This window comes from Helianthus annuus, chromosome 11 (assembly GCF_002127325.2).
Source record: "Helianthus annuus cultivar XRQ/B chromosome 11, HanXRQr2.0-SUNRISE, whole genome shotgun sequence".
NCBI lineage: Eukaryota > Viridiplantae > Streptophyta > Magnoliopsida > Asterales > Asteraceae > Helianthus > Helianthus annuus.
In genome coordinates, this window is record NC_035443.2 from 154,625,705 (window position 1) to 154,697,793 (window position 72,089).

Sequence of the window (72,089 nt, forward strand, 5' to 3'; positions counted from 1 at the left end):
GACGAAGGCCGAGCACGAACAACATTTAAGAGCCATTTTGGAATTGCTGAAGAAGGAACAGCTGTATGCCAAGTTCTCTAAGTGCGAGTTTTGGCTACGAGAAGTACAATTCCTTGGGCACGTGGTAAATGGAGATGGAATCCACATGGATCCCACCAAGATTGAAGCGATCAAGAATTGGGAAACGCCAAAGACGCCAACCGAGATTCGGCAATTCTTAGGTTTGGCTGGTTATTACTGAAGATTCATTGAGAATTTTTCAAAGATCGCTCAACCATTAACGCTCCTCACGCAGAAGGATAAGAAGTTTGATTGGGGAATTAAACAGGAAGAAGCGTTCCAGATATTGAAAGATAAGCTCTGCAAAGCGCCAATCTTAGCACTACCTGAAGGTACGGAAGACTTTGTGGTATACTACGACGCTTCGCGTCAAGGATTGGGTTGCGTGTTGATGCAACGCCAAAAGGTTATTGCTTACGCGTCACGCCAGCTGAAGGTACATGAAATGAACTATACCACACACGATTTGGAACTAGGCGCAGTGGTTTTTGCTTTGAAGATCTGGAGACACTACCTTTATGGTACGAAGTGTACAATCTTCACAGATCACAAGAGCCTCCAGCACATATTCAACCAGAAGGAGTTGAATATGAGGCAAAGACGATGGGTAGAGTTGTTGAATGACTACGACTGCGAGATTAAGTATCATCCAGGGAAGGCGAATGTGGTCTCTGATGCCCTAAGTCGAAAGGAGAGGATCAAGCCCATAAGGGTTAGGGCTTTAGAGATGATTATTCAGACCGATCTTTCTTTGCGCATTCGTGTCGCGCAGAAAGAAGCTCTCAAGGAAAGAAACCTTGAAGAAGAGTATCTCCGTGGGATGGAGAAGCTATTGATACCAAACGGGGAAGGAACGTTATGTTTCGAGAAAAGGATTTGGGTTCCTTTGTTTGGAGGTTTAAGGAAGGTTATTTTCGATGAAGCTCACAAGTCGCGGTATTCTATCCACCCTGGAGCGGATAAGATGTACCAGGATCTTAAGGATTATTATTGGTGGCCTAGGATGAAAGGCGATGTGGCTGTTTATGTGAGCAAATGTTTAACTTGCGCTAAGGTTAAAGCGGAATACCAGAAGCCTTCAGGACTTCTACAACAACCGGAAATTCCCAAGTGGAAGTGGGAACAAATCTCCATGGATTTTATTACGAAGTTGCCAAGAATGCCAAAAGGCCATGACACTATTTGGGTAATAGTGGATCGATTGACGAAATCAGCGCACTTCTTACCTATCAGGGAGAAGGATAATACGAGCAAGTTGGCTGAAATTTACATGAGAGAAATTGTTACACGCCATGGAGTACCTCTCTCGATCATCTCTGATAGAGACGGAAGGTTCATCTCAAGGATTTGGCAATCCTTCCAAGAAGCTTTTGGCTCGAAGTTGAATATGAGCACCGCGTTTCACCCGCAAACCGACGGTCAAAGCGAGCGGATGATTCAGACTTTGGAAGACATGCTGAGAGCATGTGTTATGGATTTGGGCGGTAGCTGGGATAAGCATTTGCCTTTGGTTGAATTTTCCTACAGCAACAGCTACCACACCAGTATTGGTGCTGCACCATTTGAAGCTCTTTATGGCCGCAAGTGCAGATTACCGCTTTGTTGGTCTGACGCCGGTGATAGACAGTTGGTTGGTCCTGACGTAGTCCAGGAAACCACCAATAAGATTGCACAGATCCGAGATCGCATCAGTGCGGCTCGTGACCGTCAAAAAGCCTACGCGGATCGAAACAGGAAACCTCTAGAGTTTGAGGTAGGTGATATGGCTTTGTTGAAGGTATCACCCTGGAAGGGTGTGGCACGCTTTGGGAAGCGTGGGAAGTTAAATCCACGGTATATTGGCCCGTTCAGAATTTTGGAAAGAATTGGGACCGTAGCATACAAGTTGGATCTACCTGCCGAATTGAATGGTGTTCACGATACGTTTCACGTATCAAATTTGAGGAAAAGTCCAACTCAAGATACTGTTGTCATTCCTACCGACGAAATTCATGTTGACGACACGCTCCACTTCGTTGAAGAACCCGTTGAGGTTACGGATTGGAAAGTGAACAAGACCCGCCGGAGCAGTGTCAAGCTCGTCAAGGTTCGTTGGAATGCCAGACATGGTCCTGAATACACCTGGGAACGTGAGGACCTGATGAAAGAAAAATACCCCCACTTATTTCAGGACGAAATTTTTCTAACGGGGGAGAATGTGACAACCCTCACTAAACCAGGTATCCATACGACTTAATTAATAATTAATTACTGCTTGATTACTGTGCTTAACTGAATTTACTGATGAACTGCTACTTGATTCCTGATATTTGTACATATCTGCATCATACTTTGATTTCCGTCACTACATTATTTACATACTGAACTCTAGTGACAAACATGATGCACAAAAGCACAGTAGCACTATGAACGGATAACCTATTGAACATGTTGATAAAGCCAGCATCAGGCAGATAATGCCTCTAAGGCCTGTATGAGCCAGAAAGATTTTACTACACCCATAGGAATAAGTTACAATGACTGGATGTGCCTAAAACGTACACTAAGCACAAAACACAGCACTTTAATGAACAATTCAGCCTCTGGCTAGCTAATAAAATGCCAAAACATGAGAAAAATATTACTAGACACTTTCCAAAGTGTCGGGAATAAGTTGTGTCACTAAAAAGGGCATTAGCGACACTTAAAAGCTTTATTAAGCGCTTTAACGGATTACTATCCAACCGAACAACCGGATTACACCCGGAACATGAAAATATTGCCATAAACATTATTTGTCTTTTTCTGAGCCAGTTAGGGTCCCTGAATACCCTAACACCCGCCATAAAGCACTACACACAACTAACCAAGTTAACTACTTAACTAACCTATTAACCTAACTAGATAACCTAACTAATACTTGGAAATGGACCAAGACCCCCCCCCTTGGGCCGATTTCGGTCACTATGTGACCAACACTTGTACCATTTTTTTTGAATTTTAAATTCATATGTGTCCGATATCAAGGTGACACAAGGACTCTTGGACATTAAGCACATAATTGTCTATAAAAACATAAGATTACACATGTGATTACTTACAACACATAACACCACTCAAGCTCTCTCTTTCCCTCTCTACCATTCTCGGCCGAACACCCCCCCTCCCCTACATCCATTTTCGAGTTTGATCATCCCATTTCCAAGCATACACAAGCATCAAGGATCTCGTATTAGGAAGCTTGGTGCACTCGGAGCTCGAAGGACCTCTTTCTCTAGCTTTTATCCACCTCATTTGCGCTTAGATTCTTCCCTAGCCTCGAGCAAGTGGTATGTTACTTACAACACCTTCTTGAACTAATCTAGAGTGGTTAATATGATGTGTAACGATTAAAACTCGGAATATTGCAATTTGATGCATTAAAGTCTACTAAAAACATGAATAATGATGGTTAAAAGCTTACTAGTTGTGTAAATGTTGTAGTAATTGAAATTTGTGATTATCTAGACCCGATCTATGTTGTGGTAGCTCGGATCATCATTTAACCCGGGTTGGTCATGATCACGAATCATGACATAAGGTTGTTTTGAATGAAACAAGGGTTAAAAGGTGAAACTCTACCACACGCGAATCATGAACTTGTGTAAAAGTGTTTTACTTGTGAAATAGTATTTAAAACTAGCAGATCTACGTATCTGCAGGTGGTATTTTCAAAGAACCACATATCACAGAAATCATGTTTTCTAAAAACGGATCTTACACTTACAAGTATGATTTTTAGAACACACAAGTGTGTAAGCACTTGTGTAACACAAAAGTTTCGACAAAATAACAATTTTTGTAAAAATGACTAGAAGTTGTAAAGACGGATTTTCTCTAAAACGAGGTTTTTACAAGATCAAATTACTTTATATAAAGATCCGCTAAAAATGATGAGATTTACACTATAATTTTAGAAAAACTACAAGTTCATGTGATTTATGCGTTTTACATACTTGTTAACTAGTTTGTTGTGATGAAAGTTGTTTTGATCGAATAAAGAAGTTATTGAATTGTTTTGTAAAAGAAAATGATACGCTTGAAAGCGTGGCCACCTCCAGTTACAGAGGAAACTCTGGCGAAATTTTTCCAAAAACCTAACACTTAGAAATATTTTCACTATAAGTGTTAGAAATACTTTTTGACATGTTTTCGAAATATAAGTTTCGCCACGACTTTATTTACAAATATCGGAGGTGGGATTTTCACAAAATTAAACGTGATAAATATATATTTATTTAGTAAATATATTTTCTCACAACATTATTTGTCACTATTTTGTGAAGTGTATAAATATTATTTTTAGAGTAAAAATAATATTTACGAACGTTAACGAATCCAAAATAATACGAACGCCTTCACAATAAATATATAAGTTACATCGGTAATTATTATTACCACTCGATCGTTAAAACGTAACTTACGCATTATACGGAAATATTTATGAACGCGTAGTTTTGTCGACGTATTATTTTTGGGGAAATTATGTGAAATGAAAATATAATATTTTTGAGAAAAATATTTATATTTTGGAATTGGAAAATAAATATATATTACGTAAGACTTAATAATATATTTCGAGCACACATGTATTAAATCCCCCATCCTTGGGAAGGAGATTAACTACCAAGTATATACGAAAAGTAAACACGAAATAGTTGTCTAACTATTTCCCAAGAACTTAAACCATGAAGCTAAGGCACGGCCGTCCGTCTAATAGAGTTAGTACATGTAGGTCGTTGCACAGCTGCTAGACTTGGAGTATACTTGGTAGAGACGCACCGACTGTGAGTTCATGTCCCCCTTTTCTCTTAACTGTTTTCAGTTTTCTAAACTGCGGGGGTGAAATACATGTTACTTTGATTATGAATACTTTATACATGGTATGGTTAGCGTAAGGAGGGTTACTATTTAGATCATGTGAATGGGTAGGCGGAAACTTGAGGTCATTAATCCTCAGGGTAGGACCGAGGGGCAGGAGCGATAGATCTATTTGGGTGTAGCGAGCCCAGTCCCAGGCCCAGCATAACGGACCTCGGGATGACTTTGTACCCGACGCATAAATCTGCTAGGTTTGAGCCTTCCTACTTGCATTTCACACATATCAATGGCCTTGCAAACCATTGGTGATCTCTTTTTTTCCTTATTTGCTACATACCAGGATTTTGATAAATACAAAGGTTTATTTACTCACTTACACATGAACTCGCTCAACATTATTGTTGATTTTTCAACTTACATGTATTTCAGGGAATTAAAGGATCTGGCACGGTATGGCACGTTTTCCCGCTGCACTAGTACGAGGTCATCCGGGGTTTAGGGAATGTGACTCTTTCCTGGACAAGTCACAGTCCTTAAACTATGTTTATGTTGATGTTTATGTTTGATGATCAATGTTACGGTTGTTAGGGTGTTTTCCCGTTAAAACAATGTTATTGTATTTGGTTTTCAAAACTTAATGGATGATCTTGCATGTTTTTAATTCATATAGCTTTGTTATGATTAAGCTATGGTATTAAGAAGTCACACCAAATTAACCACGCTTCCGCAAAGCCAGGGTGTGACAGGTGGTTTGTTTAATGACTTAAGTAACGATATGTGTGTAGTATGATACAAGCATGGTGGATACGCCGCTGGTACTTCCTATATATAAGTGCTTGTATTGTATTACATGTCATAGCGTTATTTAAATCATTTAGATTGGACTTATACATCTTTACACAAATAACACATTTTCACAAGACTTCGTTTTACAAAAACAACTTGTTTATTACAACTTATTTTTACTTGGTTATTCTTTTAACCATACGTTATTCTTATATTTATATATATATCATTTGATTTCATCGCTTTTCAAATGATTTACAAAACAAAACATTTTACAAGGTTCATGACTAACTTTTATTAAACATTTTCTTAAACTTAAGTCATGAATCCTATTTTCATAAAACCTATGTTACTCACAGGCATTCTTATGCTGACGTACCTATTTTCACATGTGTTTTCAGGAGCTAATGCATAGGATGATCGTGACACGCTAGGGTGGACTTGGGCCTTAGGGATATAAAATGGAGCTAGACTTAGTTTAATTTATATGATGTACTTTTGTTTCTTTTCACTTTAAGACAGTGTAACATGTTGGTTCTTGTTTTGAACGATGTATTCCACCCTTGGGTGATGAATAAAATATTATTTTAATTACCTTGGTTGTGGAACAATAATTCTGTTACAACACTCCCCGACGTTTCCGCCACGATTTGATGTTTTACGTGGTCGGGGTGTGACAGAAGAGTTGGTATCAGAGCCAATGGTTATAGGGAATTAGGTTATTAGTAATGCTTTGACCTAGACTATAACCTTTCTAGGACCCCAACACAAGTTGTCTTGTGTTTAGATCTTAAAACATGCACTTCACCTATCCTTAGGTGATCACCAGAACAAGAACCCAGTTTTCTAAAACGATTTTTGAAAAACAATCCTCGGTTTTCAAATGATTTATTATATGGTTTTGAACCCTTTTGATTTTTCAAATTGATTTTGAAAATTTATCATTTGTTTTAATGATTCTTTTGGCCTTGTGCCTTCCAAGTTTTCAAAATCTCGTCAAAGTTTTGGGTTCTAAATAGTGTGAACATGTGCAAACTGGAAGAGTGAATGCCTGTACCCTGGGTTTTCTGTCTAAGGCTAGAGTGTTCGTACAAATCCACATAATCGGACCAGTCACTCTTACCTGGGAACTCTTGGGGTGAGTGTTCACTTATAGGCGAGCATGTCTTCGCTAAGCATTGTTTATGGACCCATTTACATTGATTAGTCACTGTGTGTCATTTGTTTGCTTTGTGATACGGACGAATGACCACCATCCTTGCTTTGTTGATTTTGTTTCGTCTCGTTCTTTTCATCTAATCATCTCACTCGTTTCCTCTCATGTTTTCCTCTTTTTAGCATGCCTCCTCGACGCAAAAATCAGCTACCCAATGCGAACTGGCAGAAATCATCGTACAGCATATGGCTGCTGCGTTCCCGAATCTTATTGCTCAGTTTAACCAAGCCAACATCAATCAGAACGCTCCTTGTAACTTCAAGAGCTTCAATTCGGCTAAACCACTCAAGTTCAGTGGTACTGAGGGGGCAACTGGGCTCCTTCAATGGTTTGAGAGCATTGAGAATACTTTCCGTCACGTTCAGTGTCCTGATAATCGCAAAGTCGAGTTTGCTTCTAGTGTTTTTCAAAAGAGGGCGTTGACATGGTGGAATGGGGTTATGAGATATCGAGGTGCTGAAGTCGTTTTAGCACAGTCATGGGCTGAGTTGAGGACTCTCATGATGAGTGAGTTTTGTCCTCGTCATGAACTACGAGCACTGGAAAGGGAGTTTGACGATCTAAAGCAGTTTAGTGGCGAGCACAGGGCATATACTGACAGGTACGAAGAGTTGAGTTTGTTATGCCTAACGATGGTTACCCCACTTGATAAGGCTATCGAAAGATACATCGATGGTCTACCTGACTCTGTGCAAGACATAGTTACTGGTAGTAAACCTACCACTGTTCGTCAGGCAATCGAACTATCTGCAACGTTGACTGAGTCGTAGATTCGAAAGGGTAAGTTGCACAGAAAGGGTGACAAGAAGGGTAAGAAGCAGGAGTTTGACAAGAAGGATAGCAAGAAAGGTAAGAACAAGAAGGGGAGTTATGCGGGTTCTTCGAAGGGTTCTAGGAAGCGGAAGGCTTCCCAAAATTTTGCCGTTACTACACAGACGAATCAGCCTGCGCAACCTCTTGCCAAGAAACCATACTTTGGCAATGCACCTCTGTGCAATAAGTGTAACGGACATCATCAACCACACCACCAGTGCCGTCAATGCACCAATTGCGGAAGACCTGGTCATCTTGCTGCTACATGCCGCATTCCTGCCAATCTGAATCGGGCAGCTCAGAACCCGGCTCAACAAGTTGCTCATCCTTTTGCTCAGCAACAAGGTCAAGCAGCACGACCTCACTTCCCACCAGGTTCTTGTTACAACTGTGGGGATCTGACCCACTACCGTAACCAGTGTCCAAGATTGGTGAATGCGAACCCAGTTCAAGCTTAGGCTCGTGGACGAGCTTTTAACATGAATGCTGTTGAGGCGCAAGCAGACAACGAAGTGGTGAACGGTACGTTCTTTGTTAATAATCAACCTGCGTCTGTTCTTTTTGATTCAGGGGCCGATAAGAGTTTTGTGTCGTTATCTTTTGAGCCCTTGCTTCGCGTGTCTAGAACGAAACTAGGTAAGCCTTTGACTGTTGAAGTTGCGAGTGGTGAACCCATTGTTCTTGATTCTGTTCTCCGCAACTGCCAGTTGAACCTTAGCGACCATCTTTTTCCTATTGACCTCACGCCTATGCAACTTGGGAGCTTCGACATTATTGTGGGTATGGATTGGTTAGCTAAGCATCGCGCAGAGGTAGTTTGTTTTGAGAAGATCGTTCGTGTGCCACTTTCGTCAGGTATGACACTACAGGTTCACGGTGAGAAACCTGCTAGTAGCCTCAAGCTTATGTCTTGTTTTCAAGCTCGGAAGTATCTGCGAAAGAACTATGTGGCCTTCTTGGCACATGTTACAGCAGATAAAGACCAAGGTAAGACTATGCAAGACATTCCTGTTGTTCAGGATTATCCGGAGTTGTTTCCTGAAGAGTTGCCTGGTCTACCTCCAGCACGCCAAGTCGAGTTCCGTATTGATCTTGTACCTGGTGCAAATCCTATTGCCAGAGCTCCATATCGTCTTGCACCGTCTGAGATGCAAGAGCTATCTAAACAGCTTCAGGAGCTTTCTGACAAAGGTTTTATCCGTCCCAACTTTTCACCTTGGGGTGCTCCCGTTCTTTTTGTCAAGAAGAAGGATGGATCCTTCAGAATGTGTATCGATTATCGTGAGCTGAACAAGCTTACCATCAAGAATCGATATCCCCTACCTCGCATTGATGATCTCTTTGACCAGTTACAGGGTGCTACTTGCTTCTCAAAGATTGACCTTCGTTCTGGGTATCATCAACTTCGTGTGCATGAAGAAGATATTCCCAAAACAGCATTTCGCACTCGATATGGGCATTATGAGTTCACAGTCATGCCATTCGGTTTGACCAATGCTCCTGCTGTTTTCATGGACTTAATGAATAGGGTTTGCAAGCCTTATTTGGATAAGTTCATCATCGTTTTCATTGATGACATCTTGATTTACTCTAAGACGCGAGCTGATCACGAGCGCCATCTTCATCTTACTCTGGAACTCCAGAAGAAAGAACAACTTTTTGCCAAATTCTCCAAGTGTGAATTTTGGCTTAAGGAAGTTCAATTTTTGGGGCATATTGTCAACGAACAAGGTATTCATGTAGATCCCTCGAAGATCAGTGCGATTAAGGATTGGGATACGCCTACTACTCCTACTGAGGTTCGTTCTTTTCTTGGTCTTGCGGGTTATTACCGCCGCTTCATCGAGAACTTCTCAAAGATTGCAGTTCCTCTAACTGCTCTAACTCAGAAGAACAAACCCTTTGAATGGGGTTCTAAGCAAGAAGAAGCGTTTCAGACCTTGAAGCAGAAGCTTTGTGATGCACCTATTCTGACTTTACCCGAGGGTAATGATGATTTTGTTGTTTACTGTGATGCATCGAAATTGGGTCTTGGCTGTGTTCTGATGCAAAGGAACAAAGTCATAGCCTACGCATCTAGACAATTGAAGGTACATGAGAGAAACTACACCACTCATGATCTTGAGTTGGGTGCAGTTGTCTTCGTTCTCAAAATCTGGAGACACTATTTGTACGGTACAAAATGCGTGGTTTTCACTGACCACAAAAGTCTTCAACATATCTATAATCAGAAAGAACTCAACATGAGGCAAAGACGTTGGATCGAACTCCTAAACGACTATGATTGCGAAATTCTCTACCACCCTGGTAAAGCGAATGTTGTGGCTGACGCATTGAGTCATAAGGAACGCACTATGCTTCATTGTGTTCATGTTCAATCTGTTATTCAAGCTCGATCTGATATCTAAGCATGCATTACTCAGGCTCAACAGGCTTGTGTTTCACAAGACTTGATGGGTAAGGAATTACCCTATCACATTAAGCCTGACCTTGTGCTGAAGGAAGATGGATCGTATTATTTCATGGACCGTTTGTGGGTCCCAAGCCAAGATGATCTTCGCACTCTGCTTATGGATGAGGCCCATAAGTCTCGTTATTCTATTCATCTTGGCTCAAACAAAATGTATAAGGATCTTCGTACTCAGTATTGGTGGCCTGGTATGAAGAAAGACATTGCCTTGTACGTTTCAAAGTGCCTTACCTGTCTCAAGGTCAAGGCTGAACACCAACATCCTTATGGTCTTTTGGAGCAACCAGAGATCCCAGTTTGGAAATGGGAAAACATTGCCATGGATCTCGTTACCAAACTTCCGCGCACTAAGAAAGGTCACGATTCCATCTGGGTAGTTGTTGATCGTCTTACAAAGTCAGCGCATTTTCTGCCGATCCGTGAGAATCTATCTGCTGAAGATCTGGCCAAAATCTACGTGGATGAAATTGTATCTCGACATGGTGTTCCTTTGAACATTATTTCTGATAGGGATGCTCGCTTCTCTTCTCGACTTTGGAGAACCATGCAATCTGCTATGGGGACCCAACTCAATCTGAGCACAGCTTATCATCCGCAAACAGATGGCCAAACTGAAAGAACAATCCAGACTTTGGAGGATATGCTTAGATCTTGTGTGATCGATTTTGGTGGTAGTTGGGATTCACATCTTCCATTGATTGAATTCTCCTACAACAATAGTTATCACTCTAGCATCAACATGGCTCCTTTCGAGGCTCTCTATGGTCGAAAATGTCGTTCACCAGTCTGCTGGAATGAAATAGGTGAGGCTCAGCTTACTGGACCTGACCTCATTCTAAAGACAACTGACAAGGTTAAGAAAGTTCGTGATAACTTACAGGCAGCTCAAAGCCGTCAAAAGAGTTACGCGGAACGACGACGCAAGCCCTTAGAATTCCAAGTCGGTGATCGTGTATTACTTAAGGTCTCACCTTGGAAAGGTGTGATCAGATTTGGAAAGAAAGGAAAACTTGCACCTAGATATGTTGGACCATTCAAGATCGTCGAAAGAATCGGCAAGGTAGCCTATAGACTTGCATTACCTCCTAAACTTGGAAATGTTCATCCTACTTTCCACGTATCCAATCTCAAAAAGTGTTTAGCTGATGAGAACCTCCACATACCGCTTGACGAAATCCGTGTTGATAAAACACTACATTTTGTTGAGAAACTTGTAGAAATTATGGATCGTGAAGTCAAATGGCTTAAACACAAGCGCATTCCGTTGGTTAAAATCGCTGGGAATCTAAACGTGGACCTGAGTTTACTTGGGAACGTGAAGATCAAATGAAGGCGAAGTATCCACATCTATTCTCACGAGTTTCCTCTAAACAAATTTCGGGACGAAATTTCCACAAGTAGGGGAGACTGTGACATCTGTGCTTATAATCATTGTAAACAATTCAGTTATCAATGAAATAAAGTTATTTGATCCCTATGTTTGTTTGTTTGTGTTTGATGTTTTTCATGTTTTGACTTTTATTCGATTTCAAACTCTATATCGCTTTCTGGAGAATTATACGCAAACTGGTGCGAAAACGTAATCAGTTATATGCAACAAATACTCCGGAACATCAATTAGGCTTAACATACCTTAAATAACCTTTACATAACTTAGAAATAAGTTTTGAAGGCTTTGGTATGGCAAAATTCAAGTTAATTCGCTTACAGGGACTAAAATTGACAAACTGCGAAAGTATGCCGATTTGAACTGTGACGAACATTCCGGAACATGCCCATAAGTTAAACACACCCTAAATATCCTTTACAAAGCTTAGAAATAGGCTTTGAGGGGTTCGGTGTGCTAAAATAAACTTTTGGGTCATTTAGGGACTAAAAGCGTCAAAAAGTGCATAAGTTTGCATTTTCACGCATAACTTACGTTCTGAATACATCCGGACATCTAAAAATTTATTTAATCATTAAAATATTATATTTTAGTGATTAGCTTGTCAAAAATCCATTCGTCGCGCAATTTGGATCGTTTTTCGCGCTTATGCGCATTCCGTCGTAATTAAGCGAACATCGCGATCGTACGACCAAACGAACCGACATCCGAGATATTTTTGAGCATATTTTGAGTTCCCTATACTTTAGCTTCATTTTAGAGGCTTGAAATGAGGTTAACGGGGCCTAAACGTGCCAAAAATGGGTCAAAACACATGTTTCTGAAGTGCAGGGGCTAAACTGTCATTTCTGAATAGTTTACCCATGCGGCCCGCGTGAGCCCATATGCATATCTGAGGCGGGCCGCTTGAGGTGCCCAGTAATAGAAAACCATTTTACAAAACAGCAGCTTGTATTTGTTGAACTTGGACATGTTTTTGATCAATCTAGGGGCTGATTTTGATGGTTTTTAGTCACCCCTTGTATTGTAAAACAATGGGCACAAGTGGAGGGCCAAGATTGAAGCTCGATTATCGAGAAACGATCCTAACGGTTGTGCCTTTCCTATAAATACCCAACCCCAACTTCATTCAAACCCACTTGATTCTGAGATTTTCTCTAAGTTGGAGTTATAAACACTTCATACCTGAGAAATACTCGGAAATCAATCTTGCGGGGACCTTCTGTAAGTATTCTTTCGCGTCTTTCGTTCGTTTTAGCGTTAAAGTCAAACTGCGTTTAACTTTCTGCATTGACTAGTTTTTGGTCAACGCGAAGTTCGTTTGAACTTCATAACGTGAGCGTAATCACGATGGTAATAGTCCCTTGTGACTATACCTACTGATTACCACGTTATCTAGGCTCAGTGACGAGTCGTAGTTTCGGCCAAAATGCGTTTTCTCGCGTGTTTTGTAACCAAACTACTCTAGGGTATTAAAACTGTTTGTTTTAATACCAAACCTGTTTTCTAAACATTACTAAACATGTTCTAGCATGTTTAGCTCGTCGCTTTTAGATTTGTGCTTGTTTAGGGTCGTAAAGGTAAGCGATCTAATCAATCGCTTACGCTTACGAACCCGACCCATTTGGTCGATCATTAGGATCCGACCAAACATTTTAGGTGACCATAGTTGTGTAGGGAATAACCTTCCGAGGTTATACCTTATGGTCACGACGTTTAAGTAGTTGTATGATAAGTAGTTCTTATGCCTTAGGTAAATTACCAAAATACCCTTTTCGCGCCAAAATTCATTTTAAGCCTATGTAACACAATTTTTGGTATCTAAACTGATTTAGAAACTATATTAAACATGTTAAGGCATATCTTGCCTGTCATAGGGCTAGTTAGGCATTCCGAACGCGTTTTACGCGAACGACGCGTTAAAGTAGCATAAGCTACCTAGACGGGTCGTAACGGGTCAAAAGCACTTAGGATAGGTTTCGTTTTAGTACGTAGGCTTTGTTAAACCATGTTACATAAGTTCCCCTACTTATTTGGTTTACGAACCCTCGTACTACCCGATCCTCCGATAGGGCCGTTTGATTCCGTGATCTTCTAGCATTGCTTGGTGGTTATCCTACGACTTCTAAGCAATCTCAAGTGAGTACATAGACCCCTCTTTTACTGTTTTCCAAACATTTTGGGGTAAAACACATGTGCCTACTTGTTACTTTCGTGCTTTCTTGTTTTCACATCATATGCTTGCTATGTTCTTTAGTACACTTATAGTACATGATTTCATTACATTGTTTTGCTATGTATGTTAACTTAGCATGCTAGCAAATTGATTTACATTACATTGTTTTGCTATATATGTTTACATGGCATATTAGCACATTGTTTTACATGACTTTTCTGCTTTGTATGTTTACTTAGCATACTTAGTACATTGTTTTCACATAACTTGTTTACATTTGGTATGACATTTGGTATGACATTTGGTTTGCATAAACGGTTCTTTACTACATTCATTAACATTAGCTACGCCGCTCGGTAGTAAGTAATGGTACCATAGGACTTGACAAATCCCGTTCCTGACACCCTAGGTTTGTTTGGGTGTAAGGAATGACTGAATCCGAAAACATTTTACTTTGATAACCTTTACTCTAAGGTTGTCTTGCTGTCTCAAGGCTTGAATGTAATGCGTTAACTTACCACATAAATGTTTGTATCAATAGAACAAGCTTTTACTTGGCAAAACATAACTTTTTGATTTATTCAAAATACTTTGTTTTGTTTCTTTTTACTTATGGTTAAGTATTCTCATTTTGTTACTTACCATACATAACTTTTGTTTACACTTAACTACATGACTACATTTTGGGTTTTTAAACATATGGCAATGGTTTAGACAAGAACATTTGATGGTTGGTTTAAACATAGACTTTATACATTGGTGGTTTGTTTAATGACTTAAGTAACGATATGTGTGTAGTATGATACAAGCATGGTGGATACGCCGCTGGTACTTCCTATATATAAGTGCTTGTATTGTATTACATGTCATAGCGTTATTTAAATAATTTAGATTGGACTTATACATCTTTACACAAATAACACATTTTCACAAGACTTCGTTTTACGTAAACAACTTGTTTATTACAACTTATTTTTACTTGGTTATTCTTTTAACCATACGTTATTCTTATATTTATATACATATCATTTGATTTCATCGCTTTTCAAATGATTTACAAAACAAAACATTTTACAAGGTTCATGACTAACTTTTATTAAACATTTTCTTAAACTTAAGTTATGAATCCTATTTTCATAAAACCTATGTTACTCACACGCATTCTTATGCTGACGTACCTATTTTCACATGTGTTTTCAGGAGCTAATGCATAGGATGATCATGACACGCTAGGGTGTACTTGGGCCTTAGTGATATAAAATGGAGCTAGACTAAGTTTAATTTATATGATGTACTTTTGTTTCTTTTCACTTTAAGACAATGTAACATGTTGGTTCTTGTTTTGAACGATGTATTCCACCCTTGGGTGATGAATAAAATATTATTTTAATTACCTTGGTTGTGGAACAATAATTCTGTTACAACACTCCCCGACGTTTCCGCCACGATTTGATGTTTTACGTGGTCGGGGTGTGACAACACCGCGAGGCGTGTGACGTACCAGGTTCCAGCCACCAATCACATTGAACTATAAAAAGATACTAAATAAAAGTTTCCATTTATTTCATAAAGTAATTGCAAATCACAACTTAAAACTAATACGTTCAGCAGAAGCATAATGTAAATCGTTATTCAAATGTTTTAAAACAAATGTATGAAACCAGTGAACAGGTATCCAAGAGACTCGACCCATGACCACTCCAGTACTCCCAGATAGCAAGTTCCATAACCGTAAATCTAACGACCTGCAAGCATGTAGACAAGTGTGTCAGACGACGCTGGTGAGTTCAAAGTTTGTTATCACGTTTAGTTACCAAGTGTAAGTTTAAAGCTTTTCAGAAATACAATGTCGTTAATAACTTGAGTACCGCAAGATGGCTCCAGATTATTTTCCCTTCCCCAATGCTCTATCAAACATTGGTCGAGTGGTTAAGGTAATTAGTTCACGCCCGTCTTCCCCGGTATGGTGTGAGGGTGCCAAACCTAATAGCGCTATCAACTAATAACCCTGTTGCCTCCTCGGCAACCAATTCGGTATATGATGGGACTTAAATGATAGATATGAGTGTATTAACCAACACCCCGGGTTTAACATTCCAGTCAAACCCATTTACCTGACATTCCTCCCCGGAATATTTACTAGATGTCCCTCCCGGGACGCATGCTTGGAAAAATAACACTGAACTCACCTTAGATTTGCTCGGTATATTAAGTTACCTGTTCCAGTTAGTCAACCAACCCTACCTTGGTTAAAAATACTATCAGTTTAATAATCAACCAAGTCACATATTATGCACAGATTGTATTCATCAAAAGGTCACTATATAACATGTAGCAGGTACTCAGATTGTATTCATAAACACCAATATCCATTTACATATTCAACATACGCAGTTTCACTATACTGCCCATTAGTTCCTTTGCAGCATCCTTACGAAGAATCAATCTTCGTGGGATGCCTTCACGGCGAAGGTCCTTCATGGCAACGTACCCTCACATCGACGAACCTTCATGGTGAAGAATCATTCTTCGCCGAGAGGAAGTGTGACGAAGGTTCCTAATGGTTCGTCAACGACCAGCCGACGAAGAATCAGTTCTTCGTCGACCACTGATTCTTCGTTGGGGGTGCTCTTCATCGCACCACTCATCAGACGGTTACCAATCCATGTATTTCGTAACAACCGTTAGCAAACGATTAGCATGATTCACAGATCAACAACATTTCATAGTAACATCAAAGAACATCTCATAGTAACATCAAACAACATCTCATAGTAACAGTTCCTTTCTTGAAATCAACTTCATAAACAACAAATAATCTGATCAATCATCATCCATTCGAACATTTAATCGGACCGATAAACTAGCGGATTCTAATGCTAGCATGCAACCCTAGCCATCCAATAAATCATCACACAATTAGTTACATCCAATTCATGGTCATAATTTTCGTTAACACACCTGCTAGTATTAAACCGTAATCAATCATCTAACAAAACAACATCAGAAGTATAGAACACTATCAACAAGAGAACGCTAACTGTGATATCGAATTAGGTTGCTCGGGATGAAGGGTTTCGAGAACCCAAAGCCGTCGTTGCATAGGAGAGAGAGAGAGAGTTCTAGGGTTTGCCGTTTGAGTTTTTTCAGGTTATGCACGAGTATACAAATGAAATAACCTTAAAACCATACCGGGTCGCTAATGGATCTGGGCCGGAAACCTATTTGGGCGAAGAACCTGTTCGACGAAGTATCTCTTGGCGAAGGACCCATCCTTCACCGAAAAGTGTTGTGACGAAGGCTCCACTCTTCGTCGAAGAGTGTTGTGACGAACACCCCATTCTTCTTCGCCTTGGGTTTCCATTTCACATTAACCATTAAACATTACACATTTAATCAACCAAGCATCAGGATACTTTAATCATTCAAATAAACTACACATGACATCACATAAAACAAATTATAAAAACAGGATTGTGAAACAAGTAATGCGTAGAGGAAAGACCTTGAAATCTCGGGTTCTCACATTTCTGGTTGCTGAAGCAGGCCTGAGGGTTTCTGATACTCTACCTTGACTTTCGCACAAGTCAAACATTTACTCACATACGTTGCGGTGTGAGCTTTCATCTTCGGCCACCAATATAAAACCTTGAGGTCCTGATACATCTTATCCGAACCCAGGTGAACAGAGTATCGAGACTTGTGCGCTTCGTCCATCACGAGCTCTCTAAGATTACCATAAAAAGGAACCCATATCCGTTCCATCAAATAATAAATGCCATCAGATCTCTCCACGAGTCATTTCTGCATGCCCCGCAAATATTCAGCTTCCAGTTTCTCTACCTTCAATGCTTCAATCTGAGCCAAACGGATCTGATCAGGTAGATTAGAGTGGATAGTGAGCTGTAGAGCGCGAACACGCTTGGGTTTCGTTTCCTTACGATTAAGGGAATCAGCAACAACGTTAGCTTTACCCGGGCGGTACTTGATTGCACAATCGTAGTCGTTTAAGAGTTCTACCTGGCAACGCTGTCGCATATTCAATTCCTTATGATCAAAGATATGCTGAAGGCTCTTGTGGTCGGTATAAATAGTACAATTAGTACCGTACAAGTAATGCCTACAGATTTTTAACGCAAAGACCACTGCCTCCAACTCTAAGTCGTGAGTCGTGTAATTCTTCTCATGAACCTTCAACTGTCGAGAAGCGTACGCTATCACCTTCTCGCGTTGCATTAGCACAGAATCGAGACCCTGAATAGAAGCATCACAATATACCACAAAATCCTCAGTACCTTCAAGTAAAGACAAGATCGGTGCACTGGCGAGTTTTTGTTTCAAGAGTTGGAAGGCATCCTCCTGCTTCGTCCCCCAAGAATATACAACGCCTTTCTGTGTTAATGCGATGAGAGGTTGAGCGATCTTCGAGAAGTCTTTAATAAATCTACGATAGTACCCAGCGAGACCAAGAAATTGTTGCACCTCTGAAGGATTCTTCAGTGCCGCCCAATTTTTGATAGCGTCAATCTTAGCAGGATCCACGTGTATCCCCGTTTCGTTAACAATGTGGCCAAGCAAGTGTACTTCTTGAATCCAGAAATCACACTTAGAGAATTTCGCGTAGAGTTGCTCCTTCCTCAGGAGCTCCAAGATAAGACGCAAGTATCGCTCTTGGTCCTCCTTGCTCTTAGAATAGATCAAAATGTCATCGATAAAGACAATGACGAAGTCGTCAAGATACGGTTTGCAAACACGATTCATAAGGTCCATGAAAACCGCTGGTGCATTTGTCAACCCTAATGGCATAACCAGAAACTCATAATGGCCATACCACGTTCGAAAAGCTGTTTTTGGAACATCGTCCTCTCGGACTCTCATCTGATGATAGCCCGATCTTAAGTTAATTTTTGAGTAGAAGCTTGACCCTTGCAGCTGGTCAAACAGATCATCAAAGCAAGGCAAGGGACAACGGTTCTTGATTGTCACTTTGTTAAGCTCACGGTAATCTATACACATACGAAAGGACCCGTCTTTCTTCTTCATAAACAGAACTGGGGCTCCCTAAGGCGAAGAACTGGGTCGGATAAAACCTCTATCCAACAGTTCTTGGAGTTGGTTAGACAGTTCTTGCAACTCTCCTGGTGCAAGACGATAAGGAGCACGAGCAATCGGGGCTGCTCTTGGTGTAAGGTCAATCTGAAATTCCACCTGACGGTGTGGAGGTAGACCAGGTAATTCTTCAGGAAATACATCAGAAAACTCATGAACAATTGGCAGGTCTTCGATTTTCCTTTCTTCAGGCTGAGTATCAGTAACAAGTGCTAAAATAGCAGGGTAGCCCTTTCGTACACACTTCTGGGCTTTCATGGCTGAGATAATGCCAACCATTGCACCGCTATGATGACCTTTAACCGACAGAGATTCTCCACTTTGGAGAGGGATACGTATGATTTTCTCCTTACAAAGGATTTCCGCTTGGTACTTAGAAAACCAATCCATTCCAACGACTACATTGAAGCTTCCAAGAGTAACGAGAAGTAGGTCAATGTCGAACACTTGACCCATAAGATCGAGTTTACACCCAAAAAGAACATGTGAAGCTTCAATCGATTTTCCATCAGCTAATTCTACTACGTGTTTGTTTACAAGAGGTGTAGGAGTCAACCCTAACTGACGATTGAACCCCAAAGACACATAACTCCAATCAGCACTAGAGTCGAATAAAAAAGAAGCAAATAGATTGTTTACAGAAAACGTACTAGTCACCACGTTGCCATCATTCCTAGCTTCCCCAGCACCAATAGTAAACACTCTTCTACGCGCACCATTCCCACCATTGTTACCGTTGTTGTTGTTCCCAGTATTGTTGTTATTATTACCAGCATTCTGATTCAGTTGAGTGCAATCCCGCCAAAAAATGACCCTTGTCTCCACACTGAAAACACCCCTTGCGATTTTCCCGGTTCTGTTGAGGCTGTTGCCTTTCCTGTTGCTGCGGCTGCTGCTGTGGGGGTTGTTGTTGCTGCTGTTTTGGGAATTGGGCCCTGCAATCTCTAGCCATATGGCCCACCTTGTTGCACCTGTGACAGACCCGGGTGCACGGCCCACGATGGTGGAAGTTGCACTTGTTACACTTTGGTTGTTTCCCTGCGTAAGAACCCTGATTCGAGTTGTTGGTCTGATTCTGATTAACTGTGGACGACTGACTAAAACTGTGGTTGCTGCCGTTGTCCAGCTTCTTCTGTGACTGATTCGAGTTGGACACCTTGTCCGCATCATTCCATTTACATTTGTTGTCAGTAGCAGGAGTAGTGGTTGTAGTAGTAGCAGCAGTAGTAACAGAAACATGTGGTGGTTGCGAGCCACGCTCCACCTCCTGATCTGTGATCTTGTGGGCTAAGCGGATGATTCGAGGCAAGTTGTCTAGATTTGCTGCAGTGACTAAACCCTTGACCTGTGGTGCTATACCATTGATGTACAACTCGATCCTATGGTGGGGTGGTCGTGATAGGTTGGGACACATGTTCGCGAGCTCATGAGACCGTTTCGTGTACGCTTCGCTCTCGGACCCTGCCATCTTCAAATTGTAGTATTCGTTCTCCAACTTTTGGATTTCATCACGAGGGCAGTACTCTTCTCTCATCAGTTCTTTAAAATCATCCCTAGTAGTTGCATTCGCCATTTCAATGCCCAGCATTTGGACTTGGGCATTCCACCAAGTCAAGGCGCCATCTTCGAGTGTGCCTGAAGCAAACTTCACTCTGTCCCTAGCAAGACAGTTACACATAGCAAAGACTGACTCTGCCTTCTCAAACCAATGAAGCAGTCCCACAGCTCCTTCAGTACCACTGAACGTCTGTGGCTTAGAATCCATGAACGTCTTAAACGTGCAAACAGGCAGATTGTTCTGATTCTGATTCACTTGCTGACCTAAGGACGAAAGGAAATACAACACACGAGTAAGAATCGAGTACGCGACTCCAGAGTAAAGAGTATTTGGCACATATCATACCAGCCTGCTGAGCTGCTAGGGCCTCAGCCACACGAATATTGATCAGGTCGGTTAATTTAGCCTGAGACATAACAATGTTGCCACGTCCACCGCCGCAGCCTCCACCACGTCCACCATTTCATCCGCTCATGATTCTATATGAGAAGAGTGGAAAGGGTTAAGGGTCGAAATTGAATACAAGTCAAACATCACTATGGCTTCTACAGATTACTGTGTTCTATTTCTATGCCAAACAACGGAACAGAACCCCCTACACACTCGTTAAGCCACACTGGGACTCACATGCACCCGACATTATTATTATGTGTGTACCCATAACAACAATGCGATTTGCATGTTTATCTTAGCTCCTCCCAACTCGTGCTAAAAGGTTCCTCAAATTCGAGTAGCAAGACAAAAGACACCATAACATAGATCATGAAGGTTTAGAGGAGTTTCACACTATCAAACACATAACATAGGCTAGTAACACAGGAACTCATACTGTAGTGCTAAGTGTGCATTCACATGCATTGCTGGACATAAGTGTACACTAGTTATGCTGTGCAATAAGTAAACGAGAGACGAACCTTGCAGTCTAGAGCTAAGTGTCATGGTCGATTTCTGAACTGTTCGGTTATAGTCTGGTTTAAAAAAAACGTTTTAAAACCTATTTCACTATAACCAGTGGCTCTGATACCAAACTGTCACACCCCCAAAATACCACATGTGGAAACCCCGCTAGGCGTGTGATGTACCAGGATCTAGCCACCAATCACATTGAACTAATGTCAAGATATTCTACAAAGTTTCCATTCATAATGATAAAACATTCATAAACATAATCCAAGTTTAACATGTTCAGCGGAAGCATAAGATAAGTCATCATTCAATGTTTCAAAACCAAATAGAGGAAAACCAAATATATTGTTATGTGTTCTCAAAAGACTCGACCCATGACCACTCCAGCAATCCCAGACGGCAAGTTCCTCGTCCATAGCATCTAATGACCTGCGAGCATGCAACAAGTGTATCAGACAACGCTGGTGAGTTCATAGTTTTACGAAAACGTTAATTGCCAAATGTTTAGTTCAGTTTATTGATAATGTTGATAATAACTCGAGTACCGTACAAGATGGCTCTAGATTGTTTTGCCCGTCCCCAATGCCCCCTATCTAAGCATTGGTCATGATTAAGGTCATTAGTTCACGTCCGTCCTCTTAGGTACAGTGTGAGGTTGCCAAGCCTAATAGCGCTATCAACTAATACCCCGTTACCTCTCAAGTAACTAATTCGGTATAAGATGGGATTTAAAGTAATAGGAAGTGAGTGCATTATCTAACATCCCAGTTTTTACCCAAAAGACTTATTCCTCTCAGGAATACCCATTGATTGTCCCACCCACCGGGACGCCTGCTCAAGAGAAATGAACTCACCTTAGTTTTGCTCGGTTTGTTAAGTTACCCGTTCCAAGTTAATCAACCAAACCCTACCGTGGTTACCAACGAAATCAGTTTCATAATCAATTAAGTCACGTATTTTCACAGATTGCATTCGTCGCACAGATCACCGTATATCACATAGCAAGTACTCTATTCTCATACAAGTCCACATCCCATGTGCATGACACATAATAACTTTTAACAGATGAGTTGGTTACTCACACGAGCCAAATCAGGTTCCTTATTCTCTATTAATATTATTAACATGCATCAAATATAGTTTTTTAAACATAAACATTCATCACAAATTATTTGAAACCTTATGTTATATGGACACATTAGCTGTTTTAAACAGTTCTGCATGTTTGATCTTTTATAGAATCCTCACGAAGAACCAGTCCTTCGTGGGATACTCTCATGGCGAAGAACCCTCCAGGCGAAGAACCATGTTTCGTCGAGAAATGATGGTGGCGAAGAACCTTAGTTGTTCGTCGAATGCCAGTCAACGAAGAATCAGTTCTTCGTCGACCTGGGTTCTTCGTTGGGGAGTCCTTCGTCGCTGCACCTCAACAATTACATGCTTTCCTTCTGTGATTCCCCACTACTCTCGTAACAACAGTTAACAGATCAAACGACACAATTTAGCACGTTCTAATACGCGTTCAAACAACCGTAATTGTAGTAGTTCATCAACAACATAAACACTAATCAGATTATGTGGTTTACGATAACTGATATGCTGGAAGTGGGTTAATTAAAACAACTAAAATTACCCTAATTCTAGACTCTCTAAGCTTTAAATTTATAAAACTAAGACTCTCTAAACCCTAAACCACACAACTGGCAAGTGTACCGATCGGTGTAGTATAGCCTAAGGAAGTCCGAGTATCGAACCCAAGAGACTCTACTGATTACGCTAACGACTCTATCTAGACTTAGACTGACACGGACTTAACTAATTGTTTATTTGATTGGGGGGGGGGGGGGTTTCTAAATATCCTAAAAATATAATTGAAAATAAACTAACTAGACGAACCAGACGCAACTCACACGAAGGTTGAACTCAAGGATGGGGAAGGAACTACCTAGACAGGAATCCTGATTGCTTTTAGTTATGAGTATAATTGGAAGTTGTCTGCTATGGAACCGGGATCTTAAAATTCTCACATCTCGGGAAATCTAAGGACCCCTAACCCTTCTCAAGAGCACGCTAAGATCCCCTAAAGGTTGCTAAATTACCGGTTATTAGACTCCTTTACAAGACATCTAATGGGTTTATAAAAGTATCCTAAAAGGCTCACCCCCTTACGAGATCTAAACCTAGGATAGGCTTGTTTTCTCAGCTAGACTTGCTAGACAGCAGCCAAAAGGTTAACTTCCTAAGAAGGACCCACCTTACGGTTTAATCACTTAGACCTAACAATAATCTCGCACCTTACAGCTATTGACGATTAGTAGAGCACTTGCTTTTATAAGATTACCAATTATTACTTCTAAGGTTACTTAATCGATTTTCACCCTAAAGGATTAAAGATTTATTATGTGATATAGACACTCACCAAAACCTAAAACCCTAGCCTGACTCTATTCTGTGATAAAGACCGTCACCAAGAATCGAACGAAGCAATAATCAATACTCAAACAACATCAAGCACGCAAACACATCTAACCGATAGAACAAGCCGTTTACAATTTATAAACAATCCATAGCATTCAAAAATCCAATATATAATTAAAACATCTAGCAATCATTCAACCATATCTAGGTAGTTAAAGAAAATTAGCCAAGAACCATAGTCACTAAAAAGAAATAAGTCTCAAATAAATAACAAATCATGTTCATTGGTTCGAATAACATAAAGTAAATTAAAACCAAAACACTAACTCGTTGTGAACCTGGACTTGAATCTTTGATCGCGGCTTTGAATCTTGAACCAATCCTTTTTCTTTTCTCTTCTTGATCGCAGCCTCCCAATCGACTTAAATTCTTCTTCGTGCGTCCCCCAAAAATTGCCGTCTGATGATGCTCTCCCCAAACAATAATAAGATGCCCTTTTATTTAGAACCCAATTCACGTTCTCACAACCTGGATTGTTAGCGGATCATGGCCATCAAGGTGGGCCAGCCTCATAATTTCCATCGGCCCACTTAAAACAAGCAAATAGGGACAGTGGCTTCCTATAATGATGTTGGACTTCACCTTCCTCTCGTTAATATTATTTCTATGGTCAACTCCTTTTGTGCACTGTTGCTTTCCAATAATGGGAAATTAAAATAATGGGAAATCCCCAACTCTTGTTCGAAATATATAAATTCCTCAAGCTGTTGTCAATTGTTCTTTTTTTTCAAAATAATCATAGGCTGCCTTTCTAAAGAGATAGTGTCATCAGTCCACTCGCAGAAAATAGTGGCAATTTTACTTCGGTCCCTGGCACCTTACTCTGCCCAACTGGCGGGTCATTTCCATATTACTCGTTTTTGCTCCATTTGCACCAGGACCTGGCAAAACACAAAATAATATTAAAGACTACTAAAAACTAAATAAAACAAATAAAAGCTATACAATAATTATACAATTTACACGGGACAAATATGTGTATTTTACCACTTATCAAATATCCCCACACTTAACCTTTTTTCGTCCCCGAAAAAGAATTATGCAAACGGAATCATAGTCAAGATAGTCGTTCGGGCCAAAAGCTTATGTTAATTAATTAAAATCGAGACATGTGTTAGTTGCGATTGCAAGTATTCGATCCTCTTAAACCCAAACTCGATTCCAAGCCCTTATCATGCAATTTAGGTTCAAATATGGGTCAATCCACCTAGGGTCTCACACTAGAAATCGCATGCCCATCTAATCCCACCTCAAACTTATAGGACAAAGAGAACGATCATGGACCAATTCCCAACCGTTTTATATCAAAACCAAGAGAGTTTACGATCAAACAAATTTTTTTTTCTTCTTTTTTTCTTTTTTTTTTCTTTTTTTTTCCTCTCTCGTGAGTCTAGACGGTGCTTTCCCAAAACAAGAGGCAGTCCGGCTGTAGAGTCGCTATCCCCAACCACAGACTACTTAGCTTCGGTACTCTTTATTATTATTTTTTTTTCTTTTCTGCTTTGCACGGTCGATTTCACACACCCTAGCGGTAATCCGGCTGTAGAGTCACTATCCCCAACCCAGACTACATAGGAATGGCTACTTTCATTTAGTTTCTAGCTCACTTTTATTCTATTTATTTTTTTCATGATCACAAACTCTAACGGTATTAACTTATAACGGTGCCCCTTATGTTATTATCGGCGGTTTCAATTTCCCCACTTTTCCTAGATGAGAACCCACTAGTAGACCGACATTAGGTATATTAAGATCAAAGGAACCTAGAACCGAATCGAGCCTACCCGCGCATCCCAAACTAGACACAAGCTCAATTAAATTATCTCATATTATTATTATTTGAACCCGAACAAGAACCCGACTTTTCTATCATTTTCCGTTTTTTATTTTGCAAACTTCTTATTTCAAAAGACATTTTTTGATTTTTTCAAATTTTTTTTTTCAATTTTTTTTTTGAATTTTTTTTTTGTATTTTTTTTCTTTTTGTGACTCAAGACACTACTAACTAGACACTAAACGATAGTTTCCATCCCCACACTTAAACTTTACATTGCCCTCAATGTAAGATGGAAACCGACTCAAAAAAACTAAAAATAAATAAGAAATAAAAAATAAAGGGCAAATCGGAAAGGACTTAGCTGGTTTAATCAAAGCGTACGCTTCAAAGCTCTCATCCAATCCAGCTCGATCGTATAGCATTTCGTTCGCGATCGGCTTTGACACTGACTGGTACACTTGATAAATGCCTGAAATTCGAACAGCAGCTCCAAAATCACCCGAATGGAGATTGAGTACGGGTGGTACGTATTCAAACCTGCATAAACAAAAACAAGAAAAAACCAAAGCAGTACCGACTAAAAAAAAAACGACTCAAAATCTACTAACTAAGACTCAATATACAGAAACTATGACTCTATACAAACTCTATAAAACCTCCCAACACTTGACTTTAATCAGGAGGCTTTTCCTTGACTTGAACCCGGTCTAACCCATTTAATTCCACCCGTTTCTTATAAACATTTAAAAATTTTACGGTGGAATTATAAAATGATTTTAAAAATTTTAATGGGTTAGAACACAAAAATTTGAACTTACCTGGCAGGAGCCGCTAAAACACGATCCCAGGTGTTCTTCTCATTGCCTTCTCCCGTGGTTTTGAACTTTTTCTTGCATTTGCTATCAGTACCACGGGCCAGCTGTGGTGTTCTTCCTCTTCCACCACCACTTCATCTTTTTTGTTGTCCGTCATTGGGTTTCTTGCAAGTAAAGCTTCTAAATATGCGAGGTCCCCCTCCGGATGAAATGTACCCACTTCTTTATCTACAGGCAAACCCTCTAACTCATCCGCAAATTCTCTCTCCCAAAACAGCTCATCCTCACTTTCCTCGTCCACTTCATCTGACAAATCCCATATTAGTTCGGTGGGATAAGACTCATCATCAGAGACATCCAGGTCAATAGGATTACCTGCCATTAAGAGAGTAGAAAGAGCAGAACAAGGTAGAGAGGAAAAAAAATAACTAAAAAAATTACACAACTATACAAGTAGCACAGATTTGTCAATTAAGTCTAATCAAAGCTAATAAACGCAATCACCAAGAGTCCCCGGCAACGGCGCCAAAAACTTGATGTGCTGGAAGTGGGTTAATTAAAACAACTAAAATTACCCTAATTCTAGACTCTATAAGCTTTAAATTTGTAAAACTAAGACTCTCTAACCCCTAAACCACACAACCGGCAAGTGTACCGATCGGTGTAGTATAGCCTAAGGAAGTCCGAGTATCGAACCCAAGAGACTCTACTGATTACGCTAACGACTCTATCTAGACTTAGACTGACACGGACTTAACTAATTGTTTATTTGATGTGTGGGGGGGGGGGTTCTAAATATCCTAAAAATATAATTGAAAATAAACTAACTAGATGAACCAGACGCAACTCACACGAAGGTTGAACTCAAGGATGGGGAAGGAACTACCTAGACAGGAATCCTGATTGCTTTTAGTTATGAGTATAATTGGAAGTTGTCTGCTATGGAACCGGGATCTTAAAATTCTCACCTCTCGGGAAATCTAAGGACCCCTAACCCTTCTCAAGAGCACGCTAAGATCCCCTAAAGGTTGCTAAATTACCGGTTATTAGACTCCTTTACAAGACATCTAATGGGTTTATAAAAGTATCCTAAAAGGCTCACCCCCTTACGAGATCTAAACCTAGGATAGGCTTGTTTTCTCAGCTAGACTTGCTAGACAGCAGCCAAAAGGTTAACTTCCTAAGAAGGACCCACCTTACGGTTTAATCACTTAGACCTAACAATAATCTCGCACCTTACAGCTATTGACGATTAGTAGAGCACTTGATTTTATAAGATTACCAATTATTACTTCTAAGGTTACTTACTCGATTTTCACCCTAAAGGATTAAAGATGTATTATGTGATATAGACACTCACCAAAACCTAAAACCCTAGCCCGACTCTATTCTGTGATAAAGACCGTCACCAAGAATCGAACGAAGCAATAATCAATACTCAAACAACATCAAGCACGCAAACACATCTAACCGATAGAACAAGCCGTTTACAATTTATAAACAATCCATAGCATTCAAAAATCCAATATATAATTAAAACATCTAGCAATCATTCAACCATATCTAGGTAGTTAAAGAAAATTAGCCAAGAACCATAGTCACTAAAAAGAAATAAGTCTCAAATAAATAACAAATCATGTTCATTGGTTCGAATAACATAAAGTAAATTAAAACCAAAACACTAACTCGTTGTGAACCTGGACTTGAATCTTTGATCGCGGCTTTGAATCTTGAACCAATCCTTTTTCTTTTCTCTTCTTGATCGCAGCCTCCCAATCGACTTAAATTCTTCTTCGTGCGTCCCCCAAAAATTGCCGTCTGATGATGCTCTCCCCAAACAATAATAAGATGCCCTTTTATTTAGAACCCAATTCACGTTCTCACAACCTGGATTGTTAGCGGATCATGGCCATCAAGGTGGGCCAGCCTCATAATTTCCATCGGCCCACTTAAAACAAGCAAATAGGGACAGTGGCTTCCTATAATGATGTTGGACTTCACCTTCCTCTCGTTAATATTATTTCTATGGTCAACTCCTTTTGTGCACTGTTGCTTTCCAATAATGGGAAATTAAAATAATGGGAAATCCCCAACTCTTGTTCGAAATATATAAATTCCTCAAGCTGTTGTCAATTGTTCTTTTTTTTCAAAATAATCATAGGCTGCCTTTCTAATGAGATAGTGTCATCAGTCCACTCGCAGAAAATAGTGGCAATTTTACTTCGGTCCCTGGCACCCCACTCTGCCCAACTGGCGGGTCATTTCCATATTACTCGTTTTTGCTCCATTTGCACCAGGACCTGGCAAAACACAAAATAATATTAAAGACTACTAAAAACTAAATAAAACAAATAAAAGCTATACAATAATTATACAATTTACACGGGACAAATATGTGTATTTTACCACTTATCAATAACCCTAATCATCGTTTAACAGTTTAATACTCACATTCCCTAATCGAGTCAAACCACCATAATTCCAATGAACACACAACACTATACAAACCCTAGTTTTCATGTTAAATCTAAACCACAATAACAATTTATTTATACTTTCTAATACTCATCAGTTTATGTATAACAGTTCTAGATTATCAATATAACATCAAGTATACTTCTAGATTAACCATACAGTTTGTCGCAACGGAGTATTCATCGAGATCTCTACTAATATGAAAACCTAAATACTCATAGGAAATCATCACTACACGAAATCACGTATCGGGTATTAATCAAATGAACGAAAACAAGACACTAACCTTGAGGTAAGATAAATAAGTGGTGTTTAGGATTAGAGAGTTTTGAATGAGGGTGGAGCAGCTGCCGTCAATCACTAGGGTTTGCAACAGGGTGAATTTTGTGAGATAACAAAACCATATGCATGTATATGCTCGAATAAGTGAACCGGGCCCCTCATGGGCTTCGAAGAGATTTGCGCCAGAGCCCTTTCCGGCGAAAAACCTTCTTGGCGGAGAACCCTTCTTCGTCAAGGAGTGGTTGTGACAAAGAACCCTAGTTCTTCGTCAAAGAGAGTCAACGAAGAAATAGTTCTTCGTCGACTTGAGTTCTTCGTCGATATGAGTGTGGTATGCACATATTACGACTAAACATTAAACAATTCCTAAGTTTTCATGCAACAACCAAACATAACAATACTTTAATCATTCATATACAAGGCACATGATACAACGTAAAACGATTTGTGAAAACAAGATTGTGAAACAAGTGATGCATAGAGGAAAGACCTTGAAATCTCGGGTTGTCACATCATCCGCAACTTGAAAGAAATTTCATCCCGAAATTTGATAAGTAATCCAAAGCGGCAGAGTGTTAGATCAGGATAACTGTGGATTTTCCTCGGGTGCCACATCATCCCCAACTTGAAAGGGAATTTTGTCCCGAAATTCACCAGTTGTATCAGGATTAGATTGATCAGTTGGGAATAGTTGAGGATACTTGAGCTTCATCTGATCCTCGTGTTCCCACATGAACTCCGGTCCACGCCTTGAGTTCCAACGGACTCTCACGATCGGGATTCGACTATGCTTACGGACCATACTTCCCGATCCATAATTTCGATGGGTTCTTCGACAAACTACAATTTGTCGTCGATCTTTAGTTCTTGGAGTGTTACCACAAGTGTTTCATCGGACAAACACTTCTTTATTTGTGAAACATGGAAGACACCATGAGCATTACCCAACTCAGCAGGTAACTCAAGCTTCTAGGCAACTTTACCAATTCATTCCAGAATTTTGAATGGCCCGACATAACGCGGATTAAGCTTGCCGCGTTTCCCAAAGCGTACCACACCCTTCTAGGGTGAGACTTTTAACATAACACGATCGCCTACAACGAACTCTAAAGGTTTCCTATGCTAGTCAGCGTAGCTTTTCTGACGGTCGCGCACTGCCGCCATACGGTTTCTAATCTGGACAATCTTCTCTGAAGTTTCAACTACAAGTTCCGGACCTGTGATCTGGCTATCACCCACCTCAGCCCAACAAAGAGGAGAACGACATTTCCGCCCGTACAATGCTTCGAACGGAGCTTCCTGGATGCTGGTATGGTAACTGTTGTTATTGGAGAACTCTATCAACGGAAAGTGTTTCTCCCAACCCTTACCAAAATCGATCACGCATGCTCGCAACATATCTTCAGGTGTCTGGATGGTTCGTTCACTTTGACCATTCGTCTGTGGGTGATAAGTAGTACTCATGTCGAGATGAGATCCGAAAGATTTATGCATCGACTGCCACAAATCGGATATGAATAGCGGGTCGCGATCAGAAATAATTAAGGTTGGCACCTCGCGCCTAGAAACCACCTCCTTTAGATAAACAGGAGCAAGTTGGGACTTATCAGTTTCCTTGATTGCTAGGAAGTGCGCTGACTTCGTGAGACGGTCAACGATCACCCAGATGGTATCGTTTCCGTTTTGAGTTATTGGCAAACTAGTGGCGAAATCCATAGCAATTTGATCCCATTTCCAGAAGGGTATTTCTTGTCACACCCCCAAAATACCACATGCGGAAACACCGCGAGGCGTGTGACGTACCAGGTTCCAGCCACCAAGCGCATTGAACTATAACAAGATATTAAATAAAAGTTTCCATTTATTTCATAAAGTAATTGAAAATCACAACTTAAAACCAATACGTTTAGCGGAAGCATAATGTAAATCGTTATTCAAATGTTTCAAAACAAATGTACGAAACCAGTGAACAGGTATCCAAGAGACTCGACCCATGACCACTCCAGCACTCCCAGATAGCAAGTTCCATAACCATAAATCTAACGACCTGCAAGCATGCAGACAAGTGTGTCAGACGACACTGGTGAGTTCAAAGTTTGTTATCACGTTTAGTTAGGAAGTGTAAGTTTAAAGCTTTTCAGAAAGACAATGTCGTTAATAACTCTAGTACCGCAAGATGGCTCCAGATTATTTGCCCTTCCCCAATGCTCTATCAAACATTGGTCGAGTGGTTAAGGTAATTAGCTCACGCCCGTCCTCCCCGGTACGGTGTGAGGGTGCCAAACCTAATAGTGCTATCAACTAATAACCCCGTTGCCTCCCCGGCAACCAATTCAGTATATGATGGGACTTAAATGATAGATATGAGTGTATTAACCAACATCCCAGGTTTAACATTCCAGTCAAATCCATTTACCCGACATTCCTCCCCTGAATATTTACCAGATGTCCCTCCCGGGACGCATGCTTGGAAAAATAGCAATGAACACACCTTAGATTTGCTCGGTATATTAAGTTACCCGTTCCAGTTAGTCAACCAACCCTACCGTGGTTAACAATACTATCAGTTTCATAATCAACCAAGTCACATATTTCAGACAGATTGCATTCATCAAAAGGTCACTGTATAACATGTAGCAGGTACTCAGATTGTATTCATAAACACCAATATCCATTTACATATTCAACATACACAGTTTCACTGTACTGCCCATTAGTTCCTTTGCAGCATCCTTACGAAGAATCAATCTTCGTGGGATGCCTTCACGGCGAAGGTCCTTCATGGCGACGAACCCACACATCAACGAACCTTCTTGGAGAAGAATCATTCTTCGTCGGGTGGAAGTGTGACGAAGGTTCCTAATGGTTCGTCAAAGACATGCCAACAAAGAATCAGTTCTTCGTCGACCACTGATTCTTCGTTGGAGGTGCTATTCGCCATACCACTCATCAGACGGTTACCAATCCATGTATTTCGTAACAACAATTTGCAAACTGTTAGCATGATTCACAGATCAACAACATCTCATAGTAACATCAAAGAACATCTCATAGTAACATCAAACAACATCTCATAGTAACATCAAACAACATCTCATAGTAATAGTTCCATTCATGAAATCAACTTCATAAACAACAAATAATCTGATCAATCATCATCCATTCGAACATTTAATCAGACCGATAAAGTAACAGATTCTAATGCTAGCATGCAACCCTAGCCATCCAATAAATCATCACACAATTCGTTACATCAAATTCATGGTCATAATTTTCGTTAACACACCTACTAGTATTAAACCCTAATCAATCATCTAACAAAACAACATCAGAAGTATAGCACACTATCAACAAGAGAACGCTAACCGTGATATTGAAGTGATTAGGTTACTCAGGATGAAGGGTTTCGAGAACCCAAAGCCGTCGTCGCACACGAGAGAGAGAGAGAGAGTTCTAGGGTTTGTCATTTGAGTTTTTGCAGGTTTTGCACGAGTATACAAATGAAATAACCTTAACACCATACTAGGCCACTAATAGATCTGGGCCGCTAACCTTTTTGGGAGAAGAACCTGTTCAACGAAGTATCTCTTGGAGAAGGACCCATCCTTTGCCGAAAAGTGTTGTGACGAAGGCTCCACTCTTCGTCGAAGAGTGTTGTGATAAAGACCCCATTCTTCGTTGCCTTGGGTTTCCATTACTTATTAACCATTAAACATTAAACATTTAATCAACCAAGCATCAGGATACTTTAATCATTCAAATAAACTACACTTGACATCACATAAAACAAATTGTAAAAACAGGATTGTGAAACTAGTAATGAGTAGAGGAAAGACTTTGAAATCTCAGGTTGTCACATCATCCCCAAGTTGAAAGAAATTTTGTCCCGAAATTTGATAAGTAATCCAAAGTAGCACGGTGTTAGATCAGGATGACTGTGGATTTTCCCCAGGTGCCACATCATCCCCAACTTGAAAGGGAATAGTTGAGGATACTTGAGCTTCATCTGATCCTCGCGTTCCCACGTGAACTCTGGTCCACGTCTTGAGTTCCAACGAACCCTCACGATCGGAATTCGACTATGCTTACAGACCTTGACTTCCCAATCCATAATTTCGATGGGTTCTTCGACGAACTGCAATTTGTCGTTGATTTTCAGCTCTTGAAACGGTACCACAAGTGTTTCATCGGACAAGCACTTCTTTAGTTGCGACACGTGGAAGACATGATGAACGTTACCCAACTCAGCAGCTAACTCGAGCTTGTAGGCCACTTTATCGATTCGTTCCAGAATTTTGAAAGACCCTACATAACGCGGATTTAGCTTGTCGCGTTTCCTAAACCGCACCACACCTTTCCAGGGTGAGACTTTCAACATGACACGATCGCCGACAACGAACTCTAAAGGTTTCCTACGCTTGTCAGTGTAGCTTTTCTGACGGTCGCGCACTGCCGCCATACGATTCCTGATCTGAACAATCTTCTCTGAAGTTTCAAGTACAAGCTCCGGACCTATGATCTGGATGTCACCCCCCTCAGCCGAACAGAGAGGAGAACTGCATTTCCGTCCGTACAATGCTTCGAATGGAGCTGCCTGAATACTGGAATGGTAACTGTTGTTATAAGATAACTCTATCAAACGTAGGTGTTTCTCCCACCCTTTACCGAAATCAATCACACATGCTCGCAGCATGTCTTCAAGTGTCTGGATGGTTCGTTCGCTTTGACCATCCGTCTGTGGGTGATATGCAGTGCTCATGTCGAGACATGAGCTGAATGATTTATGCATTGATTACCACAAATCCGATATAAAACGTGGGTCATGATCCGAGATAATAGAGGTTGGCACCCCGTGCCTAGAAACCACTTATTTAAGATAAACGGCAGTAAGTTGTGAGAACTTATCCATTTCCTTGATTGCTAGAAAGTGTGCTGACTTTGTGAGACGATCAACGATCACCCAGATGGTATCGTTTCCGTTTTGAGTTCTTGGCAACCTAGTGACGAAATCCAGAGCTATTTGCTCCCATTTCCACATGGGTATCTCTGGTTGCTGGAGCAATCCAGACGGTTTCTGGTATTCCACTTTGACTTTAGCACAAGTCAGACATTTACTCACATACGTCACGATGTGAGCTTTCATCTTCGGCCACCAATACATGAATTTTAGATCCTGACACATCTTATCAGAACCTAGGTGAACAGAGTATCGAGAGTTGTGCGCTTCGTCCATCACAAGATCTCTAAGATTACCAAACAAAGGGACCTATATCCGCTCCATGAAATAGAAAATATCATCAGATCTCTCTACACGTCGTTTCTCCATGCCCCCCAAGTACTATGCTTTAAGGTTTTCTTCTTTCAGTGCTTCAGTTTGAGCAGAGCGGATCTGGTCAGGGAGGTATGAGTGAATAGTGAGCTGTAAGGCTCGCACACTGTCACACCCCGACCGCGTTAAAACAACAAACCGCGGCAGAAACATCGGGGAGTGTCGTAACAGAATCATTGTTTCACAACACATGGGTTCAAGTTTCGTTTTATTGAATTAAGTTTATTACATTGAATTGAAATTAGATACAAAAAATGAACAAATTGACTTTCATTAATTATTAAGTCACTAAGGCCTCGTCCATTCCAATGTGAGTATGCACCAATATCATCATCAAACATCATCAACTATGGTACCTGAAATATATGTTAAAATACGTCAGCATAAAAATGCCGGCGAGTACATAGGTTTAGTGTGAGTGTCAGATTCATGGCTCGTTTACTTGTTGAAATAACTCGAACAACTTCATTAATCAATATTAGAAAACCTAGTTTTGTAAAATGTTTGTATTGTAAATTGAAATAACCAAGTCAAAACAGATTTGTTATAGTTTATAAAACCTCGATGCCATGAATCTTAACTCAAAACATTTGTTTATGTAAACCCGGATCGTAAATCGTTTTTGTAATAAAACTCAAATGGTTTATATTGTTAGAAAAACCTTGTAATGTAACTTCGTTTTGAAAACATTTGCCCAAGTGATCTAGATAACGCAACGATATATAATGTGTTAAAAGCACTTATATATAGGAAGTACCAGCGGCGTGTCCACCATGCTTTTATCACATTACACCCGCCTCGTTACCTAATCACTTCCCTAACCCAATGGTTCAAATAGTTCAAATAGTTCACATAGATCAAATAGTTCCAAATGGTTCAAACAGTTCAAATAGTTCACATAGATCAAATAGTTCCAATTGGTTCAAACAGTTCAAATAGTTCAGATAGTTTAATATAAACCATATTATTTGTTTAGAAAACTCGAAATCGTTTAGCACATATGAATCACCCCAAAACAGTTTAAAACGGTAAAAGAGGGGAACTATTTACTCACTTGAGAATGCTTAGAAGTCTTGAAATAACAACCAAGCAAAGCTAGAAGGATCACGGAATCAATCGGCACCTAATATAGGTAACTACCTTAATAAACCGGGCCTAATTTGGAAGATCAGATAGAATGAGGTCTTGTAAGCCAAATGAGTGTTGGCACTCATATAGTATAGTTTAACAAAGCCTACATTCTAAAACGGAAGCTATCCTATGTGCTTATGACCCATTACGACCCGTTTAGGTAGCTTATGCTACTTTAAAGCGTCGTTCGCGTAAAACGCGTTCGGACCGCCTAACTAGTCCTATGATAAGTATTATATGCCTTAACAAGTCCAATAATGTTGCCTAATCAGTTTAGATGTCAAAATTTAGGTTATATATGCTTAGAATGAATTTATGCGCAAAAAGGGCATTTTGGTCATTTTCCTAAGGCATATAAACTACCTATCATACAACTAACTAAACGAAGTGACCATAAGGTATAACCTCGGAAGGTTATTCCCTATATAACTATGGTCACAAAATATGTTTGGTCGGATCCTAATGATTGACCAAACGGGTCGGGTTCGATAGTCTAAGCGGTTGGTTAGACCGCTTATCTTACGACCCTATATAAGTACTAAACTAAAAGTGACGAGCTAAACATGTTAAAACATGTTTACGTAAGTTAGAAAACAAGTTTGATATCAAAACAAAGGGTTTTGATACCCAAGAATAGTTTGGTTGCAAAATACGCATAAACGCGTATTTTGACCGAAACTATGACTCGTCACTATGCCTAAATAATGTGGTAATCAGTAGGTATAATCATAAAGGACTATGACCATCGTGATTACGCTCGTTGCGAAGTTCAGATGAACTTCGTATTGACCAAAGACTAGTCAAAGCAGAAAGTCAAACACCGTTTGACTTTCACGCTTAAAAACGCATAAAAGCATGAAAGAAACTTACAAAGGGTCCAAGCTAGGATGTTTTGATTCAAAACTACTCAGGTATCAAGTATACACTTCAACTTAGAGCAGAATGAATCAGATTGTGAGCTGAATGAATGAAACATGATGGGTATATATAGATTTTGGAGAACCGTTAGGATTGTTTCTCGTAATTCGTGCCTTGATCTTGACCCTCCATGTGTAGTCCATGGTTTAGAAAACAAGTTTGATATCAAAACAAAGGGTTTTGATACCCAAGAATAGTTTGGTTGCAAAATACGCATAAACGCGTATTTTGACCGAAACTATGACTCGTCACTATGCCTAAATAATGTGGTAATCAGTAGGTATAATCCTAAAGGACTATGACCATCGTGATTACGCTCGTTGCGAAGTTCAAACGAACTTCGTATTGACCAAAGACTAGTCAAAGCAGAAAGTCAAACACCGTTTGACTTTGACGCTTAAAAACGCATAAAAGCAAGAAAGAAACTTACAAAGGGTCCAAGCTAGGATGTTTTGGTTCAAAACTACTCAGGTATGAAGTATATACTTCAACTTAGAGCAGAATGAATCAGATTGTGAGCTGAATGAATGAAACATGATGGGTATATATAGATTTTGGAGAACCGTTAAGATTGTTTCTCGTAATTCGTGCCTTGATCTTGACCCTCCATGTGTAGTCCATGGTTTATAATACAATGGGACACTCAAAAACCATCCATAGAATGAAGAAACCATGTCCAAAAAACCTTAAACCAGCTGCTGGAACAAATTCAATGAATCTGATCTGCTACTCTGTCGCGACGCGCGTAGAAATATCCCTCATCTTATGCGGCCCGCGAGGGCATGTTTGGCAGATTGGCAGAAATGGTCCCTGAATGTGTAAAACTTGATTTTTGATGCATTTTTGACACGTTTAAGCCTCGTTAACCCCATTTCAAGGCTCTACAATGAAGTTAAAGTTTAGGAAACTTAAAATATGCTCAAAAACATCTCGGATGTTGGTTCATTTGGTCGTACGGTTGCGTTGTTCGGTTAATTACGACGAAGCACGAACGGACGCGAAAAACGATCCAAATTACGCGACGAATGGAATTTTAGCATGCCAATCACTGAAATAAAATATTTCAATGATTAAAAAAATTTTTGGATGTCCGGATATAATCAGAACGTAAGATATGCGCGAAAATGCAAACTTGTGCACTTTTTGACGCTTTTAGTCCCTGTTTGACCAAAAGTTTATTTCTTGCACACCGAACCCCTCAAAGCCTATTTCTAAGCTATGTAAGAGATATTTATGGTATGTTTAACTTATGATCAAGTTCCGGGGTGTTCGTTACTATTCAATTCGGTATACATTTGCAGTTTGACGCAAATAGTCCCTGCAATCGAATAAACTTGATATCGACACACCAAACCCTCCAAAACTTATTTCTAAGTTATGTAAAGGTTATTTAAGGTATGTTAAGCCTATGTAACTATTCTGGAGTGTTTGTTGAATTAAACTGATTACGTTTACGCATCAGTTCGCGTATTACCTTCTAGAAAGCGATTTAAAGCTCTAAATCGAACAAGAATTGATATGTGAAAATGATACACATATTTATACAAATCTCAAGTATGAAACACAATATTTCATTGATTTGGTATTTGTTTGATGGTCGTAGTGACACAGATGTCACACACACGCTTAGGTTTTGCCTCCTTTCGACTAAGGGCATCAGCTACAACGTTAGCTTTGCCAGGATGATACTTGATGGCACAATCGTAATCATTTAAGAGTTCCACCCAGCGACGCTGTCGCATGTTTAACTCATTTTGGTCGAAGATATGCTGAAGGCTCCTGTGGTCGGTATAAATAGTGCACTTAGTACCGTACAGGTAATGCCTCCAGATTTTCAACGTGAAAATCACGGCCCCCAACTCTAAGTCATTAGTGGTGTAGTTCTTCTCATGAACCTTCAGCTGTCGAGAAGCATAAGCTATCACCTTCTCGCGTTGCATCAGCACGCAACCGAGACACTGAATAGAAGCATTACAGTACACCACAAAGTCCTCGGTACCCTCAGGTAAAGACAAGATTGGTGCACTGCAGAGTTTTTGTTTCAACAACTGGAAAGCATCTTCTTGTTTCGTTCCCCATGAGTAAACAACGCCTTTCTGTGTCAACGAGGTAAGAGGTTGAGCGATCTTTGAGAAGTCTTTGATAAATCTGCGATAGTACCCAGCAAGACCAAGAAATTGTCACACCCTGATAGCATCAATCTTAGCAGGATCTACGTGTATCCCTGATTCATTGACAACATGGCCAAGAAAGTGTACCTCTCGAATCTAGAAGTCACACTTAGAGAATTTTGCGTAGAGTTGCTCCTTCCTCAGAAGCTCCAAGATAAGACACAAGTGTCGCTCGTGATCCTCCTTGCTCTTAGAGTAGATCAAGATGTCATCGATAAACACTATGACGAAATCATCGAGATACGGTTTGCACACACGGTTCATGAGGTCCATGAAAACCGCTGGTGCGTTTGTCAACCTGAATGGCATAACCAGAAACTCATAATGGCCATACTGCGTTTAAAAAGCTGTTTTTGGAACATCCTCCTCTCGGACCCTCATCTGATGATAGCCCAATCTTAAGTCGATTTTCGAGTAAAAACTTGACCCTTGCAACTGGTCAAACGGGTCGTCGATACGTGGTAAAGGATAGCGGTTCTTGACAGTCACCTTGTTGAGTTCTCGATAATCTATATACATGCGAAAGGACCCGTCTTTCATCTTTACGAATAGAACTGGGGCTCCCCAAGGTGAAGAACTGGGTCAGATAAAGCCCCTATCCAACAGTTCTGAAATTCCACTTGACGGTGTGGAGGTAAACTAGGAAGTTCCTCAGGAAACACATTGGAAAACTCACGAACAACTGGCAGGTCTTCGATCTTCCTCTTCAGGCTGAGTATTAGTAACAAGTGCTAAAATAGCAGGATACCCCTTTCGTAGACACTTCTGAGCTTTCATAGCTGGGATAATACCAACCATTGCACCACTGCGATGCCCTTGAACAGATAGAGATTCTCCACTGGGGAGAGGAATACGCACGATTTTCTCTTTACAAAGTATGTCAGCACGGTGCTTGGACAACCAGTCCATACCAACCACTACGTCAAAACTACCGAGGTTAACAGGAAGGAGGTCAATATCAAACACTTGACCCATAAGATCGAGTTTACATCCCATAATAATGTGTGAGGCTTCAATTGCCTTACCATCAGCTAATTCTACTACATGCTTAGCTTCTAGAGGTGTCAGAGTTAACCCTAATCGTTGACTGAACTCTAAGGACACATAACTCCAATCGGCACCGGAATCAAATAACACAGAAGCAAAGAGATTGTTCACAGGAAACGTACCAGTCACGACATTGTCGTCGTTCCTAGAATCACCAACACCAATTGTAAATATCCTTCCACGAGCACCATTGCCCCCGTTGTTTCCGTTATTGTTGTTCCCAACATTGTTATTCTGACGGTTGTTGTTATCATTGGCATTTTGATTCAGCTGCGGGCAATCCCGTTTAATGTGACCCTCGTCCCCACACTGGAAACACCCCTTCCTATTGCCTTGGTTCTGATGGGGCTGCTGCCTTTGCTGTTGCTGATGCTGCTGTTGTTGCTGCTGATTCTGCTGTTGCTGTTGCTTTGGGAACGGAGCTCTACAGTCCTTTGCCATATGGCCCACCTTATCACACCTATGGCACGCTCGGACACACGCTCCACGATGATGACAACCATACTTGTTGCCCTTTGGCTGCCTTCCAACATAGGAGCCTTGGTTTGGGTTGTTGCTCTGACCTTGGTTAACAGAGGAGGACTGACTGAAGCTACGATTATTGCTGTTGTCTGGCCTTTTCTGCAACTGATTCGAGTTGGACGCCTTGTCCGTATCATTCCACTTGCGCTTGTTATCACTAGCAGGGGTAGTAGTAGCAGTAGGAATAGCATAAACACGAGGCAGTAGCGAACCACGCTCAACCTCTTGGTCGGTAATCATGTGTGCTAAACGAATGATCTTAGGCAGGTTGTTAAGATTTGCAGCAGTGACCAAATTCTTAACTTGTGGTGCTAAGCCCTTGATGTACAATTCGATTCTTCGAGGTGGTGGTCGTGATAAGTTAGGGCACATGTTTGCTAGCTCATGAGATCGTTTCGTGTAAGCCTCGATCTCGGACCCTTCCATCTTCAGATTGTAGTATTCGTTCTCGAGTCTCTGAATCTCGTCACAAGGACAATACCCCTCCCGCATCAACTCCTTGAAATCATCCCAAGTAGTTGCATTAGCCCTTTCGATGCCCAACATTTGCACTTGGGCATTCCACCAAGTTAAGGCATCATCCTCCAATGTGCCTATAGCATACTTCACCAGGTCCCCCACGGGACAGTTACACATAGCGAAGACTGACTCGGCTTTCTCAAACCAGCGTAGTAGCCCCAAAGCTCCTTTAGTCCCACTGAGTGTATGTGGCTTACAATCCATGAACGCCTTAAACGTGCAAACAGGCGGATTGTTTTGATTCTGGTTCACTTGTTGACCTAAGGACGAAAGAAAATACAACACACGGGTAAGAGTTGGGTACGCGACACAAGAATAACTAGTATTTGGCACATGTCGTACCAGCCTGCTGAGCCGCTAGGGCTTCAGCCACACGAGTGTTGAACAGGGCGGTCAATTTAGCCTGGGACATAGTAATGTTGCCACGTCCACCGTCGCGGCCACCACCACGTCCACCATGTCCACTCATGATTCTATATAAGAGAAAGGAAAAATGTTAAGGGTCGGAATTGAGTAAGAGTCAAACATCACGATGACTTCTACAGACTACTAAGTTTACATCAGACAACAGAGCGAAACCCCTTTTACACTCGTTAAGCCTCACTGGGACTCACATGCACCCCACATTATTATTATTATTATTATTATTATTATTATTATTATTATTATTATTATTATTATTATTATTATTATTATTATTATTATTATTATGTGTGCACTCATAATAATAATGCAATTTGCAGTTTATCTCAGCTCCTCCCACTCGTGCTAAATGGTTCCTCAAATTCGAGTAGCAAGACAAAAGGCATCATAAAACATGAATCATAAAAGTCTAGAGGAATGATGCATTGTGACTCTATCAACCACATAACATAGGCAAGTAACATATGAATTCAGTCTATAGTGCTAAGTGTGTAATCACATGCAACATCATATGTAAGTGTACACTAGATATGCTCTGCAATAAGTAAACGAGAAACGAACCTTTCAATTTGGAGCTGAGTCTCATGGTCGATTTCGAAGGTGTTCGGTTATAGTCTGGTTTTATAAAAACGTTTTAAAACCTAGTTCACTATAACCAGTGGCTCTGATACCAAACTGTCACACCCCCAAAATACCATATGCGGAAACACCGCGAGGCGTGTGACGTACCAGGTTCCAGCCACCAATCACATTGAACTATAACAAGATACTAAATAAAAGTTTCCATTTATTTCATAAAGTAATTGCAAATCACAACTTAAAACTAATACGTTCAGCGGAAGCATAATGTAAATCGTTATTCAAATGTTTTAAAACAAATGTATGAAACCAGTGAACAAGTATCCAAGAGACTCGACCCATGACCACTCCAGTACTCCCAGATAGCAAGTTCCATAACAGTAAATCTAACGACCTGCAAGCATGTAGACAAGTGTGTCAGACGACGCTGGTGAGTTCAAAGTTTGTTATCACGTTTAGTTACCAAGTGTAAGTTTAAAGCTTTTCAGAAATACAATGTCGTAAATAACTTGAGTACCGCAAGATGGCTCCAGATTATTTTCCCTTCCCCAATGCTCTATCAAACATTGGTCGAGTGGTTAAGGTAATTAGTTCGCGCCCGTCCTCCCCGGTACGGTGTGAGGGTGCCAAACCTAATAGCGCTATCAACTAATAACCCTCTTGCCTCCTCGGCAACCAATTCGGTATATGATGGGACTTAAATGATAGATATAAGTGTATTAACCAACACCCCGAGTTTAACATTCCAGTCAAACCCATTTACCTGACATTCCTCCCCGGAATATTTACTAGATGTCCCTCCCGGGATGCATGCTTGGAAAAATAACACTGAACTCACCTTAGATTTGCTCGGTATATTAAGTTACCCGTTCCAGTTAGTCAACCAACCCTCCCGTGGTTAAAAATACTATCAGTTTAATAATCAACCAAGTCATATAATATGCACAGATTGTATTCATCAAAAGGTCACTATATAACATGTAGCAGGTACTCAGATTGTATTCATAAACACCAATATCCATTTACATATTCAACATACACAGTTTCACTATACTGCCCATTAGTTCCTTTGCAGCATCCATACGAAGAATCAGTCTTCGTGGGATGCCTTCACGGCGAAGGTCCTTCATGGCAACGTACCATCACATCGACGAACCTTCATGGCGAAGAATCATTCTTCGCCGAGAGGAAGTGTGACGAAGGTTCCTAATGGTTCGTCAAAGACCTGCCAACAAAGAATCAGTTCTTCGTCGACCACTGATTCTTCGTTGGAGGTGCTATTCGCCATACCACTCATCAGACGGTTACCAATCCATGTATTTCGTAACAACCGTTAGCAAACGATTAGCAAACGCTAACTGTGATATCGAATTAGGTTGCTCGGGATGAAGGGTTTCGAGAACCCAAAGCCGTCGTTGCATAGGAGAGAGAGAGAGAGTTCTAGGGTTTGTCGTTTGAGTTTTTGCAGGTTATGCACGAGTATACAAATGAAATAACCTTAAAACCATACCGGGTCGCTAATGGATCTGGGCCGGTAACCTATTTGGGCGAAGAACCTGTTCGACGAAGTATCTCTTGGCGAAGGACCCATCCTTCGCCGAAAAGTGTTGTGACGAAGGCTCCACTCTGCGTCGAAGAGTGTTGTGACGAACACCCCATTCTTCTTCGCCTTGGGTTTCCATTTCACATTAACCATTAAACATTACACATTTAATCAACCAAGCATCAGGATACTTTAATCATTCAAATAAACTACACATGACATCACATAAAACAAATTGTAAAAACAGGATTGTGAAACAAGTAATGCGTAGAGGAAAGACCTTGAAATCTCGGGTTCTCACATTTCTGGTTGCTGAAGCAGGCCTGAGGGTTTCTGATACTCTACCTTGACTTTCGCACAAGTCAAACATTTACTCACATACGTTGCGGTGTGAGCTTTCATCTTCGGCCACCAATATAAAACCTTGAGGTCCTGATACATCTTATCCGAACCTAGGTGAACAGAGTATCGAGACTTGTGCGCTTCGTCCATCACGAGCTCTCTAAGATTACCATAAAAAGGAACCCATATCCGTTCCATCAAATAATAAATGCCATCAGATCTCTCCATGAATCGTTTCTGCATGCCCCGCAAATATTCAGCTTCCAGGTTCTCTTCCTTCAATGCTTCAATCTGAGCCAAACGGATCTGATCAGGTAGATTAGAGTGGATAGTGAGCTGTAGAGCGCGAACACGCTTGGGTTTCGTTTCCTTACGACTAAGGGAATCAGCTACAACGTTAGCTTTACCCGGGCGGTACTTGATTGCACAATCGTAGTCGTTTAAGAGTTCTACCTAGCAACGCTGTTGCATATTCAATTCCTTATGATCAAAGATATGCTGAAGGCTCTTGTGGTCGGTATAAATAGTACAATTAGTACCGTACAAGTAATGCCTACAGATTTTTAACGCAAAGACCACTGCCTCCAACTCTAAGTCGTGAGTCGTGTAATTCTTCTCATGAACCTTCAACTGTCGAGAAGCGTACGCTATCACCTTCTCGCGTTGCATTAGCACACAACCGAGACCCTGAATAGAAGCATCACAATATACCACAAAATCCTCAGTACCTTCAAGTAAAGACAAGATCGGTGCACTGGCGAGTTTTTGTTTCAAGAGTTGGAAGGCATCCTCCTGCTTCGTCCCCCAAGAATATACAACGCCTTTCTGTGTTAATGCGATGAGAGGTTGAGCGATCTTCGAGAAGTCTTTAATAAATCTACGATAGTACCCAGCGAGACCAAGAAATTGTTGCACCTCCGAAGGATTCTTCAGTGCCGCCCAATTTCTGATAGCGTCAATCTTAGCAGGATCCACGTGTATCCCTGTTTCGTTAACAATGTGGCTAAGGAAGTGTACTTCTCGAATCCAGAAATCACACTTATAGAATTACACGTAGAGTTGCTCCTTCCTCAAGAGCTCCAAGATAAGACGCAAGTATCGCTCGATGTCCTCCTTGCTCTTAGAATAGATCAAAATGTCATCGATAAAGACAATGACGAAGTCGTCAAGATACGGTTTGCAAACACGATTCATAAGGTCCATGAAAACCGCTGGTGCATTTGTCAACCCTAAGGCATAACCAGAAACTCATAATGGCCATACCACGTTCGAAAAGCTGTTTTTGGAACATCGTCCTCTCGGACTCTCATCTGATGATAGCCCGATCTTAAGTTAATTTTTGAGTAGAAGCTTGACCCTTGCAGCTGGTCAAACAGATCATCAAAGCAAGGCAAGGGACAACGTTTCTTGACTGTCACTTTGTTAAGCTCACGGTAATCTATACACATACGAAAGGACCCGTCTTTCTTCTTCATAAACAGAACGGGGGCTCCCTAAGGCGAAGAACTGGGTCGGATAAAACCTCTATCCAACAGTTCTTGGAGTTGGTTAGACAGTTCTTGCAACTCTCCTGGTGCAAGACGATAAGGAGCACGAGCAATCGGGGCTGCTCTTGGTGTAAGGTCAATCTGAAATTCCACCTGACGGTGTGGAGGTAGACGAGGTAGTTCTTCAGGAAATACATCAGAAAACTCACGAACAACTGGCAGGTCTTCGATTTTCCTTTCTTCAGGCTGAGTATCAGTAACAAGTGCTAAAATAGCAGGGTAGCCCTTTCATAGACACTTCTGGGCTTTCATGGCTGAGATAATGCCAACCATTGCACCGCTATGATGACCTTTAACCGACAGAGATTCTCCACTTGGGAGAGGGATACGTATGATTTTCTCCTTACAAAGGATTTCCGCTTGGTGCTTAGAAAACCAGTCCATTCCAACGACTACATCGAAGCTTCCAAGAGTAACGAGAAGTAGGTCAATGTCGAACACTTGACCCATAAGATCGAGTTTACACCCAAAAAGAACATGTGAAGCTTCAATTAATTTGCCATTAGCTAATTCTACTACGTGTTTGTTTACAAGAGGTGTAGGAGTCAACCCTAACTGACGATTGAACCCCAAAGACACATAACTCCAATCGGCACTAGAGTCGAATAAAACAGAAGCAAATAGATTGTTTACAGAAAACGTACTAGTCACCACGTTGCCATCATTCCTAGCTTCCCCAGCACCAATAGTAAACTCTCTTCTACGCGCACCATTCCCACCATTGTTACCGTTGTTGTTGTTCCCAGTGTTGTTATTATTACCAGCATTCTGATTCAGTTGAGTGCAATCCCACCAAAAAATGACCCTTGTCTCCACACTGAAAACACCCCTTGCGATTTTCCCGGTTCTGTTGAGGCTGTTGCCTTTCCTGTTGCTGCGGCTGCTGCTGTAGGGGTTGCTGTTGCTGTTGTTTTGGGAATTGGGCCCTGCAATCTCTAGCCATATGGCCCACCTTGTTGCACCTGTGACAGACCCGGGTGCACGGCCCACGATGGTGGAAGTTGCTCTTGTTACACTTTGGTTGTTTCCCTGCGTAAGAACCCTGATTCGAGTTGTTGGTCTGATTCTGATTAACTGTGGATGACTGACTAAAACTGCGGTTCCTGCCGTTGTCCGACTTCTTCTGTGACACTGATTCGAGTTGGACACCTTGTCCGCATCATTCCATTTACATTTGTTGTCAGTAGCAGGAGTAGTTGTTGTAGTAGTAGTAGCAGTAGTAGCAGAAACATGTGGTGGTTGCGAGCCACGCTCCACCTCCTGATCTGTGATCTTGTGGGCTAAGCGGATGATTCGAGGCAAGTTGTCTAGATTTGCTGCAGTGACTAAACCCTTGACCTGTGGTGCTATACCATTGATGTACAACTCGATCCTATGGTGGGGTGGTCGTGATAGGTTGGGACACATGTTCGCGAGCTCATGAGACCGTTTCGTGTACGCTTCGCTCTCGGACCCTGCCATCTTCAAATTGTAGTACTCGTTCTCCAACTTTTGGATCTCATCACGAGGGCAGTACTCTTCTCTCATCAGTTCTTTAAAATCATCCCTAGTAGTTGCATTCGCCATTTCAATGCCCAGCATTTGGACTTGGGCATTCCACCAAGTCAAGGCGCCATCTTCGAGTGTGCCTGAAGCAAACTTCACTCTGTCCCTAGCAAGACAGTTACACATAGCAAAGACTGACTCTGCCTTCTCAAACCAATGAAGCAGTCCCACAGCTCCTTCAGTACCACTGAACGTCTGTGGCTTAGAATCCATGAACGTCTTAAACGTGCAAACAGGCAGATTGTTCTGATTCTGATTCACTTGCTGACCTAAGGACGAAAGGAAATACAACACACGAGTAAGAATCGAGTACGCGGCTCCAGAATAAAGAGTATTTGGCACATATGATACCAGCCTGCTGAGCTGCTAGGGCCTCAGCCACACGAGTATTGATCAGGTCGGTTAATTTAGCCTGAGACATAACAATGTTGCCACGTCCACCGCCGCAGCCTCCACCACGTCCACCATTTCATCCGATCATGATTCTATATGAGAAGAGTGGAAAGGGTTAAGGGTCGAAATTGAATACAAGTCAAACATCACTATGGCTTCTACAGATTACTGTGTTCTATTTCTATGCCAAACAACGGAACATAACCCCCTACACACTCGTTAAGCCACACTGGTACTCACATGCACCCGACATTATTATTATGTGTGTACCCATAACAACAATGCGATTTGCATGTTTATCTTAGCTCCTCCCAACTTGTGCTAAAAGGTTCCTCAAATTCGAGTAGCAAGACAAAAGACACCATAACATAGATCATGAAGGTTTAGAGGAGTTTCACACTATCAAACACATAACATAGGCTAGTAACACAGGAACTCATACTGTAGTGCTAAGTGTGCATTCACATGCATTGTCGTACATAAGTGTACACTAGTTATGTTGTGCAATAAGTAAACGAGAGACGAACCTTGCAGTCTAGAGCTAAGTGTCATGGTCGATTTCTGAACTGTTCGGTTATAGTCTGGTTTAAAAAAACGTTTTAAAACCTATTTCACTATAACCAGTGGCTCTGATACCAAACTGTCACACCCCCAAACTACCACATGTGGAAACCCCGCTAGGCGTGTGATGTACCAGGGTCTAGCCACCAATCACATTGAACTAATGTCAAGATATTCTACAAAGTTTCCATTCATAATGATAAAACATTCATAAACATAATCCAAGTTTAACATGTTCAGCGGAAGCATAAGATAAGTCATCATTCAATGTTTCAAAACCAAATAGAGGAAAACCAAATATATTGTTATGTGTTCTCAAAAGACTTGACCCATGACCACTCCAGCAATCCTAGACGACAAGTTCCTCGTCCAAAACATCTATAGACCTGTGAGCATGCAACAAGTGTATCAGACAACGCTAGTGAGTTCATTGTTTTACGAAAACGTTAATTGCCAAGTGTTTAGATCAGTTTATTGATAATGTTGATAATAACTCGAGTACCGTACAAGATGGCTCCAGATTGTTTTGCCCATCCCCAATGCCCCCTATCTAAGCATTGGTCATGACTAAGGTCATTAGTTCATGCCCGTTCTCTCAGGTACGGTGTGAGGTTGCTAAGCCTAATAGTGCTATCAACTAATACCCCGTTACCTCTCAGGTAACTAATTCAGTATAAGATGGGAATTAAAGTGATAGGAAGTGAGTGTATTATCTAACATCCCACTTTTTACCCAAAAGATTTATTCCTCTCAGGAATACCCATTGATTGTCCCACCCACCGGGACGCATGCTCAAGAGAAATGAACTCACCTTAGTTTTGCTCGGTTTGTTAACGTTCCAAGTTAATCAACCAAACCCTACCGTGGTTACCAACGAAATCTGTTTCATAATCAGTTATGTCACGTATTTTCACAGATTGCATTCATCGCACAGATCACCGTATATCACATAGCAAGTACTCTGTTCTCATACAAGTCCACATCCCACGTGCATGACACATAATAACTTTAAACAAATGAGTTGGTTACTCACACGAGCCAAATCAGGTTCCTCATTTTCAATTAATAGTAATAACATGCATCAAATATTGTTTTATAAATGTCACACCCCCAAAAAAATCCACACGCGGCGTACCACCGCTTGGAGGCGTGACATGACCAGGATCAAGCCACCAATCATATCGAACATAGCATTTAATATTAAAAGTAGTTAATGTAATTCATCACGACATGATTGATGTTCAACAAAACGTAAATTAAGTAGCGGAAGCATAATATGAAAACCCAAAATAAAGTTCAAGTGTTTAGAATAACATCCACGATCCTTATCCCACAACGACTGTGCCTCCCGTGCAAGCTCCATATGTACCTAAGGTCCTGCAAGGCATGCAGCAGAGAGTCAACAACTAGTTGAGCAAGTTCACAGTAAACGGTTCAGTAATAGTAATAGTAAAGTAAGCCTTTTGTTCGTTCGTTAAGTCATGTATCGTATTAGTTCATATCGCGGCCCTCTAGGCATGTGTGTGATGACTGGGGGAGGTTTTCCCCAAGTATTCTAGACTAGGTATGTTTGTATCGCGGCCACCCTGGCATGTATGCGAAGTTTAGAGTATAGTTCGCGGCCTTCCTAGGCATGTGTGCGAAGATTAGTCATAATATCGCGGCCAACCCTGGCGTGTGTGCGAAGATCAGTTCAATTTGGTACCATTAGTCTAGTTGTATCTTATCAATAACCCTTCCTCACCCGAGGACCATATAACTAAGTTCCATGTGCTAGGTAAACACAAATAAATAATCCAACCCATTCCCACCCTGGGAACCCATGCCTTGGCTGTGTGAACTCACCTCGGTTTGCTCGGCAGATAAAACGTTTGTCCTAAGTTGGTCAACCACGCCCTATTATGGTTACTGTCACACCCCCAAAATCCCACCTGCGGAGTACTACCGCATGGAGGCGTGACTGACCAGGATCCAGCCACCAATCATACTGAACAAGCATATAAGTAGTTATAAAAGTTTAACCATCACGATTGGTGTTCCAAAACAAATAAGTTTAAGTTGCAAGCGGAAGCATAAGTTTAAAGTTATAACATAAGTTCCAAAAGTTTCAAGTTTAACATAGTCTTGTAGCAATCCCTGTCCCACAACGATCCTCCTCCATGCAAGCTCCAGCTGAGTACCTATGGTCCTGCAAAGCATGTAGTAACGAGTCAACAACTAGTTGAGTGAGTTCACGGGTGGGCGTTCGTTTTAGTTGTTTCGAAAACAGTTTACATTATCTGGCATCCTGCCGTGGGGGTTACCCCATAGTTTAAAAACGTGACATGTTCGTTCCCAGTTACTCCGGCACTCCGGCCGTGGGGGCTACCCCATGTAGTTATCAGGCATTTCGGCCGTGGGGGCTACCCCATGTACATCATCTGGCTCTCCAGCCGTGGGGGCTACCCCATGTGTATACTAGACTCGTTACCGTATCGATTGCTGACTGTAGTCATGTTTATGTGCCCTGAAAACATCAATGTCTATCATCATTGACGTGCCCCAGATCCATTAGTTCACGCCCGTCCTCTGCGGCACGGTGTGAGGCTTGTCAGACCTAAATAGCGCTATCTAACTAATGACCCGCTCGCCATTGGCCCGGCGATTAGTCGATACAAAAAGGAGGGACTTCGTGATAGAGTTTTAGTCTAGTACGTTTATCCGTCCATCCGGACGAGGAATCACATTCCTGAACCACTGATGTCCTACCCAATGGTAGACGAGGAACCCATGTTCCTGAATCCCATTCCCAACCCAGGGAATCCCATGCTTTGTAAAGGGTGTGAACTCACCTTGGTTTGCTCGGCAGTTAATCACAGAAAGTCAATCAAGTCGCAAGTAGTCAATAACGTCCTAACACGGATATCACGTATAATCAGATTCGAACCAAGTAGTGCACAAATGTTCAACACGTTTGGCAAGCACGTTTAGCAGTAACAGTTAACAGTCAACAGTAGCACATACGGTTCACAAGTTCAGCCCAACTACTTAGGCCCAAACACGTAAAAGCAGTTAACACAGAAGCCCATCAGTCTGGCCCATTAACTAAGGCCCAAAAGTGTGGTTTCGAGTCGCAACCGGACTCGCAAGCATGGTCTCGAGTCATGCTGTGTGTTGATCATGGATGGTTGCGAGTCGCAACCGGTGTCGCAACCGTAGTCTCGGTTCATCATGCTAAGGTCTCGAGTCGCAACCGGACTCGTAACCTGTGGTTTCGGCTTGTCCTGTTATGGTTGCGAGTCGCAACCGCGTGGTCTCGAGTCATCACGCTGTGGTTGCGAGTCGCAACGGGTGATTGCGAGTCGGTAAGCTGTCATTTTCACGTTCACGTGTTGATGCAGATGTAGTCAGCCAAATTGTACAATATAATCAGGCCCTAAATCAGGAAATAACCAATAGAAATCCACTAACATTTTTCCTAATCAGGCCATTAGTCAAAGATGGATCAAAATCACAAGGGTTTTCAATCTTCAACTATCATTCAAAGTGTTCTTCATATGTTCAAACATATTCATCACATATTCAATCCTTTGTTCAAGCAAACTTATGAACCAAAATGAAACATACTTTAACATACTCATCAAAACATCTCAAAAATCATATCTACACCTATCCGATTAGCATGATACAATACATAAACAAACCGGTTTTTCATAATCATCAATAATCAAGGGTTTTGTGTATTGTTCATAAGATATCATGAGTTCTTTTAGCAACACATTCAACTTTAAGGCTTTTTAACACACATAAACATCATCAAACATATCTTACACTAGTTGAATCATATTACCCATATTATCATGTAATCTCTAACCATAAACATCATCTCATTCATGCATCACAAAACACAACAAAAATCAACCATAAACATAACAAGTACTAACCGGTTGGTGATGTGTGTGTGTGTGTCGATCCAAAGTCCAAATCCGAGAGTTCTTGTGCCAACCGAGTGGATCCGAGAGTCTTGGAGGTGTGTTTGTGTTCTTAAGGCTTAGAGAGAGGAGTAGGAGAGTGTGTGTGTGAAATGTTCAACAAAGTGGTAGAAATGACTAAGGTAGTGTATTTATAGTCAAAGTTCCAAGTGTGTGCACCCTTCATGGGTTTCGAGTGGGTTTACGGCCCAAAGGCCCAATCGGCCACTAGGTTCTCGGCCCAAAGGCCCGTTCGTTCACTATTCACTCGAGACCTCATGGTCTCGAGTCGGGTCCTTGTTGTTTCGTGTCGGGTTCTCGGTTCACATATAACACACATACATACATATATATACAAATGCACATATAACAAGGCACTTATCACATAAGAAGGTTCACATTATCATTAAGTTTAATCATTCAGCTAATCACATAACGTACAAGCAAGTTACAACGAAAGGTTCTAGGTTTCGGGTTGTCACATCATCCCCAAGTTGAAAGAAATTTCGTCCCGAAATTTGACGGCACTCACTGAGGAAGCTAGTCAAGTTGTAAGGTTTTCCCGGTTTTCCTGGGGTGTCACATCCACCCCCCGTTGATCTGGAATTTCGTCCCGAAATTCCGTAGCTTCAGCCTCAGTAGCGTTAGTACTGTTCTCAAACAGTTGGGGATACTTTTGTTTCATCCGATCTTCGCGCTCCCAGGTAAACTCTGGGCCGCGACGTGAGTTCCAACGAACTCGAACAAGAGGTATTCTAGTGCTCTTGAGGACCTTAACATCCCGGTCCGTGATCTCGACAGGTTCTTCGACGAATTTCAACTGTTCGTCGATCGTGAGTTCCTTCAGAGGAACTACGTGCGTCTCATCTGACAGACACTTCTTCAGATTTGACACATGGAAAACGTTGTGAACTGCACCGAGTTCTGCTGGTAATTTCAGTCTGTAGGCCACCTTGCCTATTTTCTCGATGATTTCAAAAGGTCCAACGTATCGTGGGTTGAGTTTGCCTCGTTTACCAAAACGAACCACACCCTTCCAGGGTGAAACTTTGAGTAAAACCCGCTCCCCAACCTGGAGCTCAAGTGGTTTCCTGCCCTTATCGGCGTAAGCCTTCTGACGGTCACGAGCGGCCGCCGTGCGTTGTCGTATTTGAGCAATCCGCTCAGTAGTGTCTACCACATGTTCTGGACCAGTGATCTGACTATCCCCCACCTCTGCCCAACAGAGGGGTGACCGGCATTTACGTCCGTACAATGCCTCAAACGGAGCAGCTTTAATGCTGGTGTGGTAGCTGTTATTATACGAAAATTCCACGAGTGGCAGATGCCTTTCCCAGCTGTTGCCAAAGTCGATTACACAAGCGCGAAGCATGTCTTCTAGTGTTTGGATAGTACGCTCGGACTGCCCGTCCGTCTGTGGGTGATATGCTGTGCTCATATCTAAACGTGAGCCAAAAGACTTGTGCATTGCCTGCCACAGTTCCGAAGTAAAACGTGCATCTCGATCAGAGATAATAGAAGTGGGCACCCCGTGCCTCGAAACAACTTCCTTGAGGTATATCTCCGCCAGAGTGGAGAACTTATCCGTTTCCTTGATTGCCAAAAAGTGTGCGGATTTTGTGAGTCGATCCACGATCACCCAGATAGTATCGTTTCCGCGCTGGGATCTAGGTAGGCCAGTAACGAAATCCATGGAAATTTGCTCCCATTTCCATTGTGGTATCTCTGGTTGCTGAAGTAGGCCTGAGGGTTTCTGATATTCCGTCTTGACTCGCGCACAAGTCAAACACTTGCTGACATACGTTGCTATGTGGGCCTTCATGCTAGGCCACCAATACGTGGTTTTAATATCGTGGTACATTTTGTCCGAACCAGGGTGTACCGAGTAGCGAGATTTGTGCGCTTCATCCATCACAAGTTCTCGTAAATCGCCATAGAGTGGGACCCAAATGCGTCCTGTTACATAATAAGCACCGTCTTTCTTCTGTTCTAAGCGTTGCCTTGACCCGCGTAGGGCTTCGGCTCTAATGTTTTCTGGTTTCAGTGCTTCTATCTGAGCAGCTCGTATTTGCGAAGGTAGACTAGAATGTATCGTGAGTTGTAAAGCTCTTACACGCTTAGGCGTAGTGTCCTTTCGACTGAGGGCGTCTGCCACAACATTGGCCTTGCCCGGGTGATACCTGATAGAGCACTCGTAATCATTCAGCAGCTCGACCCATCGTCGCTGCCGCATATTCAGTTCCTTCTGTTTGAATATGTGTTCTAAACTTCTGTGGTCGGTGTAGATGGCGCACTTGGTTCCGTACAGGTAATGCCGCCATAGTTTAAGTGCAAAAACAACAGCTCCCAGCTCTAAATCATGTGTCGTGTAGTTCTTCTCGTGAACTTTAAGTTGTCGTGAGGCGTAAGCTATGACTTTATCTCGTTGCATCAATACACAACCAAGACCTTGAATTGATGCATCACAGTAAACCACAAAATCGTCTGTGCCCTCTGGCAGTGAAAGAATAGGTGCACTGCAAAGTCTATCCTTTAGATGCTGAAAAGCTAACTCTTGTGCATTTCCCCAATGATAAACAACGCCTTTCTGCGTTAGTAAGGTGAGAGGCTGCGCGATCTTAGAAAAATCCTTAATGAATCTCCTGTAGTAACCTGCCAATCCCAAAAATTGGCGAATTTCCTTTGGTGTGCGAGGCGCAGGCCAGTTCTTAATAGATTCCACTTTGGATGGATCAACGTGAATCCCATCCTTGTTCACCACATGCCCTAGGAAATGGACTTCACGAAGCCAGAAGTCGCATTTCGAGAATTTTGCGTAAAGCTGTTCCTTCCGAAGGAGTTCCAAAATAAGTCGTAGATGTTGTTCGTGCTCTTCCTTGCTCTTAGAATAGATCAGGATGTCGTCGATGAAGACTATAACAAACTTGTCCAGATACGGTTTGCACACTCGATTCATCAAATCCATAAAAACTGCCGGTGCGTTCGTCAGCCCAAACGGCATGACCAAAAACTCATAGTGCCCATATCGAGTCCTAAAGGCCGTCTTAGAGACATCCTCTTCCCGAACTCTCAGCTGGTGATATCCCGATCTCAGATCGATCTTTGAATAGTAGCTCGACCCCTGCAACTGGTCGAACAAGTCGTCAATGCGCGGTAGAGGATAACGATTCTTCACAGTCACCTTGTTGAGTTCGCGATAGTCGATACACATTCTGAAGGTACCATCCTTCTTCTTCACAAATAGTACTGGAGCTCCCCAAGGCGACGAGCTAGGACGAATAAAACCCTTATCCAAGAGTTCTTGTAGTTGCGTGGAGAGTTCTTCCAACTCTGATGGCGCTAAACGATAAGGTGCACGGGCTACAGGCGCGGCTCCAGGAGCTAAATCAATCTGAAACTCGACTTGGCGATGGGGCGGAAGACCAGGTAATTCCTCAGGGAATACCTCAGGATAGTCGCGTACAACGGGAAAATCTTCTAACTTCTTCTCCTTTTCTGTGGTATCAGTAACTAAAGCCAAAATCGCAGTGTGGCCCTTTCGTAAGCATTTCTGGGCTTTAAGAAGAGAGATGATGTTCTCAACAGCACTTCTCTTGTCGCCACGAATCATGAGAGGTTCACCACCTAAACCAGGAACACGAACGATCTTCTCGTTGCAAAGAATCTCTGCTCGGTGTTGGGATAGCCAATCCATCCCAATGACAACGTCGAAACTACCCAAGACAATAGGAATAAGATCGATAGAGAAAGTCTGGTTAGCGAGAATAAGCTGGCAACCCTTGACTACGTGTGAGGCTTCCAAACTCTTACCATTAGCTAGCTCGACAGTGTGCTTGTCGCTCAGGGGTGTAGGAATACGCTTAAGCATCTTACTAACTTCTAGTGACACATAGCTAGTATCGGCACCCGAATCAAATAAGACTGTAACATAAAAGTCGTCGAGAAGGAACTTACCCGTCACCACGTTGGGATCATTCCTCGCTTCACCTTGACCAATCACGAACACACGTCCCCTAGCACCATTGTTGTTGTTGTTCCCATTGTTACCATTCCCCTGATTGTTGTTGTTCTGGTTCAGTTGGGGACAATCCTTCTTGAAGTGGCCTTCAGCTCCGCACTGAAAGCACCCTTTGTTGTTACCCTGCTGCTGTCGCTGGTTCTGCTGAGGTTGCTGACGATTCTGATTGGCAGGATATGCGCTCCTGCAATCCTTTGCAACATGGCCAGGCTTGTTGCATCGATGACAGTTGCCCCTGGTGCATGGCCCACTGTGGTGTAGGCTACAACGATTGCATTTGGGGTGATTCCCCTTGTATCCACCATGACTTTGACCACCAGACGACTGCTGACTGGGGCTCTTGTGATCGTCCGTCTTTCTCTGCTGAGACTGAGTTTGCACTGAAGTTGAACCCCTGCTTGAAGTTCCATCCCATTTTCGTTTATCCCCACTAGAAGCACCAGAAGTAGTTGCAGCACCTATACGCTTCGGTAACTTGTTCTGCTCCACCGCTTGGTCAGTGAGACGGTGAGCCAACTGTACAACCTGCTGGATAGTAGTCAACCTCGCTGAAGTCACATGACTTTGGATCTCTGGCACCAAGCCCTTGAGATAGAGTTCAATTCGCTTGTACGGAGGATCCACCATTGTAGGACACAACAAGGCAAGCTCATGCGATCTCTTAGTGTATGCCTCAATCTCCGACCCCGACATCTTAAGATTGTAGAATTCATCTTCCAGCTTGTGAATGTCATCACGACTGCAGTATTCCTCCCTGATCATTTCCTTGAAAGTTTCCCATGGGGTGGCGTTGGCAGCAACCAACCCTAACATCTGTACTTGAGCTTTCCACCACGTGAGGGCCAAACCCTCGAGAGTACCAGTAGCATACTTCACCCTGCGCGCTTCAGGGCATTCGCACATTTCGAACACAGACTCCAGTTTCTCAAACCAGTGTAGGAGACCTACTGCTCCTTCAGTGCCGCTAAAAGTCGTGGGTCGACAGTCCATAAAGGTCTTAAAAGTGCACACCGGTGCCTGACCTAAGGTAGGTGAAAGAAAAGACAGAGTTTAACACAAAGGTTGGTTCACGAGAGTAGGATCCAAACGATCCTAGAACAATTTCGGACTGCAGGATATACCTCCTGCGCGTGCAGCTGCGAGCGCTGCGTCAATTCGCTCGTTGATCAAAGCCGTCAACTGGGCTTGTGTCATGTTAACGCGTCCAGACATGGTTCTTCATAATAAAAGCAATACGTGTGAGAGAGGTTCGCGAAAGCACGATAGTAAGACAGAGTAAGCACGCACGTGTTCAAACAACAGTAGTTATACTAATCAAGCATACCATGAGCAATGTACTACGCAACTAACAAGTAGGCAATATACATACATCATATTACCTAGAACGTCGAGCCTTGCATGAGGAGCGAAGTGTCGTTGTGGACCGTTGAGCACTAAACCGGTTATAGTCTGGTTTTAACAAAAACGTTTCTCCTTTATTAAAACCAAGTTCACTATAACCAATGGCTCTGATACCAATCTGTCACACCCCCAAAATCCCACCTGCGGAGTACTACCGCATGGAGGCGTGACTGACCAGGATCCAGCCACCAATCATACTGAACAAGCATATAAGTAGTTATAAAAGTTTAACCATCACGATTGGTGTTCCAAAACAAATAAGTTTAAGTTGCAAGCGGAAGCATAAGTTTAAAGTTATAACATAAGTTCCAAAAGTTTCAAGTTTAACATAGTCTTGTAGCAATCCCTGTCCCACAACGATCCTCCTCCATGCAAGCTCCAGCTGAGTACCTATGGTCCTGCAAAGCATGTAGTAACGAGTCAACAACTAGTTGAGTGAGTTCACGGGTGGGCGTTCGTTTTAGTTGTTTCGAAAACAGTTTACATTATCTGGCATCCTGCCGTGGGGGTTACCCCATAGTTTAAAAACGTGACATGTTCGTTCCCAGTTACTCCGGCACTCCGGCCGTGGGGGCTACCCCATGTAGTTATCAGGCATTTCGGCCGTGGGGGCTACCCCATGTACATCATCTGGCTCTCCAGCCGTGGGGGCTACCCCATGTGTATACTAGACTCGTTACCGTATCGATTGCTGACTGTAGTCATGTTTATGTGCCCTGAAAACATCAATGTCTATCATCATTGACGTGCCCCAGATCCATTAGTTCACGCCCGTCCTCTGCGGCACGGTGTGAGGCTTGTCAGACCTAAATAGCGCTATCTAACTAATGACCCGCTCGCCATTGGCCCGGCGATTAGTCGATACAAAAAGGAGGGACTTCGTGATAGAGTTTTAGTCTAGTACGTTTATCCGTCCATCCGGACGAGGAATCACATTCCTGAACCACTGACGTCCTACCCAATGGTAGACGAGGAACCCATGTTCCTGAATCCCATTCCCAACCCAGGGAATCCCATGCTTTGTAAAGGGTGTGAACTCACCTTGGTTTGCTCGGCAGTTAATCACAGAAAGTCAATCAAGTCGCAAGTAGTCAATAACGTCCTAACACGGATATCACGTATAATCAGATTCGAACCAAGTAGTGCACAAATGTTCAACACGTTTGGCAAGCACGTTTAGCAGTAACAGTTAACAGTCAACAGTAGCACATACGGTTCACAAGTTCAGCCCAACTACTTAGGCCCAAACACGTAAAAGCAGTTAACACAGAAGCCCATCAGTCTGGCCCATTAACTAAGGCCCAAAAGTGTGGTTTCGAGTCGCAACCGGACTCGCAAGCATGGTCTCGAGTCATGCTGTGTGTTGATCATGGATGGTTGCGAGTCGCAACCGGTGTCGCAACCGTAGTCTCGGTTCATCATGCTAAGGTCTCGAGTCGCAACCGGACTCGTAACCTGTGGTTTCGGCTTGTCCTGTTATGGTTGCGAGTCGCAACCGCGTGGTCTCGAGTCATCACGCTGTGGTTGCGAGTCGCAACGGGTGATTGCGAGTCGGTAAGCTGTCATTTTCACGTTCACGTGTTGATGCAGATGTAGTCAGCCAAATTGTACAATATAATCAGGCCCTAAATCAGGAAATAACCAATAGAAATCCACTAACATTTTTCCTAATCAGGCCATTAGTCAAAGATGGATCAAAATCACAAGGGTTTTCAATCTTCAACTATCATTCAAAGTGTTCTTCATATGTTCAAACATATTCATCACATATTCAATCCTTTGTTCAAGCAAACTTATGAACCAAAATGAAACATACTTTAACATACTCATCAAAACATCTCAAAAATCATATCTACACCTATCCGATTAGCATGATACAATACATAAACAAACCGGTTTTTCATAATCATCAATAATCAAGGGTTTTGTGTATTGTTCATAAGATATCATGAGTTCTTTTAGCAACACATTCAACTTTAAGGCTTTTTAACACACATAAACATCATCAAACATATCTTACACTAGTTGAATCATATTACCCATATTATCATGTAATCTCTAACCATAAACATCATCTCATTCATGCATCACAAAACACAACAAAAATCAACCATAAACATAACAAGTACTAACCGGTTGGTGATGTGTGTGTGTGTGTCGATCCAAAGTCCAAATCCGAGAGTTCTTGTGCCAACCGAGTGGATCCGAGAGTCTTGGAGGTGTGTTTGTGTTCTTAAGGCTTAGAGAGAGGAGTAGGAGAGTGTGTGTGTGAAATGTTCAACAAAGTGGTAGAAATGACTAAGGTAGTGTATTTATAGTCAAAGTTCCAAGTGTGTGCACCCTTCATGGGTTTCGAGTGGGTTTACGGCCCAAAGGCCCAATCGGCCACTAGGTTCTCGGCCCAAAGGCCCGTTCGTTCACTATTCACTCGAGACCTCATGGTCTCGAGTCGGGTCCTTGTTGTTTCGTGTCGGGTTCTCGGTTCACATATAACACACATACATACATATATATACAAATGCACATATAACAAGGCACTTATCACATAAGAAGGTTCACATTATCATTAAGTTTAATCATTCAGCTAATCACATAACGTACAAGCAAGTTACAACGAAAGGTTCTAGGTTTCGGGTTGTCACATCATCCCCAAGTTGAAAGAAATTTCGTCCCGAAATTTGACGGCACTCACTGAGGAAGCTAGTCAAGTTGTAAGGTTTTCCCGGTTTTCCTGGGGTGTCACAGTTACCACTTATTAGGACGGTATACAATAATTCATATATAACACGTATTTCGTACACGTATCAAGTAATCACGTATTTAACATTTATCACGTAGTCCATAAGCAGTGTACAAGAAATAGCCATCACGAATTTTGTACCGTCATGTGTAGCATCATTTTCACATATCCTAACAGTAACAGTTTGCGTGAAGTAGAGCACAACTAACATACTAACCCACATAGAGGAGCCCAATAAGGGGACTGTGCATTTCGAACCCATTTGTGCGATTAAGGTATGGTGTGCGACCGGACCTTACACAACGGTCCTCACCACTCACATGGCCCAGATGGATTTTCTGAAGCCCAAACAGGAGGCCCCCCCCAAAAAAAAAAAAAAAACAAAACATGAGTGGTTGTTATCTTTGTAAAAGTGTGCGGTTATAACAGTGCAAGCCATAATTAGTATTACAAAAACAAGTGGGGCAAGTTCTTAAATGTTCGACCAGTCAAAACATTCTTTCTATGCCTCATTATGAAAAGACAAGATATTCAACACACAATTTCAAATCAATGCATAATCATTTGTACCCTTCACCATGGTTTTCCTTTTCAAACAATAACAATTCATCACATTAACAGTTAGATTTACAAGTAATTTAAAAGTTACCATATCATTACCTAATTCCCTTCATGCGACATTACCAGTTCTCGTTTCACAATCAGCCACCTACCCCTATCATTGCTAACCCCCTTAATAACCAACATCTATTAAGATCAATCAACAGTTGCAAGAATTGGAATACATGAGTCTTTGTTATCTAACAGTTTCACAAGAATATAATTACATATATATATATTTTTTTTTACCTCGGTTCCTACCACATGCCCATACATAAACCTTTATTAATTCTCATAACCTTATCTAAATTCATACATAGGTGTTGACCACCGATTATGATCCAACAAAAGAAATAGAATCTGACAATTTGTAGAGCACCATGTGCAGCCCACTTAACTTTCATGTATATCCCACAAACAGTTTCTCATTTAATTAAGCAATCGGTAAGGTTTAGTACATTAGACTATTCTGACAACATACTTAGGGTGAGCACATGGATTGATTGATGAGATTAGGTTACAATTACACATGGCAGTCGGTTATTTACATGCACATGGATTGATGAATCAAAATTTACAAATTCACATGAGCCGCCAGTTTAGAATTCCATCAACTACATACAATAATATCATAACACAACTCATCATAATCAGCAAGTAACATATATCACTTCATTCAGATTCTGTAATTAAATCATCTATCTTTCTAATCCCTGCAACGAATCATCATGCTTCAATCAGTTGCACCATCAATGCATCATAGATCACTATTCATTATACCAAGTCAGTTTACTAGTGTTCATATAGTCAAAATCTCGTGACAATACTAGCAGTCAATCGTCATAAATTAGCATCGGATTCAGCATGCATATCATCTATTTTTACTTACCAACAAGTCTAGATCTAATACACAGTTTATTACGATCACATAACTAATATAATCACATAATAAATATACATACCAGATATTAAACGAAGGAGATGAGGCAGATGTGTTGTCGCCGACTAGAGAGGGAGGGTTAGCACTAGGGTTTTCGTTCGTGTGTTTTCGAAATCATGAAATACTCATATGTCTACGTTACAAGTTAAGGGTGTCTGGGCTTGACAAGACCTGGGCCGAGGCCCGTTAATGGCGAAACAGCCTTTTGACAAAAGTCCACCTTTCGTCCAATAGTGAGGGTGGCGAAATACCCAGGTAGTGTTTGGTATGAAGGAATGAGAGATGGAATGGAATGAATGATTACGAGGGAATGAAGAAAAGGATGTTTGGTTGGTCAATGAAATGGAATCACCCATTCCAAAAGGCATTCCATTCCCTCAAAATCATTCCTTCCATCCCCCATGTTTTTTTTCCATTCCATCCCCTCTTGCACCATTCATCAACACCACAACCCACCACCTTCGCCACAACCCACCACCACCACCACCACCATCACCACCTACCATCGCCGCCACCCGCCACCACCTCACCCCGACAGCCACCGACGCCGCCGCCACCCACTCGCCGCCACCCGCCACCACCTCACCCCGACAGCCACCGACGCCGCCGCCACCCACTCGCCACCGTTATCACCCATAGTTGCGACCAACCGCCAACGCCACTCGTCGCCGCCGCCCACCATCATCGTCGACGCCACCACCACCGCCACCACCAACCGCCGCCGCCACCAACCGCCACCTCTGCTGCCAACAACCACCAACGGCCACCTTGCCGCCAGCACCACTCGTCGTCGCCGCCGCACCGCCACTCGCCGCCACCACCACCACCCATCGCCGCCGCTGACACCCACCACCGCCACCTATTACCACCCACAGTCACTACCACCGACCATCACCACCACTCACCGCTGATTTTATTACTCCGTTTTCTTGCCTACCGAACAATACACAATAATAATTCATTTCATTCACACATAGTAACCAAACAAGACATGAAATGGTAATGATCCATTGCATTCCCTCGTCCATTCTATTACCTCGTCCATTCCATTCCTTCGTCCATTCCATTACTACATACCAAACAGACCCCCATTGGTTTTCGTCGACTAGTGGTGTGGGCCGAGATTGCTTATTAACGGTGGTGGCCCAATAATATTTTAGAGTAAATTGACTTGTTTGCTTGTTGTCGGCCATCTATACAAGATCTCCTCACCCAAGGCAAGTTAGTGGAAGCTTTGGCCCAATCACAATTTGTCATCCTTATTGAAATGTTATGAATAATCGAGTTGACTGAGTTTGAGAATGGCGGCCCATGTGCTTGGTTAAATAGAGAACAGTTTGTTAGCAATTTCCCATCTGAATGCATGTGCATGTGGAAAGTTGTTTATTACTATCACTTGGCTCAATAATATATTGATACCTAGCCTAGGTAGTTCATGGATCTGTGCGGCCCCTACTAACCTCTTGACACAATAATACCCAAGTACACATTTACTCGTACCCGATTACATTTACGTTTAACAAGTTTAACATAGTGAGAAACGTTACAGCGGGATAATGAGAGGAGTTAAAATCACGAGACTAAACAGCACTAACCTTGAGAGTTCGGGTTGTCACATCATCCCCAACTTGAAAGAAATTTCGTCCCGAAATTTAGTACGTAGTTACTGAGGAAGCTAGTTAGGTTGCGTGGTTTTCCTGGGGTGTCACATCATCCCCTACTTAAAAGAATTTTCGTCCCGAAAATTGTTCTAATACAATGGCTTGAAGTGAGTTCCGACGAACTCGATCTATAGATACCTTACAACACTTGGGGGGGGGGGGGCGGGGCTAATCTTGTGATCGGTGGAAATCATGGTATGGTTGTTAGCGTTTCGTTATATCAGTTGCCAATCAAAGGAACAGGGAATTAATGAGGTTCGTACGAAGAATCGAGCGAAAACAGGGGTCCATTAATAACCGAAGGATTCGACCAGCTAATCTATTCTCTAGGGGCATTTCCAGTAGTGGTGTATGGTGGCACGACACGAAAGAGAAGTTCGTTGCATCACGGTCGCGGAAATACATCACTTGTCCAAAACAAAATTTGGTTGGTAGGGTTTCGAGTTGCAAATCGACAGACGCGTGTAACTGTGACTGCTTCGTTTCTAGTGACGACGACCGTCGAAGATGATAAGGTTCGTCAACTGGATGCGTAGATGTAGTTCTCCTAAACACAAGTTCGTTTGAGCCAGGACTGGTCTTCATGAATGTTGACGTGCAAACGGAATGTACGGAGGGTTAGATGGCGACGTCATGTCGAGACAGTCGTATGGATAAATAGAACGCATAAAACAGTTGTCGTATTGGGGTGAGGAGAAAACAGGAATAGAAATTGATCACTACTTGTCAAGTTTAAATAAACAGTTGAATGTCAAAGCAAGCACACTAGGGCTAATAAGGGCAATCATGCTACTACGTTAACTAAGCATACCATAAACAAGGCACCATGAAAATGTAACTAACAAGTAGGTAATATAAACATAGACCATACCATCTAAAGTGTTGAGTCTTGCACGTGGAGCGAAGCGTCGTTGTGGATCGTTGAGAGCAATGTTCTGGTTATAGTCTGGTTTTAATAAAAACATTTTTCCCATATTAAAACCAAGTTCTCTATAACCAATGGCTCTGATACCAATCTGTCACACCCCCAAAAAAATCCACACGCGGCGTACCACCGCTTGGAGGCGTGACATGACCAGGATCAAGCCACCAATCATATCGAACATAGCATTTAATATTAAAAGTAGTTAATGTAATTCATCACGACATGATTGATGTTCAACAAAACGTAAATTAAGTAGCGGAAGCATAATATGAAAACCCAAAATAAAGTTCAAGTGTTTAGAATAACATCCACGATCCTTATCCCACAACGACTGTGCCTCCCGTGCAAGCTCCATATGTACCTAAGGTCCTGCAAGGCATGCAGCAGAGAGTCAACAACTAGTTGAGCAAGTTCACAGTAAACGGTTCAGTAATAGTAATAGTAAAGTAAGCCTTTTGTTCGTTCGTTAAGTCATGTATCGTATTAGTTCATATCGCGGCCCTCTAGGCATGTGTGCGATGACTGGGGGAGGTTTTCCCCAAGTATTCTAGACTAGGTATGTTTGTATCGCGGCCACCCTGGCATGTATGCGAAGTTTAGAGTATAGTTCGTGGCCTTCCTAGGCATGTGTGCGAAGATTAGTCATAATATCGCGGCCAACCCTGGCGTGTGTGCGAAGATCAGTTCAATTTGGTACCATTAGTCTAGTTGTATCTTATCAATAACCCTTCCTCACCCGAGGACCATATAACTAAGTTCCATGTGCTAGGTAAACACAAATAAATAATCCAACCCATTCCCACCCTGGGAACCCATGCCTTGGCTGTGTGAACTCACCTCGGTTTGCTCGGCAGATAAAACGTTTGTCCTAAGTTGGTCAACCACGCCCTATTATGGTTACCACTTATTAGGACCGTATACAATAATTCATATATAACACGTATTTCGTACACGTATCAAGTAATCACGTATTTAACATTTATCACGTAGTCCATAAGCAGTGTACAAGAAATAGCCATCACGAATTTTGTACCGTCATGTGTAGCATCATTTTCACATATCCTAACAGTAACAGTTTGCGTGAAGTAGAGCACAACTAACATACTAACCCACATAGAGGAGCCCAATAAGGGGACTGTGCATTTCGAACCCATTTGTGCGATTAAGGTATGGTGTGCGACCGGACCTTACACAATGGTCCTCACCACTCACATGGCCCAGATGGATTTTCTGAAGCCCAAACAGGAGGCCCCAAAAAAAAAAAAAAACAAAACATGAGTGGTTGTTATCTTTGTAAAAGTGTGCGGTTATAACAGTGCAAGCCATAATTAGTATTACAAAAACAAGTGGGGCAAGTTCTTAAATGTTCGACCAGTCAAAACATTCTTTCTATGCCTCATTATGAAAAGACAAGATATTCAACACACAATTTCAAATCAATGCATAATCATTTGTACCCTTCACCATGGTTTTCCTTTTCAAACAATAACAATTCATCACATTAACAGTTAGATTTACAAGTAATTTAAAAGTTACCATATCATTACCTAATTCCCTTCATGCGACATTACCAGTTCTCGTTTCACAATCAGCCACCTACCCCTATCATTGCTAACCCCCTTAATAACCAACATCTATTAAGATCAATCAACAGTTGCAAGAATTGGAATACATGAGTCTTTGTTATCTAACAGTTTCACAAGAATATAATTACATATATATATATTTTTTTTACCTCGGTTCCTACCACATGCCCATACATAAACCTTTATTAATTCTCATAACCTTATCTAAATTCATACATAGGTGTTGACTACCGATTTTGATCCAACAAAAGAAATAGAATCTGACAATTTGTAGAGCACCATGTGCAGCCCACTTAACTTTCATGTATATCCCACAACCAGTTTCTCATTTAATTAAGCAATCGGTAAGGTTTAGTACATTAGACTATTCTGACAACATACTTAGGGTGAGCACATGGATTGATTGATGAGATTAGGTTACAATTACACATGGCAGTCGGTTATTTACATGCACATGGATTGATGAATCAAAATTTACAAATTCACATGAGCCGCCAGTTTAGAATTCCATCAACTACATACAATAATATCATAACACAACTCATCATAATCAGCAAGTAACATATATCACTTCATTCAGATTCTATAATTAAATCATCTATCTTTCTAATCCCTGCAACGAATCATCATGCTTCAATCAGTTGCACCATCAATGCATCATAGATCACTATTCATTATACCAAGTCAGTTTACTAGTGTTCATATAGTCAAAATCTCGTGACAATACTAGCGGTCAATCGTCATAAATTAGCATCGGATTCAGCATGCATATCATCTATTTTTACTTACCAACAAGTCTAGATCTAATACACAGTTTATTACGATCACATAACTAATATAATCACATAATAAATATACATACCAGATATTAAACGAAGGAGATGAGGCAGATGTGTTGTCGCCGACTAGAGAGGGAGGGTTAGCACTAGGGTTTTCGTTCGTGTGTTTTCGAAATCATGAAATACTCATATGTCTACGTTACAAGTTAAGGGTGTCTGGGCTTGACAAGACCTGGGCCGAGGCCCCTTAATGGCGAAACAGCCTTTTGACAAAAGTCCACCTTTCGTCCAATAGTGAGGGTGGCGAAATACCCATTGTTTTTCGTCGACTAGTGGTGTGGGCCGAGATTGCTTATTAACGGTGGTGGCCCAATAATATTTTAGAGTAAATTGACTTGTTTGCTTGTTGTCGGCCATCTATACAAGATCTCCTCACCCAAGGCAAGTTAGTGGAAGCTTTGGCCCAATCACAATTTGTCATCCTTATTGAAATGTTATGAATAATCGAGTTGACTGAGTTTGAGAATGGCGGCCCATGTGCTTGGTTAAATAGAACAGTTTGTTAGCAATTTCCCATCTGAATGCATGTGCATGTGGAAAGTTGTTTATTACTATCACTTGGCTCAATAATATATTGATACCTAGCCTAGGTAGTTCATGGATCTGTGCGGCCCCTACTAACCTCTTGACACAATAATACCCAAGTACACATTTACTCGTACCCGATTACATTTACGTTTAACAAGTTTAACATAGTGAGAAACGTTACAGCGGGATAATGAGAGGAGTTAAAATCACGAGACTAAACAGCACTAACCTTGAGAGTTCGGGTTGTCACAATAAACATAAACATTCATCACGACTTATTCGAAACCTTATGTTATATGGACACATTAGCTGTTTTAAACAGTTCTACATGTTTGATCTTTTGCAGCATCCTCACGAAGAACCAGTCCTTCGTGGGATACTCTCATGGCGAAGAACCCTCCAGGCGAAGAACCATGTTTCATCGATAAATGATAGTGGCGAAGAACCTTAGTTGTTCGTCGAATGCCAGTCAACGAAGAATTTGTTTTTTGTCGACCTGGGTTCTTCGTTGGGGAGTCCTTCGTCGTTGCACCTAAACAGTTACATGCTTTCCTTCTGTGATTCCCCACTACTCTCATAACAACAGTTAACAGATTAAACAACACAATTTAGCATGTTCTAATACGCGTTCAAACAACCGTAATTGCAGTAGTTCATCAACAACACAAACACTAATTAGATTCTATGGTTTACGATAACCCTAATCATCGTTTAACAGTTTAATACTCACATTCCCTAATCGAGTAGAACCACCATAATTCCAATGAACAGACAACACTATACAAACCCTAGTTTTTCATGTCAAATCCAAACCACAATAACAATTGATTTGTACTCTCTAATACTCATCAATTTATGCATAACACTTCTAGATCATCAATATTACATCAAGTATACTTCTAGATTAACCATACAGTTTGTTGCAACGGAGTATTCATCGAGATCTCTACTAATATGCAACCCTAAATACTCATACAAAATCATCACTACACGAAATCACGTATCGGGTATTAATCAAATGAACAAAAGCAAGACACTAACCTTGAGGTAAGATAAATCAGTGGTGTTCAGGATTAGAGAGTTTCGAATGAGGGTGGAGGAGCTGCCGTCGATCACTAGGGTTTGCAATAGGGTGAATTTTGTGAGATAACAAAACCCTATGCATGTATATGCTCGAATAAGTGAACCGGGCCCCTCTTGGGTTTCGAAGAGATTTGGGCCAAGAGCCCTTTCCGGCGAAAAACTTCTTGGCGAAGAACCCTTCTTCGTCAAGGAGTGGTTGTGATGAAGAACCCTAGTTCTTCGTCGACTTGAGTTCTTCGTCGATATGAGTGTGGTATGCACATATTACAACTAAACATTAAGCATTAAACAATTCCTAAGTTTTCATGCAACAACCAAACATAACAATACTTTAATCATTCATATACAAGGAACATGATACAAGGTAAAACGATTTGTGAAAACAGGATTGTGAAACAAGTGATGCGTAGAGCAAAGACCTTGAAATCTCGGGTTGTCACATTGTGCCAGGCGGGCACGGGCTGTGCTGAGCCTTCTGTTTGCAGCTATAGGAGTGCTTGGTTCCACTTCAACTCATCCCTTGGCAAACCACTTCTCTCTCACTTGCCACCACTCCACCACCACTACAACACCATCATCCACCACCATCATCCATTTTTTTATCTTTAGAGTGTGTGTGTAGTCTCGAGATCCAAGATTGATCGTAAGAATCTTTGACAAACAAAGGCCATGCTTGGCTAAATTCTTACCTCTCTTGGTGAAGACTTTTCTTTTATGTATTTCTTTATGATTTCCAATCTTTGGATCCTTTTTATTTGGGTATGTATTAATGACGTTAATAAATAGTTTTTTTTTATATTGAAGGCGAATTTACTCAATCATTCTTCATATGTTCGTTGATTCAACATATTCATGTCTTTACGGTCTATATAAAACATGTTAATTACCTGGAAGAGGGTTAGAACGGTGGTTTGGTAATTCTATGTCTCGTTCAGTGTATAGATCCTGTGAGAATTTGGTTCAAGCCCAGTAACACCTCACGAGTTGGAGCGGGCATTACCTACCACGGGAGAGGTGCAAAAAGCTTGAATCCTTTATTCATAAACTTTTATTAAAACATTAAACCAACCCCGCGAGGACTGTATCCCTACTGACTCAGACCAAAGGGTTGAGGGTGATCGCCGCCTCGGAAGGGGGGTCCACCACATTTTGCATTAATAACTTACTTAATTATCTTTCAATAATCCAACCTCTTGGGATTGTATCCTTGCTGACTCAAACCACAAGGTGAGGGTAACGTCACCTTGGAAGAGGGGCCTACTACTATAACTAAGATAATCTCTTAAAATGCCCAAAGTGCGGAAATCATCAAAAGCGTAGATGAAAGATAAGTTGGATCCAATTGATTCTTTCTTGTCTATCATTTTATTTTTATTTTTTTATCTTTCTGTTAGTTTAAAAATCTTTTCTCAAAAGTTGGTTCGATTAGACGTTGACGATAAGCCAGTACTAAAAGCTCTTGTGTCCTTGGACGACCTCGGTATCTTGCCATCACTATATCGTGTTTTATAAATTTAAAACTTGAAATCAGCGAATAAAAAGAGCTAAAAGAAATAACTAAAAAAATACATACACCCGCACGCACGTCAAGTTTTTGGCGCCATTGCCGGGGACACAAGAATTTCAGGAAATCTTAAAATTAACGGCATAATCTTTTTTTTCTTTCTTTTCTTTTTAGGTTTTCCTTCTTTTTCTTTTATTTTTCATCTTTCTGCAGACTTGACACGAGGCTGTGCTGCTCCAACACGGGGCCGTGTGAACTCTCCAGTATCTTAAAACTATTTTCTCCTAGATACAGAGTGCAACACGGGGCCGTGTTATCCCAACACGGGGCCGTGCCAAACTTACTGTTTGTAGGAAAATAGTGGCCGCCTGATCCGAACGGTCTAAAAAACAAAATGGATTTCTTTGACTACTTCTATCCCCGCCACTTCAACGGGTTATGGTGGGATTTTTGTGGGGTGGATCTTGAAGAAGCCATATGTGGCGTTCGAAACTTCACTCCCCACTACTTAGCCCCATCGTTTTCCTGTAACGAATACCCCGAAACAAGCGGGGGTGGAAGTAACAAAGAAACCCCCTCGCCTGAACCTCCTCAATCCTCTTTTCTAGCCGACCTAGAACCCATAGGTGAAATAGAAAAGAGGATCATCCAAAGTATCCAAGTGATAGAATCTTACTTGAAGGCACAAAATTCGTCAAAGATTCCATCAAAAGGAGAATCAACGGAGGAAAAATCAGGTATAAAAAACGACACCTAGGTCAACCAACCCTCTACCATAGATGACCGCGAAGACGATAGCGATAGTCGTCCCTGTATCAATGACGGTCCCCCTTACCGAGTGTGAATCTCACACCAACAACATGGATAGGAGCGAATTGACTCACACCTTCTTTAACAAGAGCTCGGAAAAGGTAAATAAGGAAAAACCCCATTTTTCCATTTTTAAAGAACTCCCCTACCTTTCCGACAACCTCTTGCTTTTTGGTATCCCTCGCCTAGGTCTGCGGTATATCCGACAGTACGGTGTTGTTCCAACCAGTAAGGAACCACCCGACATCGGAGAATTCCTTAAAATCAATTAAGTAATAAAATAAATAAAAACTCTTACACGGGGTCGTGCCCAATTTCTTTGAGAAACATAGGGCGTGTCGAATTAACACGGGTTCGTGTTGTAGTACCCGCGGAAAATCCACAGTCATCCTGAGTTAACATCTCGTCGTTTTGGATCATGAGTTATTATTTTGGCCGTTTTGGACTATTGGCCGTTTTGGACTAGCTACTTGTCAAATTTCGGGACGAAATTTCTTTCAAGTTGGGGATGATGTGACAACCCGAACTCTTATGGTTAGCATTGTGTAATCTCGTAACTTTGTTTTCTTTTCATTCTTCGTTCATGTTCCCGGCTATGGCAAGCTTGTTTTATGTAAACATAGTGTGTTTGACCGAGTGGGTCATTGGGCTACCTTATGTGTATAATGGCTGGGTTGGGCCGCGTAAAGACTTGGGCCGTCTCACTAGTATCTCGGCCTACACTCCCTGAGATCCAACCCCAGCCCGAACCCAAGTGATACGTAAACCCAACTCGAATGGGCTGGCCAGATAGTAATCACTTTAATGCAACTCGGCCCACATTAAGATTTAACTTCGGCCCACTATTAAGACTTGATCCACGATTTATGAAGCCCATATTATGTTTCAAGACTTCAAGTTATATATTAGGGAATTGTATAATACGTATACCAGAAGGAGATTTAAAAAAAAAACCCTAAACACTCCCTGACTTGCGACGGCAGCCCCCCCCATCTTCGACGCAACATCCTGTTCAGTCAACAACCTAATCTAGTCAAGCTCTCGGTTAGTGTATGATTTATGTTATTAGATCTCATTATTTGCTAAACATGAATCACATGATATTGTAACTATTTGGTTAATTGTTTTAGTGCACAAGGTTTGTTTATTTTCTTATGATAATAGATTATGGATGTTATTGTATCGGTGAGACGTGTCAATTGATGGAACTATTATACGAAGTGTTGATGAAAAGATGAACTAGTTGGCTTATGTTGCGTTGTTAGAGAGTGTTTTGTTACTTGATTCAAACTGCTAGTGTATGATTCTATGTTACGTGTTAATTGATTAGTAAGGAAGATGTTATATGGGTCCGTTAGTAATCAAAGCTGAATGTTATCCATGAGGGTGTGGTTTAATGATCGATGGTTAACAATGTATAGTAAGGTGCTTAATACTTGATTCGTTTAATAGTGTAATCATTAGTAATTGGTTATCATTGTTTATAAATGTAAATGCATGAAGGAAACGTGTTGAGTTATTTGCATCGATTAATATGTTGAAACTGTTAAATGATGATGAATATTATAATAGATAATGGCGGCTCATGTGATAACCCGAACTCTTAAGGTTAGCATTGTGTAATCTCGTAACTTTTTTTTCTTTTCATTCTTCGTTCATGTTCCTGGCTATGGCAAGCTTGTTTTATGTAAACATAGTGTGTTTGACCGAGTGGGTCAGTGGGCTACCTTATGTGTATAATGGCTGGGTTGGGCCGCGTAAAGACTTGGGCCGTCTCACTAGTATCT

At 41.5% G+C, this 72,089-nt stretch overlaps 1 protein-coding gene across 1 annotated transcript; it reads right to left on the reverse strand.

Moving 5' to 3' along the window:
- Nucleotides 1–17,545: 17,545 nt before the first annotated feature.
- LOC110881132 lies at nt 17,546–20,829 on the reverse strand. The gene is made up of 4 exons (XM_022129492.1): nt 20,760–20,829; nt 19,627–20,677; nt 19,304–19,457; nt 17,546–17,776 (listed from the first exon to the last, which is right to left on the reverse strand). Exons 1-4 carry the CDS (start codon nt 20,827–20,829, stop codon nt 17,546–17,548), a joined length of 1,506 nt encoding a protein of 501 aa, XP_021985184.1.
- Between the last annotated feature and the right edge of the window lie 51,260 nt (nt 20,830–72,089).

What these genes read in the sequence shown, in the direction of transcription:
- LOC110881132 (XM_022129492.1), bottom strand. Translation starts at nt 20,829, where the DNA reads ATGTCTCAGGCTAAATTAACCGACCTGATCAATATTCGTGTGGCTGAG. An exon ending in TCAACTGAATCAGAATGCTG is followed by an intron (nt 19,458 to 19,626) that starts GTAATAATAACA and finishes ATTCGACTCTAG; the next exon opens with TGCTGATTGGAGTTATGTGT. An exon ending in AACTCGATCTTATGGGTCAA is followed by an intron (nt 17,777 to 19,303) that starts GTGTTCGACATT and finishes AATATGCGACAG; the next exon opens with CGTTGCCAGGTAGAACTCTT.